General features: G+C 35.8%; 1 protein-coding gene and 1 long non-coding RNA gene across 4 annotated transcripts; one reads left to right on the forward strand and one right to left on the reverse strand.

Annotated features, from left to right (window-relative positions):
- Positions 1-10,592: 10,592 nt before the first annotated feature.
- Positions 10,593-29,240, reverse strand: LOC118681798 (uncharacterized). 3 transcript variants are annotated; one of them, XR_011395365.1, is made up of 6 exons: positions 28,816-29,240; positions 28,176-28,416; positions 16,485-17,223; positions 16,342-16,423; positions 16,161-16,277; positions 10,593-13,397 (listed from the first exon to the last, which is right to left on the reverse strand). It is a non-coding gene; the product is annotated as an uncharacterized lncRNA (long non-coding RNA). The 3 variants fall into 3 exon arrangements; XR_011395364.1 differs by having other exon boundaries at positions 16,342-17,223; XR_004977540.2 differs by lacking the exons at positions 10,593-13,397; positions 16,161-16,277; positions 16,342-16,423; positions 16,485-17,223 and having other exon boundaries at positions 26,732-28,416.
- Positions 29,241-46,928: 17,688 nt separating this feature from the next.
- On the forward strand, positions 46,929-59,690 carry Mtpalpha (monolysocardiolipin acyltransferase Mtpalpha). The gene is made up of 5 exons (XM_014241561.3): positions 46,929-47,149; positions 47,229-47,941; positions 47,992-48,902; positions 58,741-58,876; positions 59,049-59,690. Exons 1-5 carry the CDS (start codon positions 47,083-47,085, stop codon positions 59,556-59,558), a joined length of 2,337 nt encoding a protein of 778 aa, XP_014097036.2. The 5' UTR covers positions 46,929-47,082; the 3' UTR covers positions 59,559-59,690.
- Positions 59,691-62,220: the final 2,530 nt, after the last annotated feature.

Genomic DNA, 62,220 nt, shown 5'->3' on the forward strand with positions numbered 1-62,220 from the left:
TACAAAATCAAACCCAGAAATCTGACTGAACTGAAGCAGTCCATTAAACAGATAATTGAGGCAATCCCGAATTAGGTGTCGCATATGCGTGGTTAAGTATGAAAGATTAATTAATTGTTTAAATGAAATAAAATTTTCTATACAATAACAAAATTTAATGTAATGCATTGACTAAAAAGAAACTTATTACGGTTTAATTTTGTAGCATGATTCGTTAGCCACCCTGTATAGGAAGAATATCTTCAAATTATATCTAAAGTCGTTTGCGCATTGTAAATATACGAATCTGAAGGAGTACATTTCTTAACATTGAAATTAGCATTATTTTTCTCAATTACCATTGAAAATGCTCAATTCTGCTATTTTTCAGTCCCCTAATGTTAATTGTGGACATTTGGTGAAATATCCTCATCGTTTTCAGTACCCCTTCCAAAAGTGGTGAAATACCCTCATCGTTTTCAGTACCCCTGCGAAACGTGAAATATTTTGCTAATGGCCGCATTGTGAACCTTCTCTATAATCTACATTCTCTGCATCAAGCACCAACACCAACGCACTCGTTTCGGTTTTTTTTTAACCTTGATGCAATGAGAAAAAAATTTGTCTAAAATACTTAGAATTATATAAATAACATTTGTTCCTCGGAATTCAAATTAATCATGCTAACATTTCCAATTTCTTATTTGCGATTGTAAAAGAAAAAAGTATGTTGAATGGATTTTGTGTGAATTTTAAATTATATTTTGTATATATGTAACTAATTCATTTGTTTTAATAGAATTGCAATTCCTATTCAGCACCAGTATCATCATTTGGATAGCTATTATATTGGAGCAGCATATATGAATTATTCGGTTAGTTTTATCAACTACTATCATTATTAGTGTGTGTGTGTAATAAATGTTTGTTTTATGGTTCAAGGCGGCCTGCAAAACAATGTTGTGTTTAAAGCGGCCTGCGCAGAGCAATAAAATATCTAAAAACAAGTGTTTGTTTCATGAGTTCGGTGCGGTTAATTTTACATCGGAAAAAAATATTTATTCATATGATGATTCAGGGCTTAAATTTTAGTTTGGAAACTTACATACGCTGTGCCATTAACACTAGACTTGCTGGCATTCTTTATACACTTTTTTTTTTGTTTTTACTAAAAGTCGCTTTGTAAAAATCTGTTGTGTTAAAATATGTACACTGCCATGTACCTGAATAGAATCACGTAATTTCAAATGAATTTTCAATTATCTTACTTAAAACAATCACTGAAACCAATAGTTAAATGCATTTTATTGTTTTTTGTATAGTTGAATTATTAAGTAATAGGAAGTGTTAAAATCAAGAAGTTTTTGTGCTACATTCCGAAAAATTTGTTGTTTTTTTATTTGAATTGTCGGACTTGGTAGATCTAGTGTTAGTAAAACTATAAATATATTATTGCTGTGTGTATATTTTTTGATTAATTCAATAGACTTTTTTTCAGATTGTGTTATGTTTAATATTAGAATTCACACCGACGCGATTTTCTCATATCATATTCAACATATTATTATTATTATTATAACTATTATTATACTATATACTCTAATATTAATCTTTCTTTCAGTTTTTTTTACTCCTTTTATTTAATTAATCTTTTTTTCTGATAAAATTAGTCTGTTCTTTCAGAGATTACTACTATTTTTATTTAATTAATCTTTTTTTCAGATAATATTATTCTTTTTATTTAATTCATCTTTTCAGAGTTTTTAATCTCCTTTTTCAGATATTATAACTATTTTATGAATCATTATTTTCAGATAATAATAATATGATTATATCAAATATATTTGTATATATGTATATATTAAATATATAGTTAAAACTGTAATTTTTTCAATAATTATTATCGATACTATTATAATTAGCGTTAATTCTGTATAAGATAAATAGGTAAATAAAGAAAAAAAATTAACATTAAAATTAGGGATATTAGAGCAGTTCAGCTATGCTTTTTTATAATACTAGGACAAGGATGTATGATTACATGTATACGTAAGTGTAAGGGGTAAAGTAGTTATAATCTGCACAGCGTCTATGGCGTCGTTTGAAGACATTTCATATGCTTTCTTTCACTTTGACATGTAAGAAAAAGGATTGTGTGGTTTTATGAAACCACGCAAAAGTGAAACTTGTTTTTCACATTATTGACATGTAACTAAAAATCGCTTCATCAATCTTAATTTTATACTTGGAAAATGGGAATGATAATGGGAAATGATACAAATAGACTAGGTCTCCAACTAATATTTTTATTGAACACTGTGTCTTAGAGTACGACATACATAATACTTAACAATTATTTAGATGATATACACATTATATAAAGTTTCCCTTAAAAAACTGAAAATCAAATTTTATGATCGTTGAGTCATTTTGATGCGTTATTCAATTATTTTCAATCATTCTGTTATCAACTCTATCATCACGAGTTTCACAGTTAATAAATGTAACCAATATTTATGGTAACTAAAACTTAAAAATAGCAGAATGGAACATTTACACTGTTAAAGGAAAAAAAAAATTATGCTAATTCCAATGTTAAGAAATGTAGGTTTGGTATCTATGTTCAAATTTACCTATTTCATGATGAATTCCATAAAATCGCTTGAAGTATATAATAAAATAAGGGTTGTATTATTACCTAAATATTTAATTAATATATGTTTTATAAATAATATATTTATTTGGTTTGGTCAGTAAAAGTTTTGATAACATCTGAGAAGACCAGGCGGTAGCACATATAATATATGTATAATTATGTGTGTATGTAAACAAATATGACAGATCGCATAATGTTTGTATGTCTGTCTGCATGCAACATATGTATGTAGGTTAGTAACTCGCCAATAAAACTCTTCTGATTTTCACTTTACACTTTATTTCTTCACTACCATCCGTTTATTTCAATGGTCATAATTCTTCTGATCTTATAAGTTAAAAACTATATCGACTGTTACAATTTCCCTTCCGCTATGATGAACGCTTCGTTATTTTTTCGTTCAGTCGGTATTGTTAGTATTTGTCATGCTACCGTATCGTTCCTACAATCAGCCGTCCTGATCTATTATTCGACCTCGATAATTAAGTCCACTTTTTCATATTTTCCGTAACTGTCATCGCTTTCTTTGGTCCTTCCGCATTTCCTACCTTTCGACCTTGTATCTGTCATGGTTTAGTTTAGCGACTATCTTGAACGGTCCTAAATACTTCGGTCTAAATTGAGAACCCTAAGAAACTAATTCTTTTCTTAAAAATTTGACATTTATTCCATCTGATGTGTAAACCGTTTTCACTTACATGTGTTAATAATCTTTCTAATTTCTCACGACCTTCTCTCTCATCCTTGCGGGAATGACGATATCGTCCATGTACATTATAACAGTTCCATCCTCAAGCATGTCAAAATACCGCTGGTGAATTATTGGTGTCAAAAGGCACAACGCAGAACACGTATTGGCCATTTTGGGTTACGAAAGACGTGTACTGTCGGGAACCCGGTTCTATTGGCAAATGATAAAATCCGTTCTTCAAATCTAATGTAGGGAAGACACTTGCACCCTGCAATCTGTCTAACGCTTCTTACCCGACTGTCATTGGAAAATTGTCTCTTATTATTTGTTCACTAATTTTGCTAAAATCACAACAAAACCGTTTTGTTCAGGTTTTCTTTGTGTATTACGACACACTATTCTGTATAATACCCTCCTTAAGCATACGTGCGACTTCTTTGTCAATACGTTGCTGATCCGCTTGCGACACCCTACGTGGTCGCTAAAATACTGGCTTTGTGTTTTTCAATATTAACTTCATCTCTACAGTCCCATGACTAGGCTTCTTAGGGTAGTAACTATCATTGTCAGGTTTTCTGAACCTATCACTACCTTTCCTAAAAACTATATCAACATCCTGAAGAACGTCATTTCCGATCACTGCTGCATACGGAATATCACGTCCCCTAACCACGTAAAATGTTACGTTCAATGAAAGTCCCTCTACTGTCATTTCGGCCGTAAAGCTGCCTAATGTCGTAAGCACGGCTTTGCCAATACCAAACATTCTCTGTTTTTTCCCAGTTAGTTCTATCTCTGCTAACATCAATAGGGTATCATACCTCATGATATACGCAATGCATCCTGTATCTACTAATGCATTAAAGGTAAAGCCATTGATAGTAGCATCAACGAAAATCTTTCCACCTTCACTGGCAGTTTCCATTTTGCTATCAACCGTATTTACCCGTTCACTTTTGATCATTCTGTCCCTCTACTCTTTATACTATAGCGCATAATGCCCCTTTTTATTATACTTAAAACAAATAAAATTACTCGACCCGGCTTCCAGACAGTCCCTTGCTATATGACCTTCTTTGTCACATTTAAAACACTCTTTTTCATCAACCCTTTACTTTCTGTAGCAATCTGTCCCACGTATCCTTTGTTTGCAGCTACTTGAACACCCCTAACTTTCTCGTATATGCGAATTTGTTCCTTCAATTCGCCCACTGTCTTCGCTTGATATAAAATTCCCTTGTTTGCTTTAATTCTCAATGCACTTCGGACGCACATAATTTATTCCCAAACTTATCAATAAGAGAGCGCTTAAAACTACTCCAGTCTCTTACACCCACCAACCCACGCACAAACGATTTCGCTTGCCCTTTAGCAACTGCTTCGCATATACAAACCGCTGTAGATTATTCCACCCAGCTATTTCGTCAAATTCTACAACCCAGTGGTGAACGTAATAAGTATCATTCCTATAAAAATCTGAAACACTGTCTTTTACATCACACAACGTAAACAACATCTTTTGGGCAGTTGACGAAACAGCTACGGCGTCAGCGTCCGACGAATTGGTCGATTCATTCTCGCTCGTCCCCGAAAACTAAGTGTTGTAGCAGACGCAATTGCAACTCTTTTTTCTGCCTGTAGCGTTTAACCCTAGCTCCCTTAACTTTTCTTCTAAGGTCTCTACTGTCATTGCTCTAATTGTTAAAGTTTTTAAAGCAATTCTCTTATCTTTACTATAGTGATAAATCTCTTTCACAAATTCAATGATTTCTTTTCAATTTCCTCTCTGAAGTTCTTAAATCAAATGTACAAGCGTGCTTTCTTATACACTAATAGCTACACATACTACTACTTGACGCTTCTACTCAAAATATACAAATATAGAATTTATCTCGTGTGGGTTTTGCTGCTCGGTTGGCGTCGATCTGCTGTTCTCTCCCTGCTTTTGTTTTCTGTTCTTTCGCTCACTGCTACGTTGCTTTGCTGCTAAAAGTTTTACTGATTTCAGTTTTGCCACTCAGAGCTTTGCTGCTCAAAGTTTTTTTGTCAGTTTTTCTTCACTTTTTTAACTGATTTTTTTTTTTTTTTTGTTTTTTTTTTCATATATGTTCTTACTAATTGTTCCTTCAACAGAAGCCAAACTCACTGGCTGTTCTGATTAACGTTGGTACAGTCGCTTCCACCAAAAAACTGTCTTCACCAATTGAAACTTCTGACCACGTACTGGTACAGTCGCTTTCTTCACTGGGGCTGCGCTGATTAACTACCAGTGATGGCGCACTGGATAGTCATTTGCGCACTCCACAAACTGTATGTTCTTTTTTTTCATTTTCACAAATTGCTTCTTTTTATTTTTTCCCACTTTACTTTACTATTTTACGCAAATCCCGGTTGAGCCCCATTAACACTTCTGATTTTCAATTTACACTTTATTTCTTCACTACCATTCGTTTACTTCAATGGTTACAATCAGAGATAAAGAGATACACAACTCTTCTTGCACTGGAAACGAGAGCGCAATTGCTAAACGTCAAAACCTCCTGAACTCAAGCAACTGTCAAAAATCAGGAGGACTGACGTTTGGCAATTGGAAAAAGAGGAACGGCCGGACTGAAATCCTACAGAAAAATATGTAAACAGAGAGATTTGTTGCCGCTGTTAAAGATCACTAACAAAAAATGGAAAACAATGAAAATGAAAGAAAACGCGAATTTTCAATTGAAAATTATAAAAAACATTTATTAATTGAGAGCTAATACCTTTAATTTTTTGATTAAATATTGAAGGTTCAAAAACTAAAAGTTTTAATATTATATATTACAAAATCACAAAAAAGGGTTTAAATAGTTTCTGCATATGTTAAGTTTAATAAATGTTGGGTATTTTAATTTAAATGCCCAAAAATTATTATTTTGACTGATCTGGCTACAATGAAAAATGTTATAAAAACGCTAATTAAGGCGCTCTCACACTGGAAAGAGTTGGGCATCCCATTATCCCTGGTTACAATTCCAAGGATGACATGATGCGAAACTCTTTGATTCGAGAGAGAGAGAGCTGTCAAAACTCACATTTTTTATAACATTTGTCAATCAGAAAATGGATTGGGTATTTTAAAAATAACTTTTGGGTATTTTGCATTTCGATATTATTTTTAGATGGTCGATTCCTGAGTAAGCCTATATAACGCATATACATCCCTAAATACGTGTATGCATATTATAAAATTTTTAAAACATCATATAACATTATGTATAAATAAAAAAAATATAGCAAAGAAACAATAAAAGTCGTAATAAAATATCATTGTTTTATGATTATCATTTTAAATTAAATTAGCAAAAAAAACTTTAGTTACACGTTCGTGGAAATTTCGTTTCACACTGCTTTTATTAGCGGTTTTATTTCTGGCATAGCGCCTTTTGTGATATCATCTGTTCAAAATTCCCTAATCTTAATAATCAGGGAAAGAGAATAACAGACAAATTAGGGAAAATGAGAGAGTCTCGCATCATCTCATCCTTGAAAATTCTTCTGATTTATTAGCTTTCTATGATGAAATATGAAATAATTTAGCGATTATCACCGCTTCCCTTGCCGCTCTAACAGCTTTTCCAATAAACCATCGTAAATATGTATGTTTACGCTGATTTTGCGAGCCATTTAAAAATATTTTAAATCGACAAGAACTATGTTTTAATTTTTGTCACTTTTTCTGTGTTTGCGGGTTTGCGGGGTTGACACCTTTGCCTTCCAGAAGAAAAATCAGCTTTTGCCATCGTCGCAATTTGGCTGCCATATTGACATGTGTGTGTTCTACTTATGCTACTTGAGACTGTTGTTGTTTTTGTAGACCAATGTTTGTAATTTTTGTTGGATATTTACATGTGTACGCATATGTATATGTAGGTTTGTATGTGTATTATTTGTTCGGCAATGTCAGACGCACATTAGTATGTACATATGTATAGAGCAGTGCGCGGATATGTTATTACTGGTAAGTGGAGTGACGCAAGCCTCACGCGACATGCAACACACATTAATGAGTTTATGGAAAAAAATACAGATATGTTAAGAGGATTTACAAAACGTATTAAATGTAATTTAACACCCAAATGCGTCTATATTCAGTCGATAATATGATATGAATCTGTAAAGTAAGCGTGTGTATAAGCAAACGAGTAAATGCAAGCCAAATTTCGCATGTGATTCCCTGGTACATCAAGTGGATTATTGTGATCGTATCATACCTTCCTTTTAATTTTTTCGTTACTTTTTCCTTTCAATAAAATAAAAGCTAAAATAGCGAAACTTATTGTAAACTTTAGTAGACTTTATTCAGTGTTTTAAATTTATTAAACGCTTCTAAGTTATTCATTTTGTCACATTAGTAAACAGCTGATTCGAATATTGGCTTTGCATATATTCGGAAAGACAAAAATTCAATCAGATTCTGTGACACAATTGAACATCAGAATTGAATTGTAATTCCACAAACTACGCAAATTTGTCCGCAACACCCCTGAATAAAATATTTAATGAATCTTTGCTGTTATAAGCAACTTGGCTTAATTTTTCTGCTTTATATTTATTTTCTTTAGTTGATTATATTTTTTTTGCATCAGCTGATGAATGTCGAACTCATATGTGTATCACTATGCTGTTTCCTGAGCTTTAATTGTAGTACACATTGTTGTACGGAAACCATATGTCTGTCCTTAGTATTAAGGTCTTGTCAATTCCGAAGAGATATGACGATTCAATTCGAAAGCCATGCCTCCACGCACACGAAGAAGTGCGCGAGCTATTTACTTTGTACTTTTCGACAGATAAGATCAAACGATGTGTAACGCGACGGTTGAGCAAAAAGCCGTGAGACTGCGTCAAACTTACTTTCACCGATGAGGAGGTTCGAAGTGTCATCAACAAGGCTAAATCATCCAAGATCATTGGCCTAGATGGAATAAACATGTTGATGCTACAACATCTAGGCTCGACTTGTGTAAGCTACCTAACCGAGGTCTTCAACCTGTCACTGATCACTCTTCAAATATCCGATGTGTGGAAAATTGGAAAAGTGTCCGATTCCCCAGTAGTGAAGACACTTGAGTCCTTGCTACTCCCGACGTTCACTCAACAACTGAGCCTAGCAGACCATGAGCGTAACTTCCGAAAAGTGCACAGCACCACCACAGCACTTAGCGTTATAAACGCCTTGATAATTGAGGTCATAGAAACAATCCACGCTTCCTCCAGCGCTGAAGAAGTGGACTATGAACTTCTTGAGCGGTCGGCAATCATCCATATCGTTTCGAGGAGAGTTTAGAGTGATCCTTCCGCAACTTCGTTCTGGATACTGTAGCAGGTTAAGGTCATATGTCCAGGGCCTACGGTTAGACGACTTCGATGACAACCAACCCAAATTTTACCACCGAAGCGGGGATTGGATAACCGCTACAACAACAACAACAGACAACGGGTGCAGGACCTTTAATAGAATGTTCTTTGTCCGCTCTGGAACAAATTGCGGCAAATCTCTTGCATTCAGAGGCTTTTTGTTGCTCTTAAATCTGTACAAAAATTTAAACGATAACTTTACAATATATAATTCAACTTACTTTACAAGAAGAAGATCTAAAGGATTATAATCACTCCTAATGTGTTCTGTAATAAAAGCTACATTAAAAATTTTCTCCCGACCGGTAAAAATCAATTCGTAGCTACTCGACATTATTATAATTTTGTTTCCACAAATGATTGTTTTTTATGCCTCTCACCCTATTACATATCAGTGTGAGAGGCACGAGTACAGGTGCCAGTTGACAACAGAATACCAAATTGAACATTACAAGAGAATGTCTACTAGGTACCGCAGACAATTGTCTATGGATATGTTTGAGCTGCTTAATACTTACCGGAATACTGCAACCGACTCGATACTCTGTTGCTGATGTTCTGCTGATACTCTCGTGCGATATTGCAGTAATTATTTCGCGCAGAATGTGTTACTTATTAATATAAAAATTTTAACTGTTGTAATTGCAGTCGAAATTTTTAGAAAAATACGGACAAAAGAAGATACAGAAGAAATCAGTTTTATTTAAATAACTCTGCAAAAAGAGAAAAGTCATGCAAGAGAAAAACTTTTTCAGAAGTATTCAATTAAGCTTAATTTCACGCCAATAAAATATATGCAACATAAAAGAAATATTTATTACAAAATTCGATTACAATTCCTCCAATTCAACATTTTAGTGCTGCTTTTGTTATGTTGGTGATGTGCAACAGATTGGCAATAATTTACCAATAGAACATGTGGCGTAGAACGTGATGCTTTCTCATCAAAGCTAACACTGCTGCAGTAAATTCACAACCAACACACGAATTATATATTTGTGAATGGTAACTGTGGATCTTCAAAAACAATCAGTGAACTAAAAACACAACTGGGTTCTTCTCTTTTGCAAATAAGACTGCCTCTCGCATCAGATCGACAACCGGAGACTTGCTGCTATGTCCGGCTGTACCGCACATTTCAGCAAGCTCAAAATATGCTGCGTCTGAATTTATTATCCATGATGATTTGTTTTGGTTTTCCAAATTTCGCCTTCTTTGCCCTCCAATTTCTGTCAGTTATGCTGTATGCTGCCGCGAATTTTGTCAGTTCGTCAATAATTGTGACAAAATACTGCTTTTTGAGATGAAATATGTCTATATGTATTATTTCGTTGTTATCTGTAGGTGTCTCTGTTTGAACTTTGGTCTTATCGGTTTCCTATCATACTTAACTTTTTGGCACTTTTCACAGTTATTTCTTATTAACTGTATGTGCTCTTTGAATTTGGGATAGTATATTTTGTCCTTAAGTGTATTGCAAGTTTCGTTTATTCCGCTCTGCATTAACTCATTACTATGGTAAAGTGAGATTTGCATATATAAATCTTCTCCTTCTTCTCCTCTTTTCTTCTTCTCCTTTTGTACATTTGACAAATATAAATTATTGTTATGTAAAAACATCGAAATCATTAATATCTGAATTTTATGATAATCAAATTCAGTGACATCTGAGAATATGCCGATACTCCCTTTTCCTTTAATGTCCTTAACACATCTTTTATTATGTACTCTTCCTCCATTGGGTTGATCTCTATCATATTTCTCCCAGACTCCATGGGCATTGCATTTCAAATTTTCATTGTACGTTAATATGATATGAATTTTATGTTTATTCACGATTTATTTCTTGATTACAAATTGTTCTATCAGTTTTTCTTCTGCAGAATGTACTGTATCCGACATTTCTAAATTTGATTCATCGTCGTTCCCCTCTGTTATTTTTGACGAATTTTCAATTCGAATAACAAGTCCGCTACTACGTTATCTTTACCCTTTACATACTTCATTTTGTAATTGTACTCCTGAAGTTTTAGAAGCCACCTTTGATTGCGTAGTGCGAAATTCTTTCCCTTTATACCTGTTATTTAGATACCTAATCGGCCAGTGATCAGTTACTATCTTAAATTTTGCTCCGTACATTTATGGTCTAAAATAATTCCTTGTCTGTCGTCGCATATTTCTGCTCATGATTGTTTAATGCTCTTGAGTTAAAGCATATTGGATGGCCTTGCTGTGAAAGAACAGCTCCAAAAGCGTAATCGCTTGCATCCGTAGTAATTGTAAATTTCTTGTCACATTCAGGAAATTTTAAAATTGGATGTAATGAGATAAGGGTTTTCAAATTTTCAAAGCTGTCTATATATTGAGGATCCCTCGAACCTAATTTGTTATCTCTCTTTAAATATTTTACCGTTGGGTAAGCTATTGTATTTTAGAGTAATCTTTAATAAATTTTCTATAATAGCCTGTGGTCGATTAAAACCCTTTTAATTTCCTTTCTGTTGTTGAAAATGTTAATTTTTGTATGGCTTATTTTTTTTCCAGGTTGGACTTAATGCCGTCTTTTGTCAAAACGTGGCCCAAAAATTCGGTTTCTCTTTTTAAGAAACTACACTTATTTGCGTGGATTCTTAGGTTATTTTATTATATAGTGAAGCTTAAAAAAAATTCCTAGTGAATGGATGTCGTTCATTAATCTCTGCAAAGTGGCTGAAGCATTTTTAAGCCCAAAAGGCATCCTGACGTATTCATACAGGCCTGCTGGAGTCACAACAGCTGTTTTTCTCTATATCCTTATCTGCCAATAGGATCTTTCGCTAGATCTATGGTGCCAAAGTACTGTGCTTTGCCCAATTTAACTAAAATTCCATCGATATTTGGCAGGGGATATTTATCGTCAGTAATTGGGTTTAACCCCCTGTAATCAACCACTGATCGAAATTTGTTTATACAGGAACTATCTGATTTCTTTGGCACAATTTTTATTGTTGGGCTATAATTGCTTCGACTTTTTCGTATTATTCCTTGCTTTTCCATTTCTTCAATTTGCCTTTACGCTTGTTTACGCATGTTTGGGGGCCAATCTGTGAATTCGGGAATTAATTTGATGATTCGTTGTTGTTCTTATTTCATGAACAACGGAATTCGTGTTTGTCAGATTATCTCCTTCTTTATAAATGAGCTTTTCGCATTTTTTTAATAGTTTACTTGTTTTTGTCCTCTCTTCTGGGTTTAATTTGTCGAGTTGTACGAATAAACTTGCTCCTGCATAATTTTCGTATGGAATGGAAGCTTGAAACCATTTCTCAATGTCATTTCTTTGTTTTCAATGTTTATCGTTGTCACATTTTTAAATATAAAAATATAAGGTCGTATGGCTTGTTAAAATCCATTTTTAACCATCGCATTCTGGCATTTTGAGAATCTCTAAATTCTAGTTGGCATGGTGTTTTAACTCATTCAATCATCGCCCTTATTTCTCCATTCAGTGTATTATTGTTTTAGTTTTTTCTAAAACTGGTAAATTATACTTTTCGAAACTGGCGTTATTTCGTTGTTAGGCGTTTTGTTGCAACAATTGGGTAATGCCGACTAAACAATCTTGTATATTTTGAGCCATCTTCACAGATTTTTATTTATATATAGAATAGAAGACAAAATATACTGTACAATTATATTTAACATTTCGTATTTTAAACCTCTCGTAAATTTATGCTTCAAAATATTTTAATAATATAATTAAATTAATATTATCTTATAAAAGTATGCTATGAATCTATAACATTCACTTGCCGCTTTTTCTATTGCCATTGCTCTCCACTGCTGTAATTTTTTGTTATGGCCCTTAATGCTACTGTTGCGTGCTGCTTCTGTTGCTGTTACTGTTGTTGTAGGTTTATTATAAAACTCTTCTTTTGCAGTTACTTCGACTGGAGAACGGTTTTCAGCAGGAAAAGCTCAGAAATCACACTGGTTTCGTTCCGATATATATATATATATATCACTTTTTAAACGAGTGTGTTCAGTTCTTTGATTTTTCCACAAACAATTGACTTATTGAATTTTCTGCGCCTTCGCTATATTACATTTCGCTGAATTCGCGTTTACTGTTAAGTTTTTGAATTGCTTGCTGTTGCATTGGAGAATTTGTGTTTAGCTTCCAATGCCGATATTTAAAATAATTATTAAATTATATTTTTTTGTAGTTTGAAATCACAGCACCTGATTCTGCTTTTACTTTAACTGTTTTCTTTGTGAACTGGAATGAGTAACGTCAATTGCGCCAAATATATATTTGTGAATGGTAACTGTGGATTTTCAGGAAAAAACACTGAGCTACTGGTTTCTTCTCATTCGCCACTAAGACTGCCTCTCGCATCAGATCGACAACTCGAGCTTGGTGCTACGTCAGGCTATATTGCACATTCCATCAAGCTCAAAATATGCTGAGTCTGCTTTTTGGGTCACGTATTGGTGGATCATGCGATGTGGTGTAGTGCATGCCGTCGTTATACATAACTCACGCTATTATATAACTCTTATTAGGCTTGTTTTATATGGGCTAATAGCTAAAGCGTTGAGAAATAAAACGCACTTAGCTTATTTAATATTCTCGAATTTTGTTGTCAATGCGGGCGCGAAGAGTCAGCTGATATTCAATTTATTTCAAAATGTCTGACAAGAAGAGAAGATTAGTTAGAAATTTTAAATTTGAAAACGAGTTATTAAAATACCTTACATACTTATTGATTTTCTTTGTTTGAGGTCAAGAACACAAATTATTTTTTCCCAAATCCCATCTACAAGACTCTGTACTTTTTGTTTGTTTACATTTTCATCTATCAAATTAAGGTTTGTCCGTATTGCCAACGAGTTATTATACAATAGTATCTAAAAGTGCCAGAATCAGGGAACTGCTCAAGAACAGTTGCGCACATTATTTTGCAAATTCAAGAGTTTTAATATTTCTAAAGAAAGAAAGTGTACCTATTTTTAATTTATTTACGTACGTTTTAAACTGAATAATTAACCAAAAGTGGTATTCAAAAAAAGTCAAAAAAATAGTCTTTAAAACCATCAATATTAAACAACTTGTAAAACTGAGTTAATAGACAGAAATGTTGTAATTTCACGACAAATGAACAATCTACTTCAATTATACTAAACCCAACATTTTTCTGCTCGCCATCTTTGACGCCCACTTTTAATTGGGCACGGAAAGAAGAATTCCTCCAGCAAAGAAAAAAAGCGAAAATTAAACCAAGTTGCTTATGCAAAGAATCTTAAAATGAGGAGGGAAAGGAAATATTTTAGTCTATCTCTACGGGCATTAAAAACCACCAAGCAATATAAAAGATTGATTTCAAGGAAAGGGCTTTGCAACAACATTTTCTCCATTTTTTATTTTTAGTGTTTTCGTTATTTTTGTTTTTTTGTTGTCAAAGTGACAGAAAACAATATTTTTGGCAGAAGCTTTGGGTGTGTTCAGTGCAACCCATCGTAGTACCTTACACAACAGCACATAATTTTAATGGTTTCTTGAACACTAGCGTAGTGCAGAACTCTATTTGCTTTGAAACAAAATATTAAAATACCGTTGAGAAATATATGGTTTCTGTAGCATACTATTGTACAATATGTACTATATGCCTGTCTTTGGCATTATGCGGTGCTCTTTAAAATGCTGGCAGATCTCTTCTTTTCATGCGGGTTTGATTGTAACAAGGCATTAGCTTATATTTCTCTCTGCTGTCCTCTATTTCTTTCTTTACAATAGGAAACCAAGATCTTTGTGCATGTTTTCATTACGAATGTACCATGGTGAACCCTATCTCTGTATTGTGTCAATGTTAATTACACAGGTTGTACCCCACAGTTGAATACCATACATCCAAATCGGCTTTATCATCGCATTGTATAGCAGCACTTTGTTGTTAAGGCTAAGTTTTGAATTTTTATTTAAAAGCCAGTTTAAATTTGCCACTCTTATTTTATGTTAGTTATTTTGCTGGATATATGTTTTCTCAATGTGAGCCTTCAGGAGATTGATCAGAAAATAAGTCAGTACATGTATCACCAGTTATAAGCGATCAATCAAATCTAGTATTATGTCTTCATCACTGAGCACATGTATCACCAGTTATAAGCGATCAATCAAATCTAGTATTATGTCTTCATCACTGAGCCAGTATGTCGGCTTACAAGATAATATTACGTCAAGGTTATTGCGCCTCTCCATAAAGTGTAATACAGCTATGCCTATAATGTGTAACACAACATACTACACAAACACTACATACGATGCAGCATGAATTGGTGTGTCCATGCTCTTGGTAGTTGGTACATTGTACCGGACCACTTCTTTTATGTGGTTCTTTAACGGTAAGTTAGGTCAGACTGAGTGGCTATCACGCACTACATAGACCTACAAACCCTTTGTAAAGCCAGATGGAGGTTTATTATTAATACATGCTGACATTTACGTCCTGCAGAGCGTCAACGCTTTTGCGAAATTTAATAGAGATTTACTATCTAATTCCTAGATATCAAATACGAATTCTAGATAAGGCCGGACATAAGCAGAGGAGGTGTTCCAGCGTCTTTCTCATGCCTATTTCGGTGCTCTTTCCATATGTGTAATCGTTAATGATTCCCATACGGGGTTTCCATTGCGGGATTTTGTACCTTCTTGTAAAGGGTACCATATCCGTCTTACCGGCATTTACCTCTAAGTTAGCCGATACTGCCCATTAGTGTATGACTTTTAGAGCCCTATTCATCACGCTTCTAATTGTGTCTAAGAACTTGCCCCACACTAGTATAGCTATGTCGTCTACATAAGCAATCAGTTTGGATAGTCTTCCTTTAAAATTTTGAGGTTAGACTTATGTGCCAATCTTTTGAAGAGAGGCGAGAGGTCTATATTCTTTCGAATAATGAGGGATTCCTTTACCCCCCTTTGATATGAATTTTTTCTCTCGCCTCTCTTCAAAAGATTGGCACATAGTTAAGCCTTAAACATCGTTCATATATTGTCATAAGATACGATACTATCACTGTTATACGTTCTGCATCATGGCTGGGAAAATACCGTCCATACCAGGGAATTTAAACGGTTCGAAGCAGTTAAGTGCCCAAATGTGATACGCCTTATTGAGAATATTCGTAAGTGTGACGGTCCCTTCCTCCAGTTCAGAGGTCGAGTCACCTACCTTGAGTCTAGTTAAATTTACTACTACTATCTTTCTGTATAAATCGCATTTAGTGTTGTTAGGATTTCTGAAAGTTTCGCTTTTATTGAGGGCTGAGAATTTTACTTGAAATCCTACATACTTATGGCCAGAAAACGAGTGTGTCCGAAGCACCTCCTATATGCTGTCTCCTCCCCCCGGCTATTTCTAGCTAGATTGCTTATCAGTATATTTAGTTATTACTCACCCCTATCGTTGGCATCACTCAGCTGCTATTCATCTAACGGCGCTTCATCGTCATGAAGCATGTAACAGGATGCAAGAAGTAGTGTCTCATCCTTTACATCCACCATCGTCAGGTCATCTGAAGAGAAATGTAGGTCAATGCATAAATGTGTACTTTTCCTTACCAGAATAACAGTCCTTACTTTGTTTATTGCCCTCGGAATGTATGTGTAGCTTGACGGCGACTTTAGTCCAGATACCACGTTTCCCGAGGTTATCCCTGAACTAAAGTCACATTGTAGCCGATCCTCTCTAGCTAGGAACAGTTTTCTACTCAGAGACTTACCTCTCCGGATCACCTTCCTCATGGAGCTTCAGGGTGGCCTCTGGGATCTCTCCTAGATCTTTATAGACTTCACTCCTCCAGCGTGATTAAGTTGTTATTGACCAGGTTGCGCTTTTTGAGGCGAAGGAACATGCAACCTACGCTCCACGCCATCTTTCCAAACCTTCCGTACAAAATGTCCTTGGGCGACTTGTTTATTTGGAGGATGTTGTTCTGGCTGTCATCCTCCTTGGTGACCTTCAACATTCTCCAATCTTCCCTCGGGACGTCGGGCCGCCACCTTGGAGATTGCCGGTTTTTAGTGGCTTCGCTTGACGCTTTGCTTTACATCGTCGTCCTATCTCGTTTATTATATGTAACTATTTCTCCTCTTATACTACACGTCGGTGTGATTATCTTACTCGCTCTCCCTCATTGCGTTAGGGTAAATGCTACATATATTCTACTGCTCTAATTTGCGAACAATATTGGAAAACTATCTGTTACTCTTTGGTTAACAGCGTCCTTTTCACTAAAATTAATTGTTAAATTTTTACAACTTACAATAATAATTTCATTAATTTAAAAATTGTTAATATTCGCACATTATGTACATACATGTATGATAATTAAACAATAATATTTTAAATTAATTAGTTTAGCTATTACTATATAAGTAACTTAAATTTTATAATTTAAAAACTAATATCACCAATTTTTAAGTTCAGCTTAAGAACTCTCCATCGAAATTTGCAGACATCTAAAATGGATAAAAAAGAAACAAATATTTTTTTTTGTACTTGTTAAAGTATCTATTTATATTTTAAAAATAAATGCATGCAATTCTTATAAAAAGTTGAGAATTACAATATTTACCATGCTACTTAACGTAGATGTGTTATCTATTAAAAGTCAAAAATTTTACTCAACTTTTAACATAGAATATTTTGTTTGGTTCCCGTAACATTTTGTTTGGTTACCTTACCTAAACAAATGATTAACATGGGATACCTATGTAAAGTTAACCTAAAAAAATATTACAATTTCTGTTGATAACATTTTCTAACCAAAGAAAATATTTAAGGTTAAGATAAAGAAATATTACACTTTCAATTTGGTGCTAAAATGGAGCAAACGAAACATATTTTAATAAAAATTCCAATAGGTGAAGTCTGTATACATATTCAATATAGAAATATACAATATTGTACTTCAACACAGCATTCATTTCTTCCCAACGAACTTATGCACAGCCGCTATGCCCAACACTTTTAATTCTTGATCCTCATCTCATAGTAGACATTTACAAATTTATTATCCTTCACGCTGACAGTCCTCTGCATATAAATAGCAGTTTTGGCCGTTACACGACACAGCACATTCCTAGCCTTCTCAGCGTCCAGAGAGGAAGTTTTGGTTTCTTGGAGATATTAATGATTTTCTTCAGACGCAGCACACCTACGTTATTTGACGATGGACCAGAAAACTTAAAATTATTGAGTTTTCTTTAAAAACACTTAAAAAAAACCCAAAAATGAATAAGTAGTTAATTTAAGTATTACACAGCCATATTTACCTGTGTTGCACGTTCACAAAAACTCTGCGCGATCAAAGCGCCAAATATTTCGGCAGGGTTGGCTAATGCCTACACTAATCAACTATTGAACGCTTCGGAACTCCTCTTCTTCATAATTCGTGCAAAGCGTAGAGCCCACCAAACACTAAAACAGCAGTGTAACGTTCTCATTGGCCTGTTTCGAAAGATGATCGCTGCCCACCATGATGCCACAGATCTGCAAGAGATCGCGTACGTCGTTAATTACTTGCAGTGTTAGTGTTCCGCAGGCCTCTTGCATTCTAGCACAAGATCTGTGGACGTCGTGTGAGCTTGCTAAGCGTGGATTAGTAACTAGCTCTGTGCGACAGCGAAATCCCTCTGGTTCAAAGTTGAATGTAAAAGGTTCTTTGAATTAATGTAAATTCTTCTTACGATATCTTACATAACATATCAACAGATATTCCGGAAGTTTGAAAATATTATGCTAGGTATATGGGAGATACGGGTAGTATAGACCCCAGATATCGTTGCACGGACAGACGAACGGACGGACAGTCACCCGAGATTGAACTCGTCTCGTTATCCTGATTAATATACATAACTCTATATCTAAGTATTTCGATTAGTTTAAGTAATACAAACAATCGTTAGGTGAACAAAACTGTTAAACTCTGTTGTAAGATTATTTTGGTGAAAATTGCAAAGTGCCGATGAGCGAAAAGTTTCAATATACTATAACTAAGTCACAAATTAAAATACAAAAAGGGTCACTCGTAAATCGGTTTAAAAAATATATCGTGGGCATAGTTACGCCCACTTTTTGGTGAAATCTCATATTCACCAGGAACGACTCGACCAATTTCAACCATATTTCGTATATAATATTATCCTAACGTCTAAAGGCGGAAAATGGTAAAATCTGACTACTACCGCGCCGCGTCTACTTTCCACACAACAAGTTATCAAGTGTAAAAATTTCTGAACCGAACTGAGCATTTTCATATTTGATCTGCGAAGAACTGGGCTGTCATGAAGTCAATCAGGTTCGCCACAAGATACTCTGTAAACCTTTTGCCTGCATTACTGCTTGAAGTACAAGTGAAGTGTTTCCTATCGAACTCATTTTCCTTATTTTCTCTAGAAGCCTTTATGCGGATGTGAGTGCAGTCTATGCTACCGATGATATACTTGTATAGTAAACCACTCCTTGCCTTAAATTTCCTTTTTGTTGGAATGACGTCAGCACTTTGTGGCTATTTAATGTACTCGTGGCCAATAGTTATAAGCGAACTGGATACATCGTCGAATATAGTCCAAGCAGTTGACAAAGACACTCCAAAGCATGGATAACATGATACGAAACTCCTCCCTTTGCTTTCTGAGAGAGCTTAAGAACTTTCAGTGCTGCCAAAGCAAGCCACGAGCTCATGAGGTCATTATTTTTCATAAGAAAGTTTTATGAAAATGATATTGTTTTTAATGAAATATAAAATACTTGTAAAAGTGTTTTTATATAAAACAAAATTGGTAAGTATGTTATTAAAGCCGTAGCAAATATATGTATCTAAGAATAATTTGTTTTTCTAACATATTATAGGACAGTGTCAAAATTGAACATCGGTGTGTGGCTGAGTGCATAGGTGCGCGACGTTTTTTCAATTTCCCTAACAAAAAGAAGGATGGATCCAGGTTAGTAAATTATTTTAATTAGTGGAAAAATATAATTATTTCGTTAAAATTATTGTGATTTTATTTTGTACCTATATGGGTGATATAGGCCTGGGGGGAACCGAGCACCCAAAACTATCGTCAGTAACGCGCCTTTTATATACCTCAGCGGTGGTGTGGAAATTACAAACTCCCAGAAAATGTAATATAATTCCCCAACATATTTTTTCCGCAGTGGTAACATTGACAAATGTTATAAGGTTCAATTGCGGACCAGTGTTTGAATTGCCAAAAGCTAACAAAACACGATGGGCGGATTTAACCACAGCTAGCTCGGAAGGAGATTATTGATCATAGATTTATTTAGTGTCAAATCTATATTTTCTCCAAAATTTTAACTTTAATAAAAAGAAGCTATTTAACTCAAACATGATATATGTGATATAAACTGAGCCCCCATGTAACCAGAGGAGCGGAAATCAGTATATTATTGTTATAAGGTTTAAACAAAGGTCTAGACCAATTTCATTCATATGCAGCGATATACCACATTGGTTTTAAGAAAAACTGTTCATTTCATTTAATTAAATTATCAAATTAATGAAAAAAAATTGTACCGTGGACCGATTTCACATTTTCGATATTAAACTATTGAATACATATGTAATATTTTACATTTATATAAAGCCAAACGGAAGTTTTAATTTTTTACATAAAATATTATATGTTGGAGCTAGGGTCAATATATCCCCGATAATGGGTAGTAGGGCGGAACCGCGAATTGTATACTTCTTGACATAAGGCCACAAACTTAGTCTCAGTTTAATTGCTTGAAGTCAGATATACATAAGTATGAATGTGATATTAACTCTACCAAAGTGGCTAAATTTTATATTATAAGCTTATGTGGCAAACGTCAACCAGAGAATCGGAATTCATTACATGAAGATATGAAGTTTAGACCAAGGTATATACTAATTTTATTCTAATTCAGCGTCAAGCCACATAATTTTTTAAGAAATCTTATCCACTTAATTTCGTTAAGATATCACATTTTGATCAACCGGAACCGGATAGAGAAAGATATTAATTTTGGCATTGCACAGCTATACTCGAGAACATATTTTGAAGCAATTTTATATAAATAAAAATATATTACCGACATATTCGGCATAAAACTGGTTAGAATAACGAAAAGCAATATAAGTAGTATATGGAAGTTGAGGGTAGTATTAATCCAATTTTATCACTTTTTGCCAATACCACATACTACTAACAGGCCACAGACTAATAAAATCCTCCCACTGTTTCATTAAGGTACCTCACACACCATCACCAATCAAATGGAGTAAAGTCATACGAATGTTCGAATATCCTGATATTAGTTACATGGGGGCTAGGTGAAATTTTCACCCGATTTGATCCAATTTATTATTTAGATCCATACCTTGTTATGAGTAAAACATGCTCTCTCATTTTCATTGAGATAACTCACATATTGGCCGATATATGCAGTATAAAGTCACGCGGAAGTCCAAAAATCTTTATGACTTTTCCTCATATAGGCTGCTTTCGTAAACACAATATGCAAATAATTTTTAAAACACATGATCATGCCATGCAAAGCATTTATGCATTACAGCCTTGCTTTGCCAAAACATGTCATGCATTATGAATGGCTTGCGCATTGTCCTAATAATAATACAAATATTAATAATACAAATGTCATGCAGTGTGTATTTTATTCTTTGCCCAAATTAATGCAGTGGTGTTCATGAATATTGCGCATGCATGTATGCTTTGCATATTACGTTTACGAAAGCAGCCATACCCAATGTGTTAAATTAAGCCGTTTTGGTAGAGTTTATATCGCATATACGAGTATATCATTAGAGTTAATTAATTTTAATACCAAGATACCAAATATGATTATCATCCATTAGCAATTTCCTCGAATGACGAATACTGAATTTTTACACAACATATACCCTGAACAGGATATATTAAGTTAACGACGAAGTTTGTAACACCCAGAAGAAAACGTCGGAGACCCCGCATGATGAGCTGAGTCTGCATACACGCGAACTAGTCCCTCAGTTTTTAAGGTATCGATCCAAAGTTTTGCACACGTCCTTTTCTCCTCAAGAAGCTGCTCATTTGTCGGAACAGGCGATATCGGTCCAAATAGCTGCCATACAAACTGAGCCGATATCGGACCACTACAGCATATACATAGCTGCAATACAAACTAAACGATAAAATACATATCTTTGACGAGATATCTTCACGAAATGTGGCATAGATTATTATCCAAGGCAACAAAAAAATCTCTGAAGAAATTGTCCAGATCGGATCACTATAGATATAGACCTTTTTATACCCTTTTATACTATATAAAGTTTTGTCAAAACCAGGAAGTATACCACCGGGTTTGCTTTGGGAAATTTGGATAGATTCAAAACTTTTTTTAAGTCCAGTTTATTACGAAACTATTGACTAAAAACTTTTCTGTTGTCAAATTTCCCTATGTACTTCTATGGATTTTCTCATGTAGATTAACGACGTTTTTTTATTTTGTTCCTGTTTTATTTTGTGGATGCCAAAAATCTCGCTGCGGTGAGCTTCAAAAAAACGACCAAAGAGACATCGTACGATGTCTTTATTATAGTCAACAAAATTAACTGAAATATATATTTTTCATCAGCGTGAGGTTCAAACTGATAAGTGTTTCATTAGTTTTGCGAATAAATGATTATATATCACAAAGAAAAAATTATTGAATCTGCACATGATTTTATACCCGCCACAGTGGGCATACCCCTTAAATGAATTCATTCAAAAACTATATTTTCTCTACATTAAAAAAACCTTTCACGTCAGTTATAAGAATTAGAATATTTAATTTTGTTCAAACTGCATTGGACATTAAAATAAGGTCAAGGCCACAACCGGTACTTTAACTAAAAAATTATGTTTAAAACATGTTTTAAAATTAATATTCGGCATAGATTCTGTTAAATCTTGGCTTGGCTGTTAGGTTAGATTATATCTTAATTATCTTAAAAACCCAAACAATTCATAAATAAAGAAATGAAAAAGTAAAATGTCCAAAGGGAAATTTATTATTATTACCATTGAGAAATATTTGTATCAATCAAGTACAATCCCTTCTTTGGAATCGGTCGGCCTCTACCTGTGCGTAAAACCTACACACCAACTGTTAGGAAGTATAATAACGGAAAGTTTTCGCGACAATTACCTGAACAATACTTCAACATTACACTTTTGTGCAACTTGCTATAGATTTATAGTTTTAGAAAGTTATGTACTTGTAGTAATAACAGACGAGAAGAAGTAATATCATCAAATATATATCATTTTGCTGTTGTATTGAAATTCTTATAAGAATAATATATAAGAAATGTTGCGTATAAATTCAAAAGTATAATAACTTTATTAGTGAATAGATAATTGCTGATTAACATATAACTTTTGCTTCGCTTTGCATCAGACTTTTGCTTTGACAGATAAGTTCGATGTACGCTTTTGTATGAAATCGTTCACACATTCTGACATATCCTGTTTTCTTCACTTCGTTATTAAAGTATGAACAGTCTAGCAAAGCGAGGAAATTTTTGTGTCAATCAGCCATTAAAATCATACTTCGTACGTTATTAACTTATACTATGGGTCATAAACTCACTTAGCTTCTATACATTTTTCTTTATATCGAATATTTATATTAAAATCAACTAAAATAACAGAGAAATCTATATTCATAATTTAGTCTAGTCTACCGTTATCACTTACTTTTACCATCGAATTGTAATTCTTACTGAATTGCGTCGAACCACAGAAGTCAACCAAAGGGTCGACTTTTATTAGATTGGTTATGAGTGAAAGGGGATTAAAGGCTAGGGTTAGTACAATTTGACTGATAGAAGGGATTCTTCAGATTATCAGTATGAGTATATGGTATTTTCTTAGCGCTGGCCTTTAGTTTTTAACATATTTGTTAATAAAATTCATAAATTTAACATTTTGTAGTAAGCCTTTTCGATTTATGGAATAATTTTACACTCATAGTATTCACTTTTTATTCATGAAACCTTAACTACTTTTTTTGTATTAGTGTAACAATAGCTTTAAATCAATATTATAGTTTTTTTTAATTCAATTTATTCACAGAATAACAAAAGGGTTATATTCTAAGAAAGTGGAATGCATATTTACTGCATTGTAAAGAAATCGAAGGATTATATTTGATATTACAGTAATGCGAAATAATTCAGAATTATGTTTTTCCCGTTTGGATCGGTAAGTGTTATTATCAGAGCAATTCATAGTAGCAAGACTGTTCCTTTTGATCTGTCGCATCAAGTTCAATCCAGGCCCGAAGAAATTTTGTGTTTTGTATACGCCAAAAGGTTTGATTCAAACTCCACGGCTATACCTGTTCAGACTTTAAGATGCTCAGGGAGTGAACAACAAATAATGTGGCCCCATGCTGTCAATGTACCACTTGGACACTTTCCTCAGTGGTTGTGCAAATAGAACCTAGTTTGAGTACTGCGTCACCACTTCAACCGAGTAACTAATAAAAGAACCTCCGCGGTCTCAAGAGCTCAATTAGGCAGCAACATAACGCAACTCCTGGTCCACATGGTGAGTGGAGTGTATCGTGTATTGTCCCTTGCTGTAGGAGCTTACACCGAACAACCTCCAATGGCGCAGTCAAATAACACCCCATTGTCACAATCCCTCCGTGGGTAATGAAACAGCAACAACCATAACCTGTACACCAAACCCTCAATGTCAGAGTTTCAAGAGCTTTATCACGCCAAACAAAACTCTTACAATTCAACTTCTACGGCTTTCCGAGTAAAATCAATGAGATAAAATAGGGGCCTAAACAGTTTTGGTTCGATTTAGACAATTTTTGGTCACAAGGTGGCATACTTTAAACGCATTATTCATCCAAAGTTTTGCCCCGAAACAATCAATGTTGCATGATTTGCATAGTGGAAAGTAAAAAAGACTGGTGAAATTTAAAATGGCGTTATATAGGAAATAGGCGTGGTTGTAATCCGATTTCGTCCATAACTTACACATATAAGAGGAATATTATGTACCGAATTAGGTTGAAATCGGTTAAGTAGATCCCAAGATATGGGTTTTCACCTAAAGGTGCCACGCCCACTGTCTAATTTTGAACGCGACTCCTATAACGTTATCCCATACTATCCCAGAGATCAAATTTAATGTCTCTGACGTGTTTAGTGCTTGATTTATCGCGCTTTTAGTAGTTTTTAACAGTACCACTTAATGGGGAGTCAGCGGAGCTGTCTCCCGATTTCATCTATTTACATAAGATGGATAGAGATGCTAAAATTATTTGTTTTCAGTAAATTTTGTTACTATAGTATTTTTTTTTTTTTTTTTTTTTTGGCGGGGTAGGGGGTGGAAAAGGCCTTCCACATAATCCCTGCTGTCGTCGCAGCAGCGGTATGTGCTGCGTGCAGGTCACTAAAAACCTCCGCTCTAGGAAACGTTCGCCCACCCTGGAACCGCGTTTGCATTACTTCAGGGTGGCGTTCCATTTTTCACATTGAGAGATTTACATCTGCGCACCTGCATCCAGGTCCCGCTTTTTGCTGCGTAGCAAATTTACAGCGAATTTCTGGATGATCCCCCAGTTTGCTTCGCTCTCAAGCATGACACTGATTAAATTGTCCGTTTTTATTGGACCAACCCGGTCTTCTATGGCGGTGCGTTCCCGTTGCCATCGCGTACATTCAAAGAATGTGTATTTAGCGTCGTCTTCTGTCGCGTTGTTGTATGGGCATGACGGCTCTTCGACTTTTCTCGTTCTGTGGAGATACTTTTTGAAGTATCCGTGACCGGATAGCAGTTGTCTCGTGTAGAAGTCGCCTAGTGCGTCGGCAGCCTTGCATATGTGCATATTGGCCTGTAGGATATTCATTTAATCAGGTATTTTCAAAACACTACGCATTTTGCAGAGCCCGGCATATGGTCAACTAGTTCGTGTTTGGCTTCTGTACAGACGCAACATGATGAAGGCTTTGTGCACTCTTTCAGTTTGTGACCTGGTTGGCCGCATTTTATGCAGATGCCTTGCCCTCTTCTATCGGCTCTTTGGCAGTCCCAAATTAGGTGTCGGCAGCGAAAGCACCTCTTTGCGTTTTCTTTGAGTCGCAGTCTACAGTAAACCCAGCCAATTTTGATGCGTGCGTGCAGTTATCCGGATTTCAACTCGTCTCTTCATCCTGATCATTTATATATACATAACCCTATATCTAACTCGATTAGTTTTAGGTGATACAAACTAAAAACTAAAAATCAAAACTATTATAATCTGTAGCAACAGGTTGCGAGAGTATGAAAATAGTTAAAACAATTCTGTTTCTTTTATTATTACGCATTCATCAAAATTGACTGCAACAAGAAATTGTGTGCCATATGTAGCGCAATGTTCACCTCGCTTAGTTGTAAATACATTACCTTTTCTCAACAAATTCTCCATATGTTGCTTCCTTTTCAAATTTTCTAAGAGTTGCATTAGTTCTTAAGTGAAAATCATATTCCATATGTTCTGTAAGTAATTGACTTATAAAACTTTCTCAAAGTTTTTGTAAATCAAAAGACCAAATCCTATTATTCCTCGATTTATTTTGGATGGGATTCCTTCGCACTTGTTCATTGGATCCCGTAATTATAAAAGGAGCAAATTCTAATTCTTTCAGGAATAACAGAATTCACACTAATAAGATCATCATCTATATCAAAATTAAATGGTGGACTAGGCATTTTATTTATAAAAAAAATTTATTTTAATAATGAACTTTTAGGACTAGTGTTAGAAAAATTTAATAAGAGAAAACATAAAGTTTAATGGTTTTATACACTCTCAACATATATGAACTTCAATTAAGAAATATAATCAAAATAACCAATCTTCATATTTATGTGGTTTCAAAAATACACATACAAACTTACACTTAAATTAAAAATATCAACAAAATGTGCTTTCAAAAAATTCTCATGCACTTTATTTATGTGGTTTCAAAAATGCACATACAAACTTGCACTTAAATTAAAAATATCAACAAAATGTGCTTTCAAAAAATTCTAATGCATTTTTACCATACGAAAGTCCCACCACACACACCCACACTTTACAAACCACAAAACCGCAGAACTGCAAAATATACACTTGCAGTCACGCATATATATTAATATATGTGGGTATGCATATATTTTCCTTTTACCATTTTTTTAATTCATTTTTTCTTTCACCAAGTGGGGTAGGACCGGCAGTTATATACTACTCTTTAAGGCCAAAGTAGTACAATACTTTCTTTCACCTTTAGCGTATACTCATAGACGCCTGAAGCTTCTTTATGATTCAAGGTATTGGTGGAATGCTTAGTCCAATATTTAGGCCATCACCACATCACAATTACAAAACTCAGATCTCATACAGTTGGTGAGTTGATGACATTGTTTATTTTCCAAAATCCCGTACGTTGTAAAGCGGATAATTTTATTTAAAAATTTATAAGTCACACGCTTGCTCCCAACCTATACCATACTTGTATATAGGAAAACGAGATACTTCAACTGAATTTTATTTCATTCAACAAAGACAAGTTGACAGTTGTAATTTGATAAAACCGCCAAAGGGATTTTAAGATTATTTGAAAGAATTAGAATTGATTCAACTAGTCATAGGCTAGGTGTAGGGCAGATTTTATTTGATAAATTAAAAAGTGTTAGACTCTATTCCTACTGTGACAACAGCAACAGTAGTTTAACTTTAATATTATTCGTAAGAATAAGAATTTTCTTTTTAATTAAATTTTTTAATAGAATCCAGAGCACCCCAAATTTTAAGTCGAAAAAAGTAGTTCGTACTTGTAGATAGAGCAGGTTTAAGCTATTTTCAAAACTCTTATTTTCTTTTCATTATAGTCTTAAATTAATAAATAATTATTACTACATAGGATATAGGTTATTTCTTATATACGTAAATATGTAAATCTTAGGCGTAAGTTTTATCTATTTATTTATTGCAAATATTTGCTGTCTATTAATTGTGATATTTTGTTTGTAAAGTTTTAAGTTTTTTCTTGAAATTATTGTAAATTTATTTTGTACCGATAATATAGGTCTACAGGGAATAGAGCACCCAAAACTAACTTCGGTAACACTAACACTAACAAAACACGATAGGCGGATAACAATGGAATTTGAACAGAGCTGAGCATTGAATAAAAATTATCCTCAAAAATATATATTGCTATGCTACCCCTCTGGCTTATATGTTTATAAATTTTTATGCAAACACATGCATGAAACATGATATAATTTTCCTTTTGTGAATATCTATGATATCATGCATATTTGATAACATTTTAATAAAATCTTATATTTCAAAAAAATATTTCGTCAACTTTCATTCTTACTATATCAGTATCCTCGTCGTTGATCAATGATGCCTGTATTGTACCCTTCGCTTATAAAGTCCTCATTAGAAAAATTAAGCTCGTATATCTTGGAGTTTTCATGCAGCGCAACGCCCCATGTCTGACTTTCCTGCTCATGACGGCTCTCACTTTTTTTTTTCATGGAATATTTTCTAATTTTAATCGATTTTCGGCACAATGTACAGCTGGCTTTCGGCATAATTTTAATATTTGTCACACACTAAAATTAAATACAGCGAATTAGTATTTTTGAAAAAAAACGATTTAAGTATTTCACGTTTCATATTGAAAATTTGAGAATCAGAACAAATGAAAATTTTACAAAGGACAACATTGTTTCCCATATGATTTCGTGTAAAGCATCGAAATGGCAGTTTTTGGGAGAGCGCCTATTGGAAATGCTATACCATTTTTGTGCTATCAGGCATTTACATACAAAGTTGTGTGTGGACAAATTTAAAAACATTATCAAAACTTTTAATGACCAAAGCAAATAAATTATAAATATATAACTAGTCAAACCTATATAAACTGCATATTTAGAAAATAATATTAACCTAACTTTATTATACCAAAGGTGTTATGGAATTCATCATGAAGAAGCTAAATTTGTACATACTTATTTACTTATGTGCTTTGATACCAAATATATACAGAAATGTATATATGCAAATTCGTTTACTCATTATAAATAAACGAATCTGTATCTGTACATTTTTAAACAGCAATTAGCATTATTTTTCTCATTTAACACTGAAAATGCTCAATTCTGCTATCTTCGAGTCTTCTGGGGTGAAGCTGTGGTAAATTTCGCTAATAATTTTTGGTTGCGAAATCCTCACATCGTGCGCGAGTACCGCTCCGAAAAGCGGTCGTATTTTATTTTGATTTTTAATTTTTTAATTTGCATTTTTATACTATGTTCGCACTGACACAAAATTCGTGTTTTCATAGACAAAAGAGATTTTCACGCGAAAACTTGTGTTTTCATCCATACAAACTCTGTCAAACGAAAACACGGTTTTCGCTGAAAACCCCTTTAAAACTTACTTTCCACTCATTATAATCGGTGCCTGCTCTAGTTTAATCGATATTATTAGAAGACATATTTTGCCAGCCCTAAATGTCAGTTGACAATTTGTTTACATCCCATAATTAGCATAAACGTACCCTACAAGAAACTGCTGATGGGTTCACCAATACACTCACATTTGATATGTCAGTACTGTTAATTTACATTTGCATTTTTAAATTCAGAACTATCCACTGATTGGAGAAAGACGTACGCAGAGCTATTGAAAGAAGGAGATGGCATCAAGTGAAAAGATTTTTTCATATATTATTATATTTTTTGTTGCATTCCTTTTTATATTTAAGTATATTATTATAACTAATTTTGATTAAAAGTTTGAAATTTATTAAAGAGATAAAAATTATATTATCTACTTCGCAAAAGAATTTTTCACTTCTGATAGCGTTTCAGTCATAACTGACAATTTTTAGCTATGACGGATTTATGGTCAGCAATGACTCAGAAAAAGACATGAGAGTGAGCAGTATAGATATATAGTGAATCAATTCCGAATACCCATGTGTTAAAGTGAGATGCAAACTCACACGCATATGTTTGTTTACATCAGTTTTTGAACAAGTTTTTTCAGCTATGACTGTCATATTATGTTATGTTATGTTTTAAAATTTATAAGAGATTGTTTTAATTCCTAAAGATTAGATTTACAGAGTATTATTTAAATTATTATTTATTGTATTGAAGTATTATTAAATGTTTCCAATTTTATCAAATATATTATTGTGTAACGGTGATTTAGAATATTTTGTAAATATTAGTTATTACTTAGTAGATTGTTTTGATTGTTGTTATTGTTCCTGAATTGTACCTCATTTTTTATATTTATTTCTTTTTTGTTCAAATCAAATAATTAATATTAATGAACCTGATTCATGTACCTGATTTTATGTATCTTGTTACTGTCATCACCACTCTTCACGATTGAATCAAGCTCTTGACGCAAATTTTTCAGATGAAGTTGTTGAGAGGGAGTTAGATCAGTCTTGAAAATAAAACCTGAGTTTTCGTCTGTTGGTCTGAATTTGATAATGGAAAGTGCATCGGCTGCTGAGCGGGTGGTAATGTGAAGAGGACGTGTACGTCCAGGTGTAGGACGACCCAGTCTACGTAACTTGAGTTCAGTGGCCTCATCCTTGAGACTGGGAGGCAAAGCTGTGACTAACTTTGTTCTGTCATCCTCTAAACGGTCCTTTCCAGCAGCTTTATCAGACTCAGGAATATTTAGGGCAATCACGTTGGTTTCACGGCGTTTTCGTTCCGACAGTTCAGTGAAAAACTCTTCCTGGCTGGTAGGCAGCCTCATATCTACGTTTAGCTTGTCTTCAACTGATGTAAGTCTGTCATCCAGGGCAGAACATTGATTTGATAGCGAGACGTTTTGACAGTATGTTACTTACACTAATGTCACTTGCACATGAGTCACAGTTCCAAACTGTTTCTTTTTTCTTAATGCTGTTGGCGATGGATTTAAACTCATCGGATGAAAGGTTGGTGCACTTTGAGTGAACCCAACGTCGACAAGCCGCACACTGAATACTTGGCTGCGTTTTATCCCGGATTATGTCTGAGCAATAACCACAAATCTGTTGTGTTGTATTTACTTTTTTGGGTGGCATTTTGTAAGTACACGATACAGGAAAAAAGATATGTTCCAAATAATTCCGGAGTAATTTTTTATTTTCGTGTATTATCAATGCATTCATTCACTCTATGATGTCTAATTCACAATCAATGTTAATGTTTGTTATGCTTTTTATTATTACACCACACAATATTACGTCGCACACACCTTTCTTTGTTATACGAAATTCAATCATGGTTTATATTTTCTTATAAGAATTATTATTTTCTTTTAAGGAAACTTATATGAGGCATTAATTTAATATTCTTTCACTTTTATATATGCGATTGATGTAATATTTTCAGATATTACGGAGCACTTTTCACTATGCACACTGCACATGTTTACAGCTACTTCAACAATTATATGGGTGAATATATTTCTCCTGGGGAACCGAACACCCAAAAATGATCGGTAACGCACCTATATTGCAACCTCAGAGATTGTGAGGAAAAGCAATAAATATATAATAATCTTTTGTTTCGAAAATATTCTTGAAAGTTTTTATTAATATTCTCCATTACAAATGCATGTTCACAAACAAGTTGTTAAACTACAATACCATCTTTTTATTTACATCTCTGTGTCAAAAAAAAGGCAGATTCGATCAGGTGATCACGGCTGTTTCACACACATAGGAAAACAGCTGATTCTTTGGCTACTTGTAGGCTTATACAATGTTACAAACTAAGTTTACTTCTTAGAATAATTTTTTTGGCTAAAATTTATATATATGTACATGTACATGCACGTTTTTTCACTTAGGGAGTTCCTCACCAAGATTATCTTTTTGGAATTTTCGATGTGCTTCAGCTGCCAATTTCTTTGACTGAAAGAAGAAAATCAACCCTTCCCGCAAATGGCGATTATTTGGCAAAAAATTGGACATATTTGCACAACCAAAAGAATATGACACATAAACAAAGTCATTAATGTGGAAATGCAATTTCTTTTTCAAATGTCTAGATTCAGTTTATCACGCTTTGGACATATTAAAATTGATCACCACTAACTGCTGGAGTCATGTACTGACAAACAGCGGGAGCTTAGGTTCACTCCTAATAAATTTTTTTATACCAATCCTAAGTAGCTTGACGTGTCAAAATTTAGTAGAAAGTTCTAAGACAATCAACTGCATTGACGCACACACACAGGCGCAAACGTAATGAAGTGTGAAATTTTCACAAAAAAGCATAAAAACAAGCATATAAGCAAACAAGTAAGAAAAGTGAAAAGAACTATAAAGTTTATTTGCCTGCGCCAAATGTCAAATGAGCGAGGATTCATATATGTGTAAGCATATACATTCATATTTGTACAATATGCATTTTTTTTTTTTTTTGTTGTCGGAGGGGGGATCATACATATATACCGATATTTATTAGTATGCAGTATGCACGATTCGTATTGGCTGCTAAGGGGTACACCTCTTTTGGGACCACGCCCAGTCAGGAGTATCGTCCCAAGTTGGACTTGCGGCGCAGTACGCCTGCGTACTAAAGCCTGAACTCCGTCACCTGCAGCTTTGGTGAAAGACCCTGCTTTACCGCCGTTAGGCATTTCATCGCAGGGTCAGCTTAGCCTTTTGGCTCACGTCATTTGTTCGCTATTCGCGGCTCAAGCTTCACTGCTTCTCTGTCTTTCGGCTCTTCTCAGCTCTTGGATTATTAGAGCTGTCGTCTTTTTCATAATGCTCCATACATGTCTCGATTCCAACATATAAGGCACTATATTATCTGGAGTTATTTCGTCTGCCACTTCTTTCTCCAGATTCTGTCTTTCTTTTGAAAATTTTGGGCAGTAAAAAAGAAAGATATGCATTGCATTTTCGTTACTGATACCACAAAAGGAGCAAGCGACTCCATTGTCATGTCCGTATTTATGCAAGTACTCTCGGAAACACCAATGCCCTGTTAGGAACTGCGTCATATAGAAGTCAGTTTCTCCATGTTTTCTTTCCACCCATGCTTGTACATTACCAATTAATCGGTGCGTCCATCTCCCCTTGACTGATGCGTCCCAGCGATTCTGCCATTCTTGTGTGCTGGCTTGTCTTTCCTCTTTGCGTTCTACCAATGCTGATTTTTATGATTTTCAGCAGATAAAATGGTGTTCTCTTGTTTTCTAGTGCTTGCAGTATATGGGGCCAGCTGGCCGAATTAAACGCGTTTTTTACATCAAGAGTAAAGACAGCGCAGTATTGCTTTTTGCCGTACATCCACCTATCTCCTTCAATAGCTTTTTCTGCTATCTCTGTCAGCTTCTTGATTGCATCAACGGTTGAGCTTTTTCTGCGAAAACCATATTCGTTGTCGGATAGGCTGCAAGTTTCCCTTTCCAGGTGATCTTCTAAGCGGGCGCAGATTAGTCGCTCCAGGATTTTTCCCATTGTATCGATCGTGCAGAGTGGTCGATAAGAGCTCGGTTCCCCTGGTGGTTTGTTCGTCTTCTGCAGAAGTACGAGCCGTTGCATTTTCCATATCTTTGGGAAGACACCTTCTCGCAAGCATCGTGTATATAACGCCGTGAATGGATTTGTGTTAAGTTTTACTGCGAGTTTCAGAGCCCTGTTCGGAATACCATCTAGTCCTGGCGCTTTAGAATTTCCGAACCGCTCCACCGCTTGTAGTACTTCCATATCATTGACCTCTGGCGCATCTGTGGCTTCTGGCTCTTCAAGGCTTAGAGCTCTACTTTCTTGGTTTTGTGTAGAAACAGTGTTTCAACTACCTTTTAGAGTAATGATGGACAGGTCCTTTGCCCCCTCCAAACCTTGACATTACGATTTTATACGCTTCGCCCCAGGGGTTCTCGTCTACTTTGTCACATAGAGCTTTGAAGCAGGCATTTTTGCTCTGTTTTATCGCCTTTTTAAGCTTGCTTCGTTTTTTCTTGAAAATGTCACGGAGTACCGTATATTCGCCTCTTCCTTGGTTCCGCTGACATAGGCGCCGTTCTTTGTGACAATCGCTTCTCACTATTTCGATTTCACTGGTCCACCAATATGCCGGCTTTCTCCGAGAAGTATGTTTCTTTTTGATCATGGCGGCATCGCAAGCTTTAGTAATATGATGAACCAGAAGTTTGACCTGTTGGTCTACGTCATTAGTTTCATTGACGTTTTCGTTAAGAATAAATTGGAAAACATCCTCGTCCAGTGTTTCGATCCTCCATCCTTTGGCCTGTACTTTTTGTTGGCAGAGGTTCCTTCTTGGCCGTTCCATGTCCTTGTTGATATTTATCATTATTGCCAGATGATCACTCTGGGTATATGTGTCAGACACCCGCCAGTCTGTTGATCGCAATAACGATCTGCTGGCAAAAGATATATCAATAATGGAGCCACGTCCATTCTTCTCAAAAGTGTTTTTTGTCCCTGTGTTCAACAGTACAACGTCTAGCATACCGAAGGCTTTGAGCAATGGTACTGCCTCTGGGGTTAGTGGCTCTGCTTTCCCATTCTAGAGCCCAGACATTAAAGTCCCCTGCAATTATGTTAGGTGTGGTGGTCATTGCTTCTTTCACAACTTCGTCCAGTATTTTTTCATAGTCAGTATGCGATAGACTTGGCGGTATGTAGCAACTGAAAAATAAATTCCACATATTTTACCTCGTGTGAAGTATGCATTTTGCGTGAGTGGTTTATCTTGTATCACTTTATCTCCACATGCCCATATTGCAACCTTATTGGTGGTATCTGAGATCCATGTGCCTTTAGTGCCTTTATTTTTATATTGTTCACAAATTATTGCTACGTCAATATTGTTTTCATAGTCCGTTTGCGTTAAGAGATCCTGAGCTGCCTTGCAGTGGTTCAAGCTTATTTGCAGGATCTTCACTTCTTAGTTTGACTACATGCTGCTGTGTAGATGGGGCATCTTCGGCTTCCTATTTGGTGGTCAGTGTTCGTTCTCCCACTGTTTTTGCACGCAGTACAAAAGGGTTTGTTAGTACAAGTTTTGGTCCGGTGGCCCGCTTCTCCGCATTTAATACAGCACTGACTCCTGTCTTCCGTATTGTTGCATGCTTTCGCCGTATTCCAAGCATCTAAAACATTTCCTCAGTTGTGGCTTTTCTCTTATTCTGCATACTGTCCAGCCGATCTTTATCGGTTGCGCCTGCAATAGATATTTTGCTTCTTGCACCGGAAGATTTATTACTGCTTTTTGGGTGCCTGCGTAGGCCGCTCTGATGCTTTTTATTGAAGTGTCGTTAAAAAGACTAAGCTCTTTAATTTGAATTGTTGTCTCCTGTTGCAGTGTTTTAATTTGCGCCTGGTCACCTAGTATTTTTCCTATGTCCTCCTTGTATCCTTCAGTGCTTCCTGTTTGTCTTCTTTAGTTCAAGCAAAATCTCTCCTTTGGCTGTCTTCTTTACTCGGGCCACGTTTTTGCCAAGTTCTTGCAATGTTCCGTTATTTTTTACTGCTCGGAGTATGTCAGCGTACGCCATATCACCCTTTTTTGCAATGACAATTGCATTAGGCCCTATGCTTGGTGCGGGGTTTGCATTCTTTTTATTTTTCTTCTTTTGCTCTTTCCGGTGGAGTGTGGTCCAGTCCTCTTCTGTTGGCGACTCCGTTCTTGAGCATTTACTATTGCTCTTTTCTTCCTCGCAACTCTTGTTAACCACCGTTTTCCCCGTCCGCTCTTCGTAGAAGGTTTTGGTCCTTTTTGGTGGCGTCTTTCTGTTTATTTGGTTGTTCTCTCGTGGCCTTTTTGGCGTTTCTTCAACAACCGTATGCTGGCTTGCTACAATTCGATTAGATTCTCTTTGTCTTATGTGATCCTCTTGCGCACATGCTTGGAGCTTTGAGATTGTGCTCAGCAATTCTCTCATGGCATTGTTGATGGAACGCTGTGGCGGCCGCATCATATCCGCTAATTTTTGGATCATTTCTCCCAATTCGTGTATATGTTCCCGTTTGGTTTGCCCCTTCTTTACCGCGATCGTGGATCCCTCCTGTAGCGTCGGTGGTGACGATTTTGCGCGCGTGGGTCTATCCGTAGAAAGCACCTTTACGGGAGATCTGGCCAGACGCGAAGCCTTCTTAAAGGGATCTGCTTCTGAGAGGTCGCTCGTACTAGCAGTTCTATCTGCGCCATTTACCAGCTGCTCCACATGGGGATCATTCGGTATCGACGTCTTCCGAAGAGAGCTGCCAAGGGTACCGCTGTTTTTGTTGCTGCTATTGTTGTTTTTGTTGTTTGTTTTTCCATTTATTGTCTCCATTAATCAGTTTTACCAGCGCATCGTGTGCAGGGGGGCGGGCCGAAATAGACATTAACGGGTATACCCTCAGAGACGATTCCCCTACCCCGGTTCCCTGAGGCCTGTCCTTCGCTTTACCAGTTCCGGAATACACGGACGAACCAGCGCTCGCCCGGAGCAACGCAGTCTACTAGTTCTGCGCCCAATGGATACTTCCTGACCAAGGCCCGAAGGTTACTGATTCACATCGTGACTAAAACTTCGGCAGAGCAAGCTCACATCACCCTCTCCACAACACCAGCGGTATACAGCTGATGATATTTCGTGGGACTCCCCGTGCTCCCCGGTATGGACCGGTCGTAGTTACAGCCGCACCTAACATGGTGGACAGACGCTGACCAGGAACCCGCTCATTGTGAGTCCGTCGCGCCTGGATTTTTGTATTACTCATCACGCCCATGCATGGTGTGGGGAACACCTATTTTAGAGAGGCGGTATCGGCTCACCTCTGTCGCAGGAGTTTCATCGGCTTAGCTGGCTTTTATATCGCATCCTCCACTCCTGCCGCTCTTCGTCGGGATTGCTTATTCGTTGTTACTTATTTCGCAATTAACCTGCTACTACAGGCCGTCCGGCTATCCGCGACCTGCCGACCCCCCCGGTAGCTTAGAGCTCAGCTGGAAAAGCCTGATCCCTCATAAAATCATAACCAACGGGCAACAATATGCATGCATGTATGCATGTGTGTACATACATATATATATATGTATGTATTATATCTACCATATAATTTAAATAGATGAACTCGTTCAAGGGAACACAAATTGCATTTGGTTGCAGCTGATTGAATTGATAATACAAATGCAGCTGAGCAGAGCAAACACGAGCTGCTACAGGTGTTGAATAAGTGAACGTGGAGAATATATGTGTGAAAATCTTGAAGAAACTTAAAAACGTAACGCGTAGCAACGCAAACTACTTTGAAATAGTAACGACAAGCACAATAATATCATACTTTTAGTATCAACAAGAACAAATATAACATCAGCTGGAGCAATAACAACAACAACTACAACTACAACTACAATTTTAAGTACCATCGCTTTCCAAAAAGCGCATCACGTGCAATATGAAACTTCAGGCAACTGTTGCACGTGGCGTATGAGTAATGTGTATGTGCGCTCAGTACGTATTTTTCAACGGTGGCTGGCGATATATAAATCTTTTACAAAAGTTATAAGCGCCGTTGCTGCAAGCTAAAAAGTATTCTACAAAACTTTCTTTGCGCAATGCAATGACACTGCTAACTTCAAAAGCTTTGCGGCAGCAAGCAATGACAGTTGGCAGGCAAGCGGAAAATGAAATATAAAATACAAACTGTGTTGCACAGTGTTAGATACTAACGCAAATTGGCATTTCATTGATCAAAAAGTTTATACAGCTTTCTGCCATGTATACAAATGCGGGTGATTTGTTTGCATACAATTTGTTAGATTTCTTTAAACTAACTATTGCACGGCGCTTGCAGTTATGCTAAGTAAAATTATTCTATATACAAATGCCATATATTAAGAAAATACTATATTTTTGTGCAATATATTTAGTTGCTTGTATTCTTTTCTGCGTTTTTCTTGCACAAACCATATTCGTTGTCGGATAGGCTGCAAGTTTCCCTTTCCAGGTGATCTTCTAAGCGGGCGCAGATTAGTCGCTCCAGGATTTTTCCCATTGTATCGATCGTGCAGAGTGGTCGATAAGAGCTCGGTTCCCCTGGTGGTTTGTTCGTCTTCTGCAGAAGTACGAGCCGTTGCATTTTCCATATCTTTGGGAAGACACCTTCTCGCAAGCATCGTGTATATAACGCCGTGAATGGATTTGTGTTAAGTTTTACTGCGAGTTTCAGAGCCCTGTTCGGAATACCATCTAGTCCTGGCGCTTTAGAATTTCCGAACCGCTCCACCGCTTGTAGTACTTCCATATCATTGACCTCTGGCGCATCTGTGGCTTCTGGCTCTTCAAGGCTTAGAGCTCTACTTTCTTGGTTTTGTGTAGAAACAGTGTTTCAACTACCTTTTAGAGTAATGATGGACAGGTCCTTTGCCCCCTCCAAACCTTGACATTACGATTTTATACGCTTCGCCCCAGGGGTTCTCGTCTACTTTGTCACATAGAGCTTTGAAGCAGGCATTTTTGCTCTGTTTTATCGCCTTTTTAAGCTTGCTTCGTTTTTTCTTGAAAATGTCACGGAGTACCGTATATTCGCCTCTTCCTTGGTTCCGCTGACATAGGCGCCGTTCTTTGTGACAATCGCTTCTCACTATTTCGATTTCACTGGTCCACCAATATGCCGGCTTTCTCCGAGAAGTATGTTTCTTTTTGATCATGGCGGCATCGCAAGCTTTAGTAATATGATGAACCAGAAGTTTGACCTGTTGGTCTACGTCATTAGTTTCATTGACGTTTTCGTTAAGAATAAATTGGAAAACATCCTCGTCCAGTGTTTCGATCCTCCATCCTTTGGCCTGTACTTTTTGTTGGCAGAGGTTCCTTCTTGGCCGTTCCATGTCCTTGTTGATATTTATCATTATTGCCAGATGATCACTCTGGGTATATGTGTCAGACACCCGCCAGTCTGTTGATCGCAATAACGATCTGCTGGCAAAAGATATATCAATAATGGAGCCACGTCCATTCTTCTCAAAAGTGTTTTTTGTCCCTGTGTTCAACAGTACAACGTCTAGCATACCGAAGGCTTTGAGCAATGGTACTGCCTCTGGGGTTAGTGGCTCTGCTTCCCCATTCTAGAGCCCAGGCATTAAAGTCCCCTGCAATTATGTTAGGTGTGGTGGTCATTGCTTCTTTCACAACTTCGTCCAGTATTTTTTCATAGTCAGTATGCGATAGACTTGGCGGTATGTAGCAACTGAAAAATAAATTCCACATATTTTACCTCGTGTGAAGTATGCATTTTGCGTGAGTGGTTTATCTTGTATCGCTTTATCTCCACATGCCCATATTGCAACCTTATTGGTGGTATCTGAGATCCATGTGCCTTTAGTGCCTTTATTTTTATATTGTTCACAAATTATTGCTACGTCAATATTGTTTTCATAGTCCGTTTGCGTTAAGAGATCCTGAGCTGCCTTGCAGTGGTTCAAGTTTATTTGCAGGATCTTCACTTCTTAGTTTGACTACATGCTGCTGTGTAGATGGGGCATCTTCGGCTTCCTATTTGGTGGTCAGTGTTCGTTCTCCCACTGTTTTTGCACGCAGTACAAAAGGGTTTGTTAGTACAAGTTTTGGTCCGGTGGCCCGCTTCTCCGCATTTAATACAGCACTGACTCCTGTCTTCCGTATTGTTGCATGCTTTCGCCATATTCCAAGCATCTAAAACATTTCCTCAGTTGTGGCTTTTCTCTTATTCTGCATACTGTCCAGCCGATCTTTATCGGTTGCGCCTGCAATAGATATTTTGCTTCTTGCACCGGAAGATTTATCACTGCTTTTTGGGTGCCTGCGTAGGCCGCTCTGATGCTTTTTATTGAAGTGTCGTTAAAAAGACTAAGCTCTTTAATTTGAATTGTTGTCTCCTGTTGCAGTGTTTTAATTTGCGCCTGGTCACCTAGTATTTTTCCTATGTCCTCCTTGTATCCTTCAGTGCTTCCTGTTTGTCTTCTTTAGTTCAAGCAAAATCTCTCCTTTGGCTGTCTTCTTTACTCGGGCCACGTTTTTGCCAAGTTCTTGCAATGTTCCGTTATTTTTTACTGCTCGGAGTATGTCAGCGTACGCCATATCACCCTTTTTTGCAATGACAATTGCATTAGGCCCTATGCTTGGTGCGGGGTTTGCATTCTTTTTATTTTTCTTCTTTTGCTCTTTCCGGTGGAGTGTGGTCCAGTCCTCTTCTGTTGACGACTCCGTTCTTGAGCATTTACTATTGCTCTTTTCTTCCTCGCAACTCTTGTTAACCACCGTTTTCCCCGTCCGCTCTTCGTAGAAGGTTTTGGTCCTTTTTGGTGGCGTCTTTCTGTTTATTTGGTTGTTCTCTCGTGGCCTTTTTGGCGTTTCTTCAACAACCGTATGCTGGCTTGCTACAATTCGATTAGATTCTCTTTGTCTTATGTGATCCTCTTGCGCACATGCTTGGAGCTTTGAGATTGTGCTCAGCAATTCTCTCATGGCATTGTTGATGGAACGCTGTGGCGGCCGCATCATATCCGCTAATTTTTGGATCATTTCTCCCAATTCGTGTATATGTTCCCGTTTGGTTTGCCCCTTCTTTACCGCGATCGTGGATCCCTCCTGTAGCGTCGGTGGTGACGATTTTGCGCGCGTGGGTCTATCCGTAGAAAGCACCTTTACGGGAGATCTGGCCAGACGCGAAGCCTTCTTAAAGGGATCTGCTTCTGAGAGGTCGCTCGTACTAGCAGTTCTATCTGCGCCATTTACCAGCTGCTCCACATGGGGATCATTCGGTATCGACGTCTTCCGAAGAGAGCTGCCAAGGGTACCGCTGTTTTTGTTGCTGCTATTGTTGTTTTTGTTGTTTGTTTTTCCATTTATTGTCTCCATTAATCAGTTTTACCAGCGCATCGTGTGCAGGGGGGCGGGCCGAAATAGACATTAACGGGTATACCCTCAGAGACGATTCCCCTACCCCGGTTCCCTGAGGCCTGTCCTTCGCTTTACCAGTTCCGGAATACACGGACGAACCAGCGCTCGCCCGGAGCAACGCAGTCTACTAGTTCTGCGCCCAATGGATACTTCCTGACCAAGGCCCGAAGGTTACTGATTCACATCGTGACTAAAACTTCGGCAGAGCAAGCTCACATCACCCTCTCCACAACACCAGCGGTATACAGCTGATGATATTTCGTGGGACTCCCCGTGCTCCCCGGTATGGACCGGTCGTAGTTACAGCCGCACCTAACATGGTGGACAGACGCTGACCAGGAACCCGCTCATTGTGAGTCCGTCGCGCCTGGATTTTTGTATTACTCATCACGCCCATGCATGGTGTGGGGGACACCTATTTTAGAGAGGCGGTATCGGCTCACCTCTGTCGCAGGAGTTTCATCGGCTTAGCTGGCTTTTATATCGCATCCTCCACTCCTGCCGCTCTTCGTCGGGGATTGCTTATTCGTTGTTATTTATTTCGCAATTAACCTGCTACTACAGGCCGTCCGGCTATCCGCGACCTGCCGACCCCCCCGGTAGCTTAGAGCTCAGCTGGAAAAGCCTGATCCCTCATAAAATCATAACCAACGGGCAACAATATGCATGCATGTATGCATGTGTGTACATACATATATATATATGTATGTATTATATCTACCATATAATTTAAATAGATGAACTCGTTCAAGGGAACACAAATTGCATTTGGTTGCAGCTGATTGAATTGATAATACAAATGCAGCTGAGCAGAGCAAACACGAGCTGCTACAGGTGTTGAATAAGTGAACGTGGAGAATATATGTGTGAAAATCTTGAAGAAACTTAAAAACGTAACGCGTAGCAACGCAAACTACTTTGAAATAGTAACGACAAGCACAATAATATCATACTTTTAGTATCAACAAGAACAAATATAACATCAGCTGGAGCAATAACAACAACAACTACAACTACAACTACAATTTTAAGTACCATCGCTTTCCAAAAAGCGCATCACGTGCAATATGAAACTTCAGGCAACTGTTGCACGTGGCGTATGAGTAATGTGTATGTGCGCTCAGTACGTATTTTTCAACGGTGGCTGGCGATATATAAATCTTTTACAAAAGTTATAAGCGCCGTTGCTGCAAGCTAAAAAGTATTCTACAAAACTTTCTTTGCGCAATGCAATGACACTGCTAACTTCAAAAGCTTTGCGGCAGCAAGCAATGACAGTTGGCAGGCAAGCGGAAAATGAAATATAAAATACAAACTGTGTTGCACAGTGTTAGATACTAACGCAAATTGGCATTTCATTGATCAAAAAGTTTATACAGCTTTCTGCCATGTATACAAATGCGGGTGATTTGTTTGCATACAATTTGTTAGATTTCTTTAAACTAACTATTGCACGGCGCTTGCAGTTATGCTAAGTAAAATTATTCTATATACAAATGCCATATATTAAGAATATACTATATTTTTGTGCAATATATTTAGTTGCTTGTATTCTTTTCTGCGTTTTTCTTGCACAATGCCATATATTATATAATTTAAATGTTAGCGCAATTTGTTAAATAGGCGCCCGTAAGTGTGCTACAATTATTATAAAAGCAGTCCGTTGTGCTTCCACTTTATCTTATTCATTTGACTATCATTTTGCTTGCAAATTGCAGTATTGCGTACTGCTTCTAAAGTTAATAATTGGTATGCGTCTTGAGAAAGCAGATATTTTTAAATTAGAATTGCACATTTAGACAAGTTGAATGGTTTCATGAAACATTTTCTCTACATAATTTGTTTCTTCGTTTTGTATCTCAAATACTATTCACGGTTTAATACAAAAATTATAAAAAAAAATTTTTAATTATTTTCGAATTATTTTGGAAATAAATGGGTAAGTTAACTTTTCCTAACAAATAGCACATAGTAAACAGATATTTAATTATTTTTGTTGAGAATTATTTTATAAGGCAACCTACCTTGGAATCACCATCGGAAAAAATATTAAAATTAGTATGTTAACACTGGTTATTGGTCCGTATGCAACCGTTTTGTTATTGTTTAAATAAATAGAAGGGTGGGCTTTAGTTTAGCTTCAAAAATAAAACCCTGGTCGGTCTAACAACGGGGTGTTCATAATTTAATCGCGTCAAAAAATAACCCTGGCCAATCCATTACCATAATTTATCAATAGAAGGGAATGAACAAAATTATAGTTCATGTATTTGGGGTATAATCCTATTTTATTGTTCATTTTAATTCGCTTTCAAAATATATATATATATATATCTGTTGTCAGATATATATATGGCAACACTTATTATCTGACAACATGGAACCCATTTGTTATTGTTTATATTACGAAAATTGTGTAAAAATAAAATGCTTATTTAAAGCAAATATTTAAATATTTAATATAAATTAAATATGTAGAAACATTGTAGTGAAGTGTTAGTGTGTAATAAAAGAAACGTTAACCATAAATCGAGAAATTGTGAAATAAAATTTGTGAAATTTTCAACATAAAATGCAAATATCTCGAAAACTATACGTTTTCAGTGGCAATAATAATCTCCTCTATTCAACCATACCCCTCTTAACCCTGAAATCGTTGGATGCTAAACTAAAGTTTTCCCAAATAGTATTCGACAAAAAGTTAAATAGTGAATAAAAGCTATTTTTGCATTATATAATCGGAAATATATATGTAAAATCGAATTTGTTCAGTGTAAGTGGATTTAAATGTAAAAAATATGAGTGCAAAATATATTTCAAATCGAAAAATCCTCAATTTGAAAAGTTAAAATTTTTAATCTTAAACGGAAATACATCTATACATACATTCCTGCGGCTATATCTACATATATTCTTGGTCTGAAGGTAGTCTTCTATCCGCTCATACCAATCTTATCCCCGAAATCTTGGGACAGTATTCCAAAGCCGACCTATTAAATTGTACCAATATGGGTGATATAGGCCTACGGGGGATCCGAGTACCCAAAACTAACTTCGGTAATTCTGCTTTTGTGTAACTCAGCGGGGGTGTGGAAATTACAAACTCCCAAAAAATGGAAGCATTAACAAATGTTATAAAAAATTTGAACTTTGACAGCGCTCTCTCGAATCAAATAGTTTCGTATCATGGTATCCATGCTGTTTATAATGAAATTCCTTTTCTGGTTTATTCTCGCAAATTATAGTCATTTCGGTATTCGCCATACTATTTTATAATAGTGCCTATTCCTTGCTTGCACATTTTTCCAAAAAATTAAGTTAAATTTAAAGTAACATGCCACAAAGTTAACTACTAACTTAAAACAGTAATAAAAGTATTTAACAGCGCATCAACAACTTCAAACGGTTTTAAAAAAATCACTCAAAAGCCTTCTTCTAATTTTTAGCTACGCGAAGTCGATTCTTGCAATACTCTCACTTCAAAAAGGAGTGGTTTGGTAGCAGCGCTCATTTTTATTACATTTTTGGAAAATAAAATATTTATATTAGTTGAAAACAAAATTTTGTTTAATGCAAACACCTGAAAATAATGATAATCATTCTGTTTGTAAAATCTATATCACATTATTTTATATAAATCAGCGCTTTCTTTTATTTAGTAAAAATGTATTGAATCGACCAGGATTATTTTTTTAAAGCGCGGTATTATTTATATATTATTTTTTCAAATCGAGGCCTACACCACGAACTAAAAATGTGAGTATTTGTTCCTAACATATGGGGTGGAATCTTTTTTTAAATTTCTTTTGGTTCTTTTGCAAAATATGTATACATGTAACACTTACTCTTTAGTAGAAAGGCTGTGTGCCAAATGGTAAGAAACAATATTTAAGACAAAACATATACATATATAGAATATACATATAGTGTAAATGTGTGAAATGTGCATTGTAAAAGTCTAAAATGATTTTAGAAACAGAAACATTACATACTTAAAAGTGTTAAGTATTTGAACTTTAAATACAAATATCTTAAAAACTACTTCACTTCACTTCATGCGGTTTTATATACTTATATGTATATTCTTACACCCCGCTTATGCGCTCTTGACAAATTAAACATCTTGCTTATTTGTCAAGACTGACAATTTATCAAGATTTTTCTATTCTCAGTACAAGATAGCCCAAAAATCAATAAGTCAAAAGTCACTTAATGTCGAAACTAACCGTTTTGTTTTGTTTTTATGATTCAAATATAAATTTGTCAGAAATTTTAACACACGAAAATGTGTTTTTTGGGTGATAATTTAATACGAATAGAATGTTAAACACACAAAATCATCAAAATGTAAACAAGAAATTCATGAGAAAAACCAAAAACAGTTTTTTTGATCTAATGGATTAAATTTTTTTATCAAGATCATTTTATAAATCCCCAAGAACCAATCCCAAGGGCCCAAATAGTCACCGACATTCCTCCCTTCCCTACTTACCGCCCGTATCAAACCAAATATGTCAAAAGTTATGGCCGTAGTTGCAACGCAGAAATCAGTTGTTCTCTTTTGTTTTCATTTCACCAATGTTGCCATTATTCTTTTTGAATACACTATTTTTCACACATTTAGCTTTTTAGTTATAATTTTTCATTATGTAAAAGCTCAAAACTAGTATCGAACTATTACAAATAGTTTGCCCATATATAAATAAGTGTATTCTACTGTGATTTTGAGTTATTTTAAGAATATTCGAAATATATTCAAGTTAATTTTTTATTACTGCAAAATATCGAGATTGGCAACCCTGCGTTGCAAGAGATTGCTCTCTCACTCTCAGCTCACTCGTTTCTAAGGAAAAAATCCAATTTTCGCGGATATCCTACCGTACGGTCTGTTGAAGCGGACGGTAGAAGCCGTGGTGACTGATCATTTACATTGCGCTCTCGTAAGATAGGTCGTATCAGCTGATTCGGTCCACGGTTTTGCGTCGGTAACTGTTTGTGCCTTAAGATTCTCACTAATACGGACGCAAACATGTCACACTTGGTACGGATTGCCCGAAATATTCTACTACTAAAGTCACACTTGGTACGGGTTGCATACTAATATGCTACTACTAAAACGACTAAATTACTCAAATCTACTGCAGTGTCAACACACCGTGTTATGCTTAAAATGTTAATTTTTAAAAATGTTTTTATCATATATTATATTAATATAAGTAGAATGTTTTGACTCGCATTTGTTAATTGATAAAATTGAATTATTAAAATTGAATTTAGTTGATTATTTCAACTTATATTGTTAATGTTATTACTATTCATGAAGTGTACCTGATTTTATGTATATATATTTTTTCTAGTTATATTTGTTACAAAAAGAATATTGTTTTAGAACTGTTTATAACAATGGGTGAATATATTGGGCTCCTGGGGAACCAAACACCCACAAAAAATTGGCAACGCGCGTATATTGCAACCTCAGAGGTGTTGAGGAAAAGCAATAAATATATAATAAACTTTTGTTTCCAAAATATACTTCTAAGTTTTCATTAATGTTTATCATTACATATACCTGTTCACAAATAAGTTATTTAAGTACATATCTTTTATTTACATCTCTGTGTCAAAATAGGCAGATTTCGATCAGGTGAACTTAAAAAAACTGCTGATTCTTTTGTACTTGTAGGATTATTCAGTATCCTTGGATACTAGAACCTTGTCCCTGGTATCATAAACATAAATTTCAAAATCAGTGGGATATTTGTGAGATCAGATTATTTAGTGACTTTTAAGTGTGTTACTAATATTTATTTAAAGAGATTTAATATAGTTTTGTTGTTAGGAATAAGCGGGTATTTTGTCGCACAGTATTGTTTTGGTTAGCAGTATCAATTGTCCACGTATTTACATACATATTTTGGATAGAATTCCCCGCACATGTTATGTAAACTTTGACTGAAATATTATTAAGAGGTATTTATATAATGAGTGTATAATAAATAAATAAGGTTCATGTTTAGGTTATTTAAAACCTGTAAACTTTCAAAAATATTTTCGAAACAAGAGTTTATCGCATATTTACTGTTTTCCTCAGCAAAAAATCTTTGCATTGGTTACTTGTAGATTTATAATATGGTACGTATGGTCTAATATTCATATGATAAAAATTCTCTTTCCAATATATGGCGTAAGCGAGAATTTATGACAGGTGAAGACGGCTAATAAAGGTCGATATATGTAGGGGAGTCGAAATAGTTAAATAAATTAATTGTATGTAATTGTTAATAATATAGCAGATTGTTAATTACAATTGTAGCTTAATTTAAATAAAAGGAAAGGCGAATTTTTAAGAGATGTCAGCTAGTCAACTATTGAGATTCCCAGGGTTCATGTCCAGGACTAACCTTTCTTTTCGATTTGGTAAAAATTTAATTTTGTACTTTGAACCCGTAAAATGTACTTTTCAATATATTGTTAATTTTATTTGTTTTATATGAAGGTGGATTAATGAGTACGAAAAAATTTGCTTCTAGCATTGTCAAGAATGACAGTGGAAAAGACTTACGGAAAAAAATTGTGGATGACGTTTTAGTTGTTACTTTGGACTTACAAAATGCAAAAGTGAATTCTCTTAATGTATCCATGACCTCTGAGATTAAGTCAATTTTAAAAGAACTCGAAACAAATAATGGTATCACATCAGCTGTGATAATTTCTGGTAAACCAGGTTGCTTCATTGTTGGAGCTGATATAAGCATGCTTGAAAAATGCAGGACTTCCGAAGAGGCCTCAAATATTTCGAGAGAAGGACAAGATTTCTTTCATCAAATGGAAAGTAGCCGAAAACCCATCGTGGCTGCTATTAATGGAGTCTGTCTCGGAGGAGGCCTTGAGCTAGCTTTGGCGTGTCATTATCGTATAGCAACAACAGCAAGGACGACAAAACTCGGTACACCGGAAGTCTTATTAGGTCTTCTGCCTGGGGCTGGCGGGACAGTGCGGCTTTCGAAACTTACTAACGTAACAACAACTTTAGATTTAGGTCTCACGGGAAAACACGTAACAGCCGAAAGAGCGAAAAAAATAGGCTTGATAGATATGTTAGTTAATCCATTAGGACCAGGATTAGCTCCTATTGAAGAAAATACCATGCAATATTTAGAACAAATCGCAATCCAAGCAGCAAAAGGCATTGTCAGTGGAAAATTAAAGGTTGGTATATGTTTTAATTTGCCTCATTATATTTAACGATTTATATCAAGGTAAATCGTGGCAGTAAAAGTTTGATGGATAAAGTTTTGGCGGCCTCTATGGGTGTAGATTTGATAAGAAACAAGATATTCAAAACTGCCCAAAATCAAGTTTTAAGACTGTCAAATGGTCTTTACCCGGCACCTTTAAAAATAATCGATGTTATTCAAACAGGTATTGAAAAAGGAACTTCAGCTGGATATGAAGCTGAAAGCAAGGCGTTTGGAGAACTTGCTATGACTCCAGAGTCAAGAGGCCTTATTAGTCTATTTCGTGGTCAAAATGAATGCAGAAAGAACCGTTTTGGCAATCAACAATCAGAAGTTAAAACTGTTGGTGTGTTAGGTGCTGGACTTATGGGTGCAGGTATTGCCCAAGTATCAGTAAACAATGGATATCAAGTGTATATTAAAGACACATCTATCAAAGGACTAGCACGGGGTGTGGAACAGATCCAGAAAGGATTAGATGGTCAGGTGAAGCGAAAAAGAATTAGCGTTGTGGAATGCAATCAAATAATATCAAATTTAAAACCTACACTCGATTATAAAAAGTTTCAAAATGCAGACATAGTTATAGAGGCAGTATTTGAAGATCTAAAAATCAAGCATGCAGTAATTTCAGAATTGGAGTCTATAGTTCCTTCTCATTGCATAATCGCAACCAATACAAGTGCCATACCTATCAAAAATATCGCTGAAGTGAGCTTAAGACCTGAAAATTTGATAGGCATGCATTACTTTTCACCTGTTGACAAAATGCAGTTACTCGAAATAATTACACATCCGAAAACTTCTAAGGAAACTACTGCTAAAGCTGTGGCTGTAGGCCTTAAACAAGGAAAAGTAGTGATTACAGTAAACGACGGGCCTGGTTTTTATACAACACGTATTTTATCAACTATTTTGTATGAAGGAATAAGGTGCGTATATTTTATTAATTATTTGTTTTAATAATTCGTTCTAAACTTTTGTTGATTTCTTTTTGATAATTGAAACCAATTCTTCTTTTAAGTAAGTGCTTCTTTTTCTTCCTGAATCTTTTTTCTGCCAGTTCTTCGTCAGTTTTACGATATTTTTTCAAAAAACGTCGCACTGTGCTTTCGTTAAATTGTATTTGTGCTGCTCTTTTAGGAATAGAATTTTTTGATCAGTTAACGAAATAATAATAACTTTTTGTGACAAAGAAAGAGGTTTTGTTTTGTTTTAAAGAAAACACGGATTACAAGAGCTAATCACACATTCATATGCTTTGAATTTAAACAAATGTAAAGCAAAATGTCAAACGTTTATCTGCATAGTCGTGTGCCCCTATATGGGAAATCGGGCAATACACAATACCGTTTAAAGTGAATTTGTGGAAAACACTTGCTGCGGTTTTTTTTTTTGTTTCGTTGGATGAATTTGTAATTATACTGTACACATTGAAATATATCCAAAATATAGATTAATGGGCACCCCAGTGTCGGACCGACCAGGGTTGTTTTTTTAAACTCACAAATCCATATATTGGGTGTATTTCAATGTGTACAGATATTATATATAGGTTGGCCGTTATTTCCCTTCCGCTTTTTTGCTCTTCATTCAATGCTTTATAAAAAGTGTTACAGTGATCGGATTTAGTTAAAATATGCGCCGTTTTGTTCGATGATCTGTTTCCATCTAGACGGCAACTTCATAATACCTTCCTCGTAGAAGCCCCCCTCCTTATTTGCGAAGAATTCGGACAGCCACTTTTCACAAGCCACTTTTGAGTTCAACTTCACACCACCAAGGGCATTCGCCATGGACAGGAACAGGTGGTAATCACTTGGCGCTACGTCCGGGCTATATGGTGGATGCGATAAAATCTCCCATCCGAGCTCCCGTAGCTTCTGACGAGTCATCAACGAAGTGTGTGGTCTGGCGTTGTCCTGGTGGAACACTACACCCTTCCTGTTGGCCAATTCTGGACGCTTCTGGTCGATCGCCTGCTTCAAGCGGTCCAGTTGTTCGCAGTAGATGGTAGAATTAAGCGTCTGGCCATATGGGAGCAGCTCATAGTGGATGATTCCCTTCCAATCCCACCAAACACACAGCAAAACCTTCCTGGCCGTCAATCCCGGCTTGGCCACTGTTTGGGACGATTCACCGGCCTTCGACCACGACCGTTTTCGCTTGATATTGTCGTATGTGATCCATTTTTCGTCGCCAGTCACCATCCGCTTCAAGAATGGGACGAGTTCGTTCCGTTTCAGCAGCACATCGCAGGCGTTGATTCGGTCCAGAAGGTTTTTTTGCGTCAAATTATGCGGCACCCAAACATCAAACATTTTTTTGTATCCAGCCTTCTGCAGATGGTTCAAAATGGTTTGGTGACTAACTCCCATCTCCTGGGCGATGTCACGAGATGCCATATGCCGGTCTAACTCGATGTATTCCATGATTTGATCGGTATTTGTCGTCACAGGTCTTCCGCCGGCTGGCTTATCCATGGTGTCGTTTTCACCGGCTCTGAATCGTCGAAACCATTCCTCCGCGGTTCGAAGTGATAGAGTACCATCCCCCAAAACACCATTAATCTCACGGAAAGTTTCTCTAGCGGATTTGCCTTTAACGAAGGAAAACTTTAAAATAGCGCGAATTTCGGCGTTAGTGAACTCCATGTTTACACGTCTATAACTGTTGAACGCAATATCCAAACTAATCATGCATAGCGTTGTTTTGTAGGTTATGTCAAGACCTTTCAAATTATGTATAGTGTTGCCAGATACGAGCTCTGTAGCGCTTTGTACATAGCCGCGAAATTCAAAAGGCAAAAACCGCGGAAGGAAAATAACGGCCACCCTTATATTAAGAGAAAAATGTGCACAATTGTCTTAAGCATAATGAAATAAATGCATTAGTCTTTTAAATTTTTGGTTTTTAGATACAAATGTTTTGAAAACTGTAAGTCTGAGGCGAGTATATGGAAACACATATATTTTAATCCGATATTTCCTCTATCCGTCCATATTATCAGACCACAGCACAAAAGAAATCGGAATCGTGCCTATCGAAGTAACTAGAGGCGTCTGTGGTTTAAAGAATTTTAACAAGTGGATATGGTCCCCCTCCCTCTAATAGGTTTGAGGTACATATTTCACAAACCATTAACCCTTATGTTAGTAACCGGGTACCCACCGCGGTGTATTTGTGTGAATAGTTTAAAAATTCAATATTTCATTTTAACCTCTCCAATCGTCGTTTTTTAACTTAAAACCCATCACCATTAGCAACCGGGTACCACAGTGGAAAGCATAGGAAAAAAATATTATATGGTAATTATGTACTTAATGACCCCCACTTCGGAGGGGGTTGGGGTTGCAGATGGTATGTGAAGGGAGTCTGTGAAATACAATTTCAGTGGATTTAGCCGCCCTTCAAAAAAATTATATGAAGGGTTAAAATTTCGTGAAAACAGCATATTCCCAAATTATATGATATTCAAAAATTGAGAAGTAAAATATATTTTTTTAATATTCAGGGTTCCATTTCTGTACTCTGACTACACAGCCCCTTTACCTTCATTTTTTTCATAAGAAAATGTTTAACACACTGAACTGGTAATTACAGCTAAGAGATCTGAATTCTACAGAATTTTGCCGCTACAACAACAACAACAACTAAGTGACTTGAATATGTGATATGTGCAAAGTGTGTAAATAAATATTGAAAATATACATAAATTATTGGAAAAATTCACTTTCCGCTCACGGATTTGTAATCTACGCGTAAAACTCCATAACTTTTTTTTAAGGGGTGACCGACGAAGTGGGGGTCATTAAGTACATATTTACTTATTATATAATTTTAATTAATGCATGCAACTAAATTTTATTAAAAAATAAAGAAATATAACACTTTTTATAATTAATGACATTGAACACATTGTACACGATTAACTGAGTGCTCGTCGCACACAGGATGGTGACAATTGACAAGGCCTATGTCGTGTCTTTCGCCGACTTTTTATTGGCAAAGCATAGCAGACATGACAAGATCCTGTTACTTTTTTCCTTCCGGTTTTATCTTTTGGAGTCTCTGGACCAGGATTTATCACGACTGTTTCTGTCAGTATATGGCCTAATACACTTTCAATGGCAATCTTTGTTGAAAAGTGGCGCATTACTTGTGGATTCGCCGTGCGATGTTCAATCATCGGCAATGCTAGTTCTTCACTTAGTTTACGCATAAATTAACGACGTTCTGTCGTTTTTTTGACAATCATGTGTAAAGTTTAGCCAATCGGCAATATACATAGATATAATAAAGAATTCAAGTATTATACAAAAGTAGCTAGGGTATATATATGTATAGATGTCCTTTTCCAATAATAATCTTTCCTTACTTTCTTTGAGATATTAGCGAGAGACTATAGAATGTTCTACTCAAAACATATCCATGCCTTATTGTTAAACATTTAAATTTTTTTATTTCATTCCTATGTACTATGTATTGGAAATTTTATAACCTAATTTTTCTCTCAATCTAAAGATAATATTATGCCGTCAGAGTTGAAATTCGGCAATATGTAGTACACTCGCGTACAGATATGCATGTACGTATATATATAGAAGTTATAATCGATGTAATCTAAAGACAAAAAACAACAATTGTAATCGGAAAATAATTAAGTTATTATACTCTCGCAACATGTTGTCACTCACTGAATTCCGGATATACATATGTCTGTTCGTCTATCCCTCTCCATGTGCAAGGTATATTTTGTTATATCTGGATATCAAAGAACCTCTTGGCATTCCGAGGTATTGCGGAAGGGCGAAATTTGACCACTACTATACACTTGCTTAATGCCGTTAATTGAAAACCTATAACGACCAAATCTAACAAACAAAGCTGCAATTTGGAACAGGGCATCAAAACAGGGAGGGGCATGTGGTTTAAATTGTTTTAAAAAGTGGGCGTCCTGCCCTTTAATAGGTTAAATGTAGATATCTCACAAACCACTATCAACCAAACTCACTTAGGACAATTTCTTCTAGCATCGCCTTATACCATATAGTGTGAAAATAGATGAAATCGAATGATAGCCACTCTCACTGCCCATAGATAGCCGAAAATATAGGTAAATTTCCACACGTCCGGTACCGTTTATATCTTGTCAATCTGTGAGCTATCTTCCAAAAATATGGTAAAGTGAAGGCATTTCATGGATATACTATTATTTGGTGGTGAAAATTGGTCAAATTTATCCATCAACTTTACCTATTCCCATATGCTACATTTAATGATTATAATTATTTTATCGGTCAATTTTTGGTTTGGATTTAGAATAGCACCTCCCGAATTCAAAGTTAACATTGCTATGGCTAATAGAGGAGGTTCTCCAAATCTAAAAAAAAAATGTGTATATCAAAAAAAATTTGAGCATTTAAATTTAGTCCTCACTGCGGTTTCCAACTCCACTGTATTTTCCGTCAAAAATTCGGCTGAACTTCAACTTTTTTGTCGTCTTGCAGTTTTTAACACTGCCATTGCGTTTGAATAGAATGCTAAAAAACTACTACAGCAGATGTAGTTGAACATAAGTGCAGTTTATTTCAATACAGTATTATTAGAAAATGTAAAACAGGTAAATAAAGGATTTAAAACAATCTTTAATCTGCTATTTTGTACATAGAAAAAAACAAATTGATTAATTTGTTGAGATCATAGATAAAATCCCGAAAACTGGAAAATAGTAAAACTAAAATTAAAGAACTGTGTAAAATGTTGTGAACATAAGAAGTTGATAAAAAATTGCCAATCCTAGGAATGCACTTTTTGAGTAAAATTAAATTTGTGAAAAGTTTTGATGCTCTTCATTCACTTAGGCCACTAATATGGTGTTCCATACCGTTCCCACTACAGTCAGGTCTACGTAACCGGAAGGACCGGATTTTTATCCGACCAAGGACTTTCAACTCGGCAGAAAACTGGAAAATAGCAGAAATCTTTCAACTTTCAACTCGGCAGAAATCTGCCGCTCAACAACATGGTGTTCCATAATAATTAAAACTTTTTCAACAACTATATTTAGATATCTTTACATTCATTTCCACTGAGTGAAAAGGAGAGTTGAGCATAATTTCAATATAAGAAGTATGACCACAACAAAAAATTTTTAAAAGCCATTTAATTGAAAATAAAACGTTGGCGTACTTGGTGTTAAGAATTTCAATGAATTGGAGAAGGGTTAAACCCAGCACATAAGTTTTGGTCATGTTAATATAAATTACCAGGTGTACCGGTATGAAAATGAAATACTAATTTTGATTAATAAAGTAAAATTAATTTATTCAAACTATTGACATTTTTTAACAACTTTCTTGTAATTTGTGGATACCATGCCAATAGAAATGTTCGTCTTTTGAAACAAACTAATCAGACACCCGATTTTCGACTTCTGCGCAGGATTCGAAGTGCTGCTCAGCCAATGCGTGTACCATCGATGAAAACAAACGGTAATCGGTAGGCCAAGTACTCTGATTGTATCCTGAATCGATTTTGCTTTGTGTGCAGGTGCATTGTCGTGTAACAAAATTACTCTGCCTTCATCTTCTGGCCCATTCTGGCCGTTTTTCGATCATTACATGGTTCAAATTGATCATTTGTTGTCTCTAGGGATTAGTATTAACAGTTTTATCAGGTTTTAGAAGCTCATGATATACCACACCCTTCTGATCCCACCAAACAGAGCATTGCATGATGGTTGTCCCGGATTAATTTGGTTTTGATTGATTTTCTCCGTTTAGGATTCTTAAAATAAATCCTATTTTTCATCGCCAATGACAAGTCGATGCAAAACTGATTTTCTTTCGTGTCAGCAAAATTTCGCAAGTGTTTTTTGAAAAAATATGATGTTGTTCAATGACTTTATAGTTATTCAATATGTTTGATAGCTGTCATGCCAACCAAACAGAAAAAAATTAAGGCTCGTTCACAACAATTGTTCCCTACCAACACATTTGTATCCCAACGCTCACCCAATTTAATATTTATCAACATGATCATTATCAACATATACGGGATTAAAAAAAAAGAATCGTCCTGACTGACACGTTTCTACGGTATAATAATTTTTGCAAGTCTGAAACACAGCGGCTCAGAGAGTGCCCGCAGCAAGGCTGGCATGATAGTGCACTTTTACACAGGGACTCAAATTTTCTAATTTTTTTCAAATTTTCTTTTGGTGTCGCTCTGTGCATTCACACGGTCAAAAAGAGTCCAGCAACTCGAGTCTAGTTTTTCTGCATTCCTTTTCACAAATATTTGTGCGGTTCGACTGCGCAACACTGCGTGCTGCGTATTTCATTTGTATGTTGAGATGATGGTCACACATTTTGCTTGCAATGAATTACCATGAATATGGTAGAACAATATGCATAATACAAGTACCTACCCGCTAAATAGTTTCAAAGAAATACTAAAGACGGGAATTCCCTAATCCACAAGAATGTATTGAATATCCGCTACTAATACTTTCAAGGCCAAATTTATAATAGGAATTTCCTAATCTTTAAGTATTAAAAACTCATAATTTCTTTACTCCGTATTAAAAATTCATAATTTCTTTACTCCATAATCTATATCTTAATTTTCTCCTTATTTACAATTTGTCGTAATATTTCTATTATTCTATGCATACATATTTGCATATTACATACAAAAATAGATAACAGAACTCAAATTTGCGATCGAATTCATTTGAAACCGAACGCTCTTGCAACCATTCAAAGAATTTGAAAGTGAAAAGGGTAGCAGCGAGCTGTTACGAACAAGAACACAAAGCGTGCCACCCGAACACGAGTGGCACGGTCCCTTTGTCTTTCCTCGTCGCCCCTCGCCCACAATAAACTGGTTTGAGACTCTTTTGAGTCCCTGTGTAAAAGTGCACATACGAGACTCTCTCATATTGCCTAATTTTTCTCTCATTCCCTTTCCCTGATTATGAAGATTAGGGAACAGCTCAAGGAACAGCACAAATACTTTTGAATAACGTGCAACTAAAGTTTGTTTGCTATTCTTTGTTATAAATTCGAAATATTTGCATTTAAAGGGTTAATCATAAAATCATGATATTTTATTACGAGTTGTATTGGTTCTTTGTTATAGCTTTTTTCTATTTTTATATATATAAATCTTATGTACGTGTGTTTGTAATTAAACTCCTAAACGGCTGGACCGATTCTGATGCAGTTTTTTGTGTGTATTCAAGGGGGTTTGAGAATGGTTTGGATTCACAATTCGATCCACTAGATAATTTTTTGCAAATGAGACTTCAGAGCAATGCAATCAACGTCTTTGTGTTAATACGTTAAGGCAACGAGAGGCGCGTCAACGAGTGGCCGACGCTCACAGAGTAAATGAACGACAGCGGGTGCAAAATCATCGATCACTGGCACGAGTATCATTTAATCGCCTTGCGTTTGAATATGACCCTGAAATAGACTTTTCATCACATTTGCTAATCATTATGGGTAGTATGAACAAAGAATGTCAATATTGTCATACTTTCGATTACAATAGTGAATCGGCCGGTTTATGTTGCGCATCTGGAAAAATTTCACTGCCATCACTAATCCGCCACCAGAACCTTTAAAAACGCTATAAGCTAGAAACACATCTCAATCAAAGTTGTTTTTGCGTAAAATCCGTGAATGTCGGGTCCGCTAATATTTATCTATTATTTTATATGATTTTTAAAAATTATATAATATGAATACACGTATTTAGTGCTGTATATACGGAAACCGAGGAACTTATAATAATATCGAAATGCAAATGCCCAAAAGTTATTTTTAAAATACCCCATCCATTTTCTCTCGACAGTGGCATGATTGACAAATGTTATAAAAAATGTGGGTTTTAACAGCTCGCTCTGTCAAATCAAAGATGTCATCCTTGCCCACGTGCTATGGGCCGCCGATCACTGCTCCAGAGCAAGTCGGCAAACTGTCACATTCAAACGATTTATGCAGGAAACATTCACCGATGTTCCGTCCTTCCGCACTTACGACCCATACAAAATTTGTCAAAATATATGCCCGTAGTGAACACAGAAATCAGTTGTGAAATCCAACTATTAAAAATAATCTACCTATTTATAAATAAATTTGTTCGACTATAATTTTGAGTTAGTTCATGAATATTTCAAATATATTAAAGTTTATTTTTTATACTACTAAATATCGATACTGGCAATTCTGCGGGAAAAATCCAATTTTCACGGATATCCTACCATACGGTCTGTAACAGTGGACGGTAGAAGCGGTGGTGAGTGTTCATTTATACTGCGCTCTCATAAGATAGGTCGTATCAGCTGATTCGGTCTACGGTTTTGCGTTGGTGACTGTTTCCAGCATTAGATTTTATCAATTTTAATACTCTTGCCACATGTTGCTACAGAGTATAATAGTTTTGTTCACTTTACGGTTGTTTGTATCACCTAAGACTAAAGAGATAGACATATGGTTATGTATTTATATATAAATGATCAGGATGACGAGACGAGTTGAATTCCGAATGACTGTCTGGCCGTCCGGCCCCCTCTCTGTCCGTCCGTCCAAGCTGTAACTTGAGTAAAAATAAAAATATTTTGGTGAAACTTGGTACTTGGTAAGAAGGACTAGTTTGTAGATAACTAAGTCTAAATTTAGATAAACTGTAATTTGATACAACGAATCGCAATAACAAGCAGCATCTGTGGTTAAAAAATTTTTAAGCAAGTAACATTCGCTATTTTTATTTGAGAGAAGCACTGAAAGCAAAGCGTATATTGTGGCATACCTTCGTTTTCTGCGTTACGTTGTTTCAGTATGAACTATCACGCAATCCAGAAAAATTTTATGTGATTGAGCCTTAAACTTCATGAGCCCTGTATGTGCATGTTAAGACGTGGACTATTTTTGCCGCTTAAATCGATTTTCATAGGGGATGACGAGGAGAGACGAAGAAACCGTGCCGCTCGTGCTCGGGTGACACGCTTTGTGTTCTTTTCCGTAACTGCTGGCTGCTACGCAATTCGACTCGGTTTCAAAGGAGTATTTACATTATATTCAGAAATATAAATATTATTAACGTATCTTTCTATGTAATATGCATACATAAACGCAAATAAGAATAATATATAATAATAATGAGCGATAAAAGAGTCTCCGTCTGAACGCCGTTTATGCAGTAAAATTTTTCTTATAGATTTTAGAGCTGACAGCTGTCATTTCATGTTCTGGTTAGAAACTAACCAAGACTCCTTCGGTAAAGTTTACCAGAACTTAACTAACAGATGATTGCTAACCATGCCGATCTGGTTAAACACTAAACCATATATTGAGAATACGGCCCAAGTTGTAGTTCGTAATACAAAATAGAGTTATGTTGATCTTAATTTGAATTGCTTTAATTACGATTCAACGGAGTGGAATTATAAACCGTAATAGGGGTATATAGGATACTCAGTTTCACCCGAACTTAGCCCTTCCTTTTTTATTTTTTATTTTTTTTGTTTTTTTTGTTTTTAGATTATGGTTATAAACGATAAATATTTAGAAATGTTTCTGGTTAATTAATCAAATCAGCTTTCTACCCGCATTTAGATACTTTGGGAAGCATATACATATGCATATATACATCTGTATACATATAAGCATATATTTATGTACAAATGTACATATCTCTTTTTAATATTCGTATTTTGAGTTCGCTTGTAAATGCATTGTTACATGTGATTTGAATTTATAGGCTTATTCAGGAGGGCGTGGAACCAACTGAACTTGACAATTTAACAAAACGATTTGGTTTTCCAGTAGGCGCTGCTACATTATTTGATGAGGTTGGAATTGATGTGGGTGCACACATTGCTTTCGATTTGGCCAAAGTAAGTTACATTTTCCCTGCGATACAACTATTTGGAACGTTCCATAACAATTTATTTAAACATTTTTTTGTTTAAACATTTCACCTCCATTTAAATTTTATATATAATATTATATTAATCTAAAAAATATGCGCAAATCTAAAATATTTCATTTACTTTATGTATTTTATAGGCATTCGGAGAACGGTTTAGTGGAGGAAATTTAAATTTGATGCAAGATTTAGTTCTATCGGGATTTTTAGGGAGGAAATCCGGGAAAGGCATATTTATATACGATGGAACTAAAGGAAAGGGCAGTCGTCCAGTAAACATGGATTTCATTAGCATTGTAAAAGAGAAATATTCTCTTGTCTCAAAGGGAGCAAATACAACAGAAGACTTAACTTTACGAATGGTATCTCGATTTGTTAATGAAGCTGTTCTCTGCTTAGAAGAAGGAATTTTGGATAATCCTTTAGAAGGTGATATTGGTGCTGTATTTGGTTTAGGATTTCCTCCTTTCTCAGGTGGACCATTCCGATGGGTCGATCATTATACAGCATTAAAATTAGTAGAAAAGATGAAGTCATATGCAGATCTGTATGGCATCGCATTTAAGCCTGCACAAACCTTAGTGGATATGGCGAAAGATTCATCTAAGAAATTTTATCCAAACGCTGACGCTGGAGCATCTAAATTATAATATATACGTAAATAAACAAACTAACTTGTATATATGAAATCACTATATGGAAAAAGTAACATTATAATATGTGAAATAAGCTATTTTTTTACTCATTAAGTAAAAAATATATACAATTTATCCTAAATCAAATACTTTTAAAATTCATAAAATATACTCTATTCCAAGAGTCGTTTCTTATATTCTTACATCAAATTCATTAGCTGAATGCAGCTTAAGGGTAGGTAATATCAAGGCTTGTATGTTATGACTTCTCATTTAGAACTAAAATGAAAGTCTCGTTTCAATTTGTATATATATTTTTTCTACCTTTACATTTTGAAAATTGATTTTTTCATACTTCAATATTTAAGATATTCAAAAATATCTCGTTAAAGGGATTTTTCCAAATTCAAATTATTTTCAAAGCCGCTTTATTGTTATTGTAATTCCGTTAGTTTAGTCCTATTTTAAAGCTTGAAACACGATTTTCTCGAAACTATTTTTTCGATGCTATCTACAAAACGCTTGAAATTCCGGCTCTTTAGATTAGAATACTGCAATAAATGTAAAAATTATATTTTACTAAAATATGTATGCTTATATGAGAAAAACATTCCATCTTAAAACTTTGTTGCTTTATTAAAGGTTTTTTTTTTATCACATCTTTACACCCTAATATAGAAAAAGGTCCAACTATAGAGCTGCTAAAAAACAGACAAAAACAACAATAATTTATAGCTACAAATCTCAGTTGTGGAATCCAAGACAGATTTGCTTAGTTTTCATAAATGCAAATCAATTCTGATTTTCAATGGTGTTACAGAATTCAACTGAATTTTCGTCTTTTCGGACATATGCAAAACCAATATTCGAATAAGCTGTTTGCTAATGTGACAAAACTTGCAAATGAATAAATTTGATGCCAATTCTATCAAAGTTTACAAAGAGTTCCGCTATTTTAGCTTTTATTTTATTGGAAGAGCTACAATCTAAATTTGCCTCAGTCATCATGAGTCGTAATTTTCTGAATTTTAATAATTTTTCTTCATTTACAAGATCGGTAAAAGCCATTGCCTGGCTTAAACGCTTCATCAAAAATTGTCGCCGCCGCGGACAGCTAGACCAATGCTATGGTTTAAGCGCAAAAAAAGTAGGTAATGCCAAACGCCTCTTATGTCTCCTAGTGCATCGTGAAGTGTATGCAACAGAGATCCAGCCCATCGAAAGCGGTCAGGACATTTCTCGCAACAGCCCGTTATTACAACTTTCGCCGTACATAGGCGAAGAAGGCGTTCTCCAAGTGCAGGGACGCATTGACGCAGCTAGCTGGCTAACAATTAGCGCACGGCGTCCTATTATTCTTCCGCCAAATCATGCATTTATAAGGCTATTGGTGTTACATCATCACAGCCTCGTGTACCACCAGATCTTAGAAGCTACCGTTGGAGATATCCGTCCATTGGGTGCCACGACTAAGAAGTTTGTTGCGTAGCGTGATTGCCAGTTGTGGTGTATGCCGTTTAAATAAAGCTACTCCGGTAGCTCCCTGGATAGGACTGCTTCCTGTGGACAGACTCACTCTCTATTTAAGTGCCTCACTGTGCGAGCTGTGCACCTAGAACGGGCTCATGACTTGAGTACCGACTCCTGTATCATTGCTATACGTAATTTCGTCAACCGGCGAGGTGCGCCCTTAAGGATTATTTCGGACATGGAAAGATTTTCGTTGGTGCTGACCGAGAAGTCAAGCGATTCACAGAAGTATTCGATTACGTACGTCTACAAAGTGAATTATCGCAGTAAAATATCCAATAGGTACTTAATTCACCATTTAATCCATCGGAAGGTAGTGCATGGGAGAGAATGGTACAGTGTGTCAAGCGAGTTTTATGTCACTCTTTGAAAGAAGTTGCACCAAGGGAGCATACTCTGAATAGTTTTCTTATTGAAGCTGAAAACATCGTTAATTATCGACCACTGACGCATTTGTCTATCACCGCAGACCAGGACCAGTCGATAACTCCCATTGATTTCATTCTTGGAGCCGCAAATGTATCACATACTCCGATAGTAGACACCGAACTTGAAAAAAAAATTGTGTATCACTCAAGCAGTGGCGTAGCGTTCGTCAATTGAGGGATCATTTTTGGAACAGGTGGATTACTGAATACCTTCCTACATTGTCTCGCCGAGTAAAATGGAGCCAACGAACGAAGCCGTTGAAAGAAGATGACTTGGTGTTCATTTGCGACCCTAGTGCTCCACGGCGAGAGTGGTGCCGAGGGAAGGTAGAGCGAGAATACCCAGGGCTTGAAGGCGAGAGCCGATGAACAGACATACGAACTTCGAGGTGTTCTGGAAATTGTTGGTGGTGAATCAGGTTTATTCACGGGGTCGGGGATGTTGTAGATTGGGGCCCACCCTAATAGTATATTTAATTTCTATGTCAATTTTACAGTTGTATGTTTCAATTCCAGTTTATATGCTCTTGAATTGACCCGCATTTCATATACATACATACATTTCGCGCTATACAGTTTCTGCTTCCATTCACAATTTCGTTGAATAATGAATGTTCAATTCTTTCACAACATTTTTAACAGAGTATTTTAAGTTTTCTACGATGTTTGTAACACCCAAAGGATAACGTCGGAGAACCTATAATATATATATATAAATG

The sequence above is a fragment of the Bactrocera oleae genome, chromosome 3 (assembly GCF_042242935.1).
Source record: "Bactrocera oleae isolate idBacOlea1 chromosome 3, idBacOlea1, whole genome shotgun sequence".
NCBI lineage: Eukaryota > Metazoa > Arthropoda > Insecta > Diptera > Tephritidae > Bactrocera > Bactrocera oleae.

What these genes read in the sequence shown, in the direction of transcription:
- Mtpalpha (XM_014241561.3), top strand. Translation starts at nt 47,083, where the DNA reads ATGTCAGCTAGTCAACTATTGAGATTCCCAGGGTTCATGTCCAGGACT. An exon ending in TAACCTTTCTTTTCGATTTG is followed by an intron (nt 47,150 to 47,228) that starts GTAAAAATTTAA and finishes TTTTATATGAAG; the next exon opens with GTGGATTAATGAGTACGAAA. An exon ending in ATTTTGTATGAAGGAATAAG is followed by an intron (nt 48,903 to 58,740) that starts GTGCGTATATTT and finishes TTGAATTTATAG; the next exon opens with GCTTATTCAGGAGGGCGTGG.